The sequence below is a fragment of the Glycine soja genome, chromosome 10, assembly GCF_004193775.1.
Source record: "Glycine soja cultivar W05 chromosome 10, ASM419377v2, whole genome shotgun sequence".
NCBI lineage: Eukaryota > Viridiplantae > Streptophyta > Magnoliopsida > Fabales > Fabaceae > Glycine > Glycine soja.
The window spans coordinates 50,856,560-50,916,963 of record NC_041011.1 but is presented as its reverse complement, the minus strand read 5'-3'; the positions used below and the strand labels follow the sequence as shown (position 1 = coordinate 50,916,963).

General features: G+C 32.3%; 7 protein-coding genes across 14 annotated transcripts; 3 read left to right on the top strand and 4 right to left on the bottom strand.

Moving 5' to 3' along the window:
* The first annotated feature begins 9,332 nt into the window (after positions 1–9,332).
* On the top strand, positions 9,333–14,381 carry LOC114369417 (alpha,alpha-trehalose-phosphate synthase [UDP-forming] 5-like). Of its 7 annotated transcripts, none has more exons than XM_028326650.1 (5): positions 9,333–9,978; positions 10,386–12,447; positions 12,731–13,004; positions 13,395–13,698; positions 14,078–14,381. In XM_028326650.1, exons 2-4 carry the CDS (start codon positions 10,463–10,465, stop codon positions 13,695–13,697), a joined length of 2,562 nt encoding a protein of 853 aa, XP_028182451.1. In that variant the 5' UTR covers positions 9,333–9,978; positions 10,386–10,462; the 3' UTR covers position 13,698; positions 14,078–14,381. The 7 variants fall into 7 exon arrangements, with proteins under 7 accessions (XP_028182451.1, XP_028182452.1, XP_028182450.1 ...); XM_028326651.1 differs by having other exon boundaries at positions 14,001–14,381; XM_028326646.1 differs by lacking the exon at positions 14,078–14,381 and having other exon boundaries at positions 9,335–9,632; positions 9,739–9,978; positions 13,395–13,990.
* A 3,764-nt stretch (positions 14,382–18,145) lies between these two features.
* On the bottom strand, positions 18,146–23,290 carry LOC114371855. The gene is made up of 8 exons (XM_028329170.1): positions 23,034–23,290; positions 22,834–22,887; positions 22,451–22,481; positions 22,265–22,352; positions 21,629–21,738; positions 21,042–21,148; positions 18,901–19,014; positions 18,146–18,817 (listed from the first exon to the last, which is right to left on the bottom strand). Exons 1-8 carry the CDS (start codon positions 23,106–23,108, stop codon positions 18,704–18,706), a joined length of 693 nt encoding a protein of 230 aa, XP_028184971.1. The 5' UTR covers positions 23,109–23,290; the 3' UTR covers positions 18,146–18,703.
* A 7,343-nt stretch (positions 23,291–30,633) lies between these two features.
* Positions 30,634–33,398, top strand: LOC114372558 (receptor protein kinase-like protein ZAR1). The gene is made up of 2 exons (XM_028330183.1): positions 30,634–32,369; positions 32,482–33,398. Exons 1-2 carry the CDS (start codon positions 30,887–30,889, stop codon positions 33,135–33,137), a joined length of 2,139 nt encoding a protein of 712 aa, XP_028185984.1. The 5' UTR covers positions 30,634–30,886; the 3' UTR covers positions 33,138–33,398.
* Positions 33,399–37,635: 4,237 nt separating this feature from the next.
* On the bottom strand, positions 37,636–39,060 carry LOC114369814 (auxin-responsive protein IAA32-like). Its single transcript, XM_028327071.1, has 4 exons — positions 38,874–39,060; positions 38,181–38,420; positions 37,968–38,076; positions 37,636–37,861 (listed from the first exon to the last, which is right to left on the bottom strand). The coding sequence occupies exons 1-4, from the start codon at positions 39,016–39,018 to the stop codon at positions 37,780–37,782; spliced, it is 576 nt and encodes a 191-aa protein (XP_028182872.1). The 5' UTR covers positions 39,019–39,060; the 3' UTR covers positions 37,636–37,779.
* A 2,881-nt stretch (positions 39,061–41,941) lies between these two features.
* Positions 41,942–47,090, bottom strand: LOC114369885. Of its 2 annotated transcripts, XM_028327156.1 has the most exons (10): positions 46,715–47,089; positions 46,543–46,620; positions 44,375–45,088; positions 44,101–44,203; positions 43,855–43,955; positions 43,577–43,751; positions 43,208–43,378; positions 43,018–43,118; positions 42,508–42,631; positions 41,942–42,383 (listed from the first exon to the last, which is right to left on the bottom strand). In XM_028327156.1, exons 1-9 carry the CDS (start codon positions 46,970–46,972, stop codon positions 42,575–42,577), a joined length of 1,758 nt encoding a protein of 585 aa, XP_028182957.1. In that variant the 5' UTR covers positions 46,973–47,089; the 3' UTR covers positions 41,942–42,383; positions 42,508–42,574. The 2 variants fall into 2 exon arrangements, with proteins under 2 accessions (XP_028182957.1, XP_028182958.1); XM_028327157.1 differs by lacking the exons at positions 41,942–42,383; positions 42,508–42,631 and having other exon boundaries at positions 43,020–43,133; positions 46,715–47,090.
* A 2,039-nt stretch (positions 47,091–49,129) lies between these two features.
* On the top strand, positions 49,130–54,317 carry LOC114372033 (elongator complex protein 2-like). The gene is made up of 10 exons (XM_028329414.1): positions 49,130–49,393; positions 49,474–49,561; positions 49,701–49,786; positions 49,917–50,070; positions 50,165–50,325; positions 50,438–51,109; positions 51,415–51,736; positions 52,724–52,941; positions 53,186–53,363; positions 53,697–54,317. The coding sequence occupies exons 1-10, from the start codon at positions 49,241–49,243 to the stop codon at positions 54,182–54,184; spliced, it is 2,520 nt and encodes an 839-aa protein (XP_028185215.1). The 5' UTR covers positions 49,130–49,240; the 3' UTR covers positions 54,185–54,317.
* Positions 54,318–56,887: 2,570 nt separating this feature from the next.
* On the bottom strand, positions 56,888–59,550 carry LOC114369308 (neurogenic protein mastermind-like). The gene is made up of 2 exons (XM_028326517.1): positions 58,239–59,550; positions 56,888–58,045 (listed from the first exon to the last, which is right to left on the bottom strand). Exons 1-2 carry the CDS (start codon positions 59,483–59,485, stop codon positions 57,169–57,171), a joined length of 2,124 nt encoding a protein of 707 aa, XP_028182318.1. The 5' UTR covers positions 59,486–59,550; the 3' UTR covers positions 56,888–57,168.
* Between the last annotated feature and the right edge of the window lie 854 nt (positions 59,551–60,404).

Here is a 60,404-nt window from a genome sequence, read left to right as displayed (position 1 = left end):
AAGAATTTCTCATGTTGCCTCAGTTTTAAAAATTGGGTTAAAAAAATAATGGCCCAATAACGGGTGAAACTATAGGCCCAATAATAGATTGTTATAATAAATTCTAATATCATCTTAAAAATATATAAGTGATGATCACTCGTTTTTTGTTGCACAATACATTTTTATTTCTTTTAATTGTAAAGAAAAAATCCATGTACTAAACTTATCTATATTGATGTAAATTTTATGTAACAAAAACAATAAAATTTTGTTCCACTAGGTGAGGTTCAAACTGATTCCATGAATTATATGATATCATTTCACATGATTGAAAATTAAAATTTTATCCAACAAAATAAAATAATTAGTATTATTATGCTAATAACATAATGTCACACTAACAGAAGTTTTTTATTTTTTGACGTGAACGAAAGTTTTTATTTGGTACATAAAATTAATATACAATGTCACTGGATCATACTATTAATATATTATGTAAACTATAAAATATGTATTTGCAATATTTACATCAATAGTTTAGTTTAAGTTAGAAGATTTTTATACTAATAAAAATAAATTAAATGACTAAAGGGTTTCTTGGATACAAAAACAAAGAATAGAGAGTTCATGTGTGAATGTGTGAATGTCTGAGTGGGTTCATTCAACATTTAGGTCAAATCTTCCAAAGGCCATCCAACTATATTTTTTTCCCTACAAACGTAGGATGCTTATTCGCTTTTATAAACTTAACTCACTCGAGCTAATCTCCAACAGCCTAACTCCAATAAAGAAGATCGGTTCATAAATCACCACTAATCTAATCTAGACACTCCCTTAAAAACCACACTATTTTCATATCATTTATATTTTTACACTAGTTTTTTATGACAATTATAACCACTATTTCATTTTCGGTAGCTGAAGGAGAATCATTTTGTAACAATAATTGGTGGGGTTGGGTTCCCCACTTCAACTCTTTATTATTTGTAGACAGTTAGATGTCTTTTTCTATAGGGGAACAAATTAAGCCACGTAAACCCCAACTTTAAGCATAGTTACGGTCATTCAAATCATAACATTTTCAACTAGGAATTGATACATGTAACTTCTTCCACCGTTGAATACTCGACATGCACAGGTGATAGAATTACAACACTAAATAACTCTTTCAACACTTAGATTGATTCTCATTAAGGTCGTATCAAAGCCACAAACTTTTTTTTTTCTTACAGGCAGCGACTTCTGTAAAAGAATGACAATATTTTTTTAGCATAAAACATGTTTAGAATCTTTATAAAATTAAAAATTGTTAATTTTATTTTCATAAATATTTTTATATTAATTTGATCATGCGAAAATAAAACATATTTTTATTAATTTTTAGTTATAATTTCGTTAGATAATTTACTTACATGATTAATAAATTTATTTACTTTTTTTTTCTATCTTTTTCTGAGCATATTTAGAAGATATCAAAATTTATTATTGTTTCATCTCTTCCCTTAATCTTACCGGAAAGTGTAAGAAAATCGTTTAAGTGAAAAAAAATTACAATTTTTGAAAGTTTTTAAGTATAAAAAATTATTTAATTTATTTTAGAATTTTAACTGTCATAAATTATTTAGTTTAGTTATAATCAAATTATACGTATAAATTTATTAGTTACATTAAATTAAATTATCATTTAACAAAATTATGACTGAGAAATAATAAAAATATGTTTTATTTCTATAAAAACCAAATTAATACTAAAAATTTATGTGAACAAAATTGATATTTTTTAAATTATATAGCAACTCCAAATATATTTTACCTTTTTTATGACAATTATTAAAATTAGAGAAAAAAAGTTATGCATGTTATACTGTTATTTCATTACAAATTACCATATATAATAAATCAATTAACTTTTATAAAATTATCTTAAAAATTAAACCAATAATAATTTATAATTAAATAACAATAATTAGTTTATACCGTGAACGTGAATGCATTCAACTATTAAAATTGTATATAAAAACTTAAGCAACAAATTGATAATATTCTAAATTTTAATGATGGACAAATCATCTTTAGACGAAAAACCATATGTGGAGTATAAAAGATAAATTAAATTGGGGAGTTAGCTCATAATTTTGGTTTTGCAAAGTAAGTGTGATTTGACCATAGATCTAAATTATATCAACCCATCATTTTGGGGAGTTAGCTCGTCTCTTTCATTAGTATTCTTTGGTCACAAGTCAATAATCTTGGTTTTGACTCTCGGAAAAAAAAAATAAGAAGAAGAATATTCCTCAGTCTTTGGAATATGACGAAATATCCATCTCTGATTATATAAATTTGTACCGATAATTAACACCAAAGATATAACATTATGCTCACTTAATTATTCGTTGAAAATTATTTAGTTATATTAGCAATTCTTTTACGGAAATTTCATATTTTGAGTATGTCCTTTTGTATCCTGAGCATTTTACTTTTAGCAAATGTATCAACAAGTCTTTCGTGTATTATATGAGTTTTCCAATTTTAATAAAATTTAAAATAAAATATTTTTATAACAATATTATTTGTTAACAATATTATGAATTAAAATGATACAAGACTTTTGAATTTAAGGGAAAATTATGAATTTAAAGTAATTGAATTAAGATACATTTTTAGCTTAAATAACAATTTGATGCTTATAAAATATTCTATTTTTAGTTTTAGTCTTTCAAAGATTTTTTTCCCTACAAAATTGAATTTTTTGTTAAATAATAATATTAATTGACGATATTGACTCGTTATATTCTTAAAAAGTCTAATTGAATAACTACATATTTTTTTTTATAAACTGTATTTTTAATCATTTATCAATTATTGTAAATATAAGAGAATTTAAAAACAAATTACAAAAAAATTACACATATTTATTCCATCAGACTCTCTTTAATGGCTTAATAAATCAATAAACTCCATATATTTCTATTACGTTATCTGTTAATAACGTTACGTTGTTGCTGCAACATTGACTAACAACAAAAGATTTAAAATTTAAGAAAATCACTGGGACTAACAACAAAAAATATATTTAAAGGACTAAAATAAAAAATTGAATATTTTATTGGGACTAAATGATTATTTAAGCTAACATTTTTTATAGCTACTAATTTTGATATGGTTATGCTAAAATTTAAAATTAAAATTAGTTAAATTTAAATAATAGCATTTAAAAAGAAAAAAAAACATATAAATTATAAGATTTATGAGATGTACATAACTTACCAAGAAATAAGGTATATCCTAAATGTCACCTTGCTCAAGATTACGAACAAATATTTTTTGATGAAGATTATGAAACTAATTCAAAGAATTTTTTTATGAACAAATCTTAACGTATATGATTAGAGATGGATTCCAAACCATTCAAAGAAATAGAAACTCATGGATTTTAGAAACTAATTAATGGGTATTTCATTTTGAAAGCAATTAATAGGTGTCTTGTGCATTATAGTACACAAAAAATACTTAATGGAAAAATATTTCAATTATGAGAAATTTATACACAGTCTTTACATACATAACAAGAACAAAAAAATATAAGAAGATTAAATTTGAGAGGAAAAGAGTAAATTTGGAAATATTAAAATGTTGAGAAAATAAATAGTTGAGATTTAAAAACAAAAGATTCCAACATAAAATTATTGCATTTTTTGTTTTAGAAATATGATGTTTTAAAACAATTAACATGAAAGAAAACTTAAAAATTAATTAACAAAATCAGAATTTTTAAAACTATAAAAACTATAACACTATTTTGATATATTATTTAAAGTTTTCCATACAAACTAAAAAATATAATTAAAATGTGGATGTGCGTGCGCCGCCTATTAACCTTTCATGAGAAAAACACATTCAACCCAACTGATGGTAATAAAATGCTAAATCTAGTTTTTTAGTTTTTTTTTTTTAATTACAGGACACCATTTTGTGTGTTTGGGTTGACATTAGACTAGATAAACCCACGTTAGCAAAAAATCTTATGAGAGAAAGCATTTTTGGAGATATAATTTATTATTTTGCAAATTTCCAATTCACCTGTAACAAAAAAAAAAAAAAATCCAATTCACCTCCCTTTCAAACCATTCAAGGTTTGAGTTGCAGCAACCATTTGTTGCTTCTACGTTGTATCAAAAGGTTGTTAGAAATTTTGATCTTTTTTACCTTGCAAACTGAAAATAGACATTCAACACACTTTAGAGACCATCATCATCGTGGCTAACGACGATTTTTCATACCATGACGCCACGAACTGAAGGCAACCCGAGTGTAAATTAGTCTTGACTCTTGAGTATGGTTTCTATATATATGTACTCATTACTCAAGAAAATTTAACTTGTTCATTGCCCTCTATTAATTTATTCCTTTCCCATTGAACTCGTTGCATGGAAAAAATAACGCATACGTCAACGAGATTATCCACACTTTACCCTAAAATAATATAATAATTAATCAAAGTCTAGGTTTGATTATCCTGGTCTGAGTATGAAAGGTATCACTTTACCTATAAAATAGATCAATCCGGTTGAAAAAAAAAATTGGATGTCAAATTAAAAAATCCCTTATACCTCCAAATTACTAAATAAAAAATAAAAACAAAAATATCCACATGTCTAAACACTTTTACACGCCATCTATTTAATGTTATGTAATAATTAATGTTACAATTTTAACTATTAACAAACAAATATTTACTAAATAGTAGACTAATTTAAAAAAACATGAAAAAGTCTAACATGATTTTTTTTTACAAAATTAGAACCCTTTGTGTATATAAAGAAAAAAATAAAATAAAAATAAAAAATATTAATGAAAAAAAATATAAGAAAAATAAGTTTTTAAGTTGATATTTGTTTAAATTTTTTTTATAGTAATAGACCCTATCTTTAATTTTATAAATAAAATCAATAAAAAATATTTTTTAAAACTTATTATTATTAAATAATTATTTATTAGAAATTAAATATTTAAATAATTATGTAAAAAAAATTGGTCTCCCTTTAACACACTTTTGGTTCCGTCCCCGTTAAAATTGCCGAATTAAAAAAAGAAGACCAAAAACTACAATTGGATATTATATAGAGGCCAAAAGTATAATGTAGTCTATTTTTTAAATAATTATTTAATGTATAAATTTACACAATTTGATACTTAATTAACATATGTTTTATAATAAACAAACGAATAAAATTAATCATTTGATAGTTTTTAAATACCCCATTAATAAATGAATATTTTGAATTATTAGTATTCAACAATTTGTTCTATAATGTTTCGGTAAATCTTCTCATCAGCCCGTTAACTTTTTTATAAAGTTAATTTGCTATAAGTTTGAGACTTTGTCATTCCTCTGACTTTGCCAGCCTAAAAGTTTTGGTTTTTTTTTTTTAGGAAAGTAAAAGATAACTAAGGAAAAAGGAAAAGTAGTTAATAATTATTGTTAAGTTGTAACTGAGAAAAAAGAAGGCTAATTATGACGCATGAGGAATGGACATCGAGTAGCAAGTTTCGCATCAGTAATGATTGTATTAATTTTCTTCAATTTTTTTTTTTGGTTAAGCCGTGATGATTGAAATATTACAAATGGTATCAAGGCTAGGTGGACACAATCACTCAACGTCAAGAAGCAACTTAACACAAATGAGAATAATGATAGCCTTATTATATAAAAGTGGCAAGCAAATCATTGATGTTACCAACACAACTCTACTTATAACTTAGAAGGTTCTCTCCTATTTCACTATTTGTCCCTTGCTTTTATCTTGGACTTCTAATAAACTTCTAGGTCTACCTATTGGAGTATAAAGAAGAAAGAAAGAAAGAAAAATGATAATTGATGTAATAGCAATAATTAAATAAGTAAATTTAATGACTGTTAAATGTTAAGGGAAAGTTACGGTTATCGAAGCTGGTCCAAAAATAAGGTTATTAAAATTTAAAACTTAAACAGCACCAATAAAAAAATATTTATTATTTATTGTTGGTGTAAATGTTATACCGAAAATGCAATTAAACTTACAATACTTACTTTCTTAAAAATTGTTTTTCTTGAAAATATATTGGACGTCTAAATAAAAAAGTATTCTCAGGATTTGTTTTATTTTTTTAAAAATAATTAATATTAAATAATGATTTTTTTGCTTTTACTTTTACTTGTGGTAAAACATTTGATTAATATTATTATTCAGCAAAAAGAAAAACATTTGATTAATATTAATAAAGCTGGCCATTAATTAAATTCTACGTTGCATGATTGGCGACCTCAAGCGTGGTGTTTATTTGAGATGATATGTAGTAACCTGAACTTGGTTTGGAGTAATTGATAATGGTGATATTTTTGAAGTCATTGGATCACGCAATCTATTTTGTTATACGTTACGAATTCTAAACTAACATGTTCGGTCCAGATATTGATTGAAGTTGCCATGGAACCAATTTATAAATCATATGACAAGTAATTTTCTAGTAATAAAAGTTTGGGATGCACCTCAAATATAAAGGATGTCGCGGCAAAAGCCAAGAAAAATATAACAACTTATGTTCTTGGAGATACCCTTGCTGTATGGCTAAAAATAACGTCGGTCGTGTGATCATGAGACACATCCAGATAAATTATACTAGTGTTTTCTTTAATAATTTTATATTCTCCTGCTTACTCTTCCTACGAATTCTCCTAATTAATAGTAGTACTAAATAAAGTAAATATTAAAAACGTTTTATATTTTTAAGAAATTAAATATATTTAATGCCTTGTTTAATTAATGTTAGTAAGATTTGTATGAGAAGTAATGTTTTTGTTTTTTATCCCACTTGGATCTAGAACCCTTAGATAATCATATAATCCAACAATACTCATGAGAGGATTGTTCGATCTTATTACAGTTGACAATGTCAATGTTAGAGGCATAATCCTTGAATTAAGATAATATTACCATATAATAAAGGATTAACATCACATTAACAATATGACCCATGAATCCTAAAGTCTATACATGTGTATATACAAAGAGTGCGACTTTCGAGGTAAAATAATTATTCATTTTCATTTATTATTTTCTTTTTACTGTATTGAAATGATATTTGTCTTGTCTTAAGTATCAAATTGTCTTTTGCATGTATTCACTTCATTTTAACACACGATCAAGAGTGACAAAAAATAATGAAATGTACGGACAGATAAAGTTCAACACATCAAGGAAAAATTACAATCATACCTTTGAATAATTACAATTTGGATTAAAAGCTAAATAGGAAAAAAAAGAAATATATAAATTAAGGATGTTAACGAGTCAGATTCAAAGTCTTAGATTGATTTGGTTCTATAAAATAATTGATCTATTCTAATTCGTTATAAGTATTGAATTCTGAAGTTTTCAATATGATGGGCTCAAACCAAAGAATAGGGTTAGTTTAATATATTTTTAGCTCTAAAGTGGTTTTGAGGTGAGGTCTTTTTAACTAATATTTATATTCTTTTGGAAAAAAAATTAATGACCATATATTATTAAAAATTAGGGGTCTAAAAAAAATACATGTCATTCAAACAAAGGGAATTTGATTGAGATGTTGGAATAAAATTTATTGATTGAACTAAATTTTGATAATTTTTAGCTTAGTTTCTTAAAATTATACATTCATTAAAACTAAACGTCTCTGTCACAATTTCTTATTCTCCACCGCGAACAGCAAATAAGCAACTACGATAAAATAATAATAATAATAATTTTTAGCTTGAGGCTCCATGACTGAAAAGGAAGTCAAATAAAAAAGGCTCGTGCACGGCACAAAGAGTAAAAGAGAAGGGTTACAAAATGATATAATGATAGAAAATCTAAAATGGGTTTCCAATGCTCAATGACGCCATAATTTTTTTTTTTTAAAGAAGCACGTCCTCGTTGTGTAAAAATAAACCTGTGAAATGAAGGAAAGAACCACCCCTTTTTTTCAAAGATGTTAATTTAAAACATATATATATATATATATATATATATAAATGTTTTAAAGTGAGTATTTTACAATTATTTTAAACATTAAATATCATAAGTAAGCAATAATTTTTTTATAACAGATTTCAGATTAGATTTTATATTTTTGGTGAAAATAACTTAAATAGTCTAAACATTAACAAAAATTTAAATTAATATTTACCATAAACTATATTTATTTTACGTAATTTTTATAATAAAATGTTCAAAAACATAAATTGATATATATGTTGCATCACACTTATGTACATGATAATGGTAGTAACATTTATGTCATTTATGTAATTGTTGTATTCTACCTGTCAAAAAAATCTGTTGTATTCTATTATAACGTACGTTTTTACATAATTTATCCCTCTCTTATATTCTCTTCTTCCAAATATTTGCATGATAATGCTTAAGATTTGAATGCATATTTGGATTAGCCTGTTTTGAAAGAGCAATATTTTTCTACAGTCTCTTTTTTTTAAAAAAAAAAAAAATCAGCCAAATATGTCGTGACCCGGAACAACAATTAAGAATCACTTTGTTCATAAAATAATCTCTATCCATTGACACTTTTTTTTTAACAAAGACACATGTTGCAATGTTGTTCACTAACATTGCGCGTGTAATATACTCTGCAGCAAATTCTAAGGTCGTGCTTGTCAATAATTTCTACAAAATAAAACTAACATTTAATTTTAATACAGCATAATTAGTACATTGTTCAAGAGAATCTCCAATATTATTATGGTAGAGTTGTTGGATATATATATATATATATATATAAGCCTTACAATACTATATAAAATTTGAGAATTTCAATTAATTTCTTTCTAAAAATAAATTGTTAAAAAGTTAAAATTAGATTTTCTTTTTAAGAATTACCACGCGAATTTCTCCATTGGTAAAATTATACAAGAGTTAGTTCTTAATTGTAAGATTTCTATAAACAACTCTTATTAGGAATGTTGTTAGAAAATTTACTAAAGTTAAATTTTAAAATGAAATTGTTCAAATATTTTCGAAACAATATGCACAAAAGAATTAATGAGTTATTCCTATGTGACTCTGACCAGAAATCATAATAAAATTAATTCTGTTCAAGCAGGCATTAACCATGTCCAAATCACAATTTAAGAAACTTAAACACTACTTTGCGTTAAATTAATTTCACGAGTCAGTTAGAATAATATTTGAACCTAAAAAAACCAGACAAGCCCACTTTGTACACAAGAGAGTGACAAGGGAATATATGCTGGAACTGGAAAAAAAATGAATGGTGATGTGCTTACACGCGCTCTAGTGTGCATTAAGCATGTCTTAGTGGTGGCAGTGAAGCACCACCGTCACATTTGAGGAGGGTTAGGTGGAGTTAATCTTTCATTAAGAAAAAACTAACCGTGGTTAAGGATGTTGGAGTTCACTGTTTTGGGGTAGTCATGTCATCACACATCACTGAGATAGAGACATAGGCATAGTGAGATTTGAGGGGAGGAGAGAATCAAGTTCTTTGTATAAAGACATCCCAATTTGTCGTTAGTTGGGTGTAATAGGCAAAAAATATCACTATGAATTTTCTGTTTTTGTAACAAAAGTAAGAGAAAAAGGGATTCCCAGTTGACACCATTGCTCACTCAGGTGAAGTGTTTGTGTGTGTGACTGAGAAGAGAAAGAAAAGAAGAATCTTTTGCTGTCTGTCTCTCATATCACAACTCACACCTCTCTTTTGCTTGTTGTTTTCAAGGGTTAGGATTTTTCTTCATTGCTGTTGAGAAAAGTTTCTTCCTTTCTTGCTCTTCTGTTCATTCGTTCATTCATCTTTTGGGCTAGTTTGGCCTCTCTTGAGCTTCTTCGTTCATCAAAGGAAGGTGGGCTAATCTTGCATTTTTTATATATCTTGGTGTTTGGATCCATTTAAGTGTTCACGCAGCCATCCTCAACGTTGCTTCAATTCTCAGTGTTAGTGGATGAATTTTTCTTTTTGGTAGGTGGTATTATTAATAATTCTATTCATAGATTCAAATGTTGTCTATTTAGGATTTTCTCAAATTGTTATTATGGTTACCTTTTTTGTTCAACGTGGTATTCTTCGAAATATAATTTGTCATTAAAGTATACTACTACTGTCAATCCCAGCTGAAGGGGTTCTAGTGTGAGATTTTAGATTTATCTCCCTCTCTGCTCTTTTCTCATGAGTACTATGTGCCAAACCTGATTTTTTTTAAATCCTTAGGTGTAAAGAAAACATACCAAACTTTTGTTATGGACCTTTCTTGTAATGTAACATTAGGTTTTATTGATTCTGCTGGACTTATTAGTTTCGTGCTATAAATGGCATTTAATTTGTTTTTCAGATTTCTGAAATTTCATCCTTATTATGGTTGTTTGAAGGACTGTGAAGTGAACAATTAATAGAAGCCTGCTTCTGCATCTTGTCCACCAAAGCTTATCATTTGGCCATCATCAAAATGGTTTCAAGGTCATATTCTAACTTGTTAGATCTTACTTCTTGTGGCTCCCCGACTTTCAGTCGTGAGAAGAAAAGGCTCCCTCGAGTGGCAACTGTTGCTGGAGTACTGTCTGAATTAGATGATGAAACCAGCAACAGTGTTTGCTCTGATACTCCATCCTCAGTCTCTCAAGAGAGGATGATCATTGTTGGTAACCAGCTTCCATTAAAGGCACACAGAAAAGACAACGGTACTTGGGAGTTCACATGGGATGAGGACTCACTTCTTTTACAGCTGAAAGATGGTCTTGGGGATGATGTGGAAACTATCTATATTGGTTGTCTTAAAGAAGAGATTGAGCCAAGTGAGCAAGATGATGTTGCTCTGTACTTGCTTGACACTTTCAAATGTGTGCCAACGTTCCTCCCTCCTGAGCTTTTTAGTAAATTCTATCATGGATTCTGCAAACAACATCTATGGCCTTTGTTTCACTACATGCTTCCCCTGTCACCTGATCTTGGTGGTCGATTCGATAGGTCCCTTTGGCAAGCTTACCTTTCTGTGAACAAGATATTTGCGGATAAAGTGATGGAAGTCATCAGCCCTGATGATGACTTTGTGTGGGTTCATGACTACCATCTGATGGTACTTCCTACATTTTTGAGAAAGAGATTTAACAGGGTGAGGCTAGGATTCTTCCTCCATAGTCCATTTCCTTCGTCTGAGATATACCGAACCCTTCCTGTTAGGGATGAACTTCTTAGAGCTCTTCTGAATTCTGACCTTATTGGGTTTCATACTTTTGATTATGCCAGGCATTTCCTCTCCTGTTGCAGCAGAATGCTTGGGATTTCTTACCAATCCAAGCGTGGCTACATTGGCCTTGAGTACTATGGAAGAACAGTAAGCATTAAGATTCTTCCTGTTGGTATTCATATAGGTCAGCTCCAATCTGTCATGAGTCATCCTGAGACAGAAAGCAAGGTTGCAGAGTTAAAAAAACAGTTCAGAGATCAAACTGTGCTGCTCGGGGTGGATGACATGGATATCTTCAAAGGAATCAGCTTAAAACTTTTGGCCATGGAACAATTGCTTTTACAACATCCTGATAAGAGGGGCAGAGTTGTTCTGGTCCAAATTGCTAACCCTGCAAGAGGCCGTGGAAAGGATGTGCAGGAGGTACAAAGTGAAACTTATGCCACGATGAAGAGGATAAATAATGCATTTGGAAGGCCTGGATACACACCTGTAGTCTTGATTGATACACCACTTCAGAGTTATGAGCGAATTGCTTATTATGTGATTGCAGAATGTTGCCTTGTTACAGCAGTGAGAGATGGGATGAACCTTATACCCTATGAATATATCATTTGTAGACAAGGAAATGAGAAGATAGATGAGATTTTAGGGACAGACCCGCTTACTCAAAAGAAGAGTATGCTGGTGGTGTCTGAGTTTATTGGCTGCTCCCCTTCGTTAAGTGGGGCAATTCGAGTGAATCCATGGAACATTGATTCTGTCGCTGAAGCTATGGATTCTGCGTTGATGGTCCCAGAGGCTGAAAAGCAGATGCGGCATGAGAAGCATTATAGGTATGTTAGTACACATGATGTTGCGTATTGGGCACGTAGCTTCTTGCAGGATCTGGAAAGGGCATGTAGAGATCATCTGAGGAGGAGATGCTGGGGAATTGGTTTTGGTTTAGGCTTCCGAGTGATTGCTTTGGATCCAAACTTTAGAAAGCTATCTGTGGAACATATTGTTTCAGCTTATAAGAGGACCAAGCACCGAGCAATTCTTTTGGATTATGATGGCACTATGGTGCAGCCTGGGTCGATGAGTTTAACACCTAATGCTGAAGCCGTTAGCATCTTGAACATCTTGTGCAGGGACACCAAGAATTGTGTTTTCATTGTAAGTGGAAGGGAGAGAAAGACTCTTACTGAATGGTTTTCTTCTTGTGAAAGGATGGGAATCGCTGCAGAGCATGGTTATTTTGTGAGGTATATCCTCTTTCCTTGTGTGTGTTAGGAGCAGGAAGAGTTTGTGGTTACTGCAAATCATATTAATGGTTCTTTTTACTTGTTTATTTTGTTAATTTTAAGAATGATGCAATTTGATTCTTTTTGTCCAAAATTTGATTGGATTGAGGGATCATATTGGATTTTTTTCATCATTAACAGCAAAATAAACTCACTGTTTCAATTTATGTATGAGAGAATGTTGAGGAAAAGTGCTTTTCCTTGGCAGAGCTAGCTTAACTGAACTTTATCTTTTTTTATCCAGGACAAATCGAAATGCAGAATGGGATACTTGTATTCCAGTACCTGATTTTGAGTGGAAACAGATTGCTGAGCCGGTTATGCAGTTATATATGGAAACAACTGATGGTTCAAACATAGAGGCCAAAGAAAGTGCTCTAGTTTGGAATTACGAGTATGCAGACCGAGACTTTGGTTCATGCCAAGCTAAGGAGCTTTTTGATCATCTGGAAAGTGTTCTTGCCAATGAGCCTGTTTCTGTTAAAAGTAGTCCAAACATTGTTGAAGTGAAACCTCAGGTCAGTAAAAAAAAAAATTCCACTTTTAGTCATTTTTAGGTTACTCATATTTATAATTGAAGAAGTTTATATTTTATATACATCTTATAGTTGTGACTTGTGTGGCCTCTTTAATCAGAAAGGATCTTTGGATTTGGACCTTCAAGGTGATTTAATTGTAGTGGTGCTCATAACTGGCCCAGAACCATGTTTTGACAACCCTGTTATGTTCTATGTTTGCATAGTTGACTGCTGTTTGTTCCATAATATTCTGTTCAAAACAATTGGAGTGCATTTGGGATTGGATTCCTTCTAAAGAACTTGTGTAGATCACAGGAATTAATTCTAATATTTGGTCATGAAATGTGGTTGGGTTGATTATCTCCTCTTGTTGTTCAACTTTTGGTGCAGGGTGTGAGTAAGGGTATTGTAGCAGAACGTCTTCTCTTAACAATGCAACAAAAGGGAGTGTTTCCAGATTTTGTTCTATGCATTGGAGATGACAGATCAGACGAGGACATGTTTGGGGTAATCATGAATGCAAAGGCAACCCTATCTCCAGTTGCTGAAGTGTTTCCATGCACTGTTGGCCAGAAACCTAGCAAGGCAAAGTATTATTTGGAAGACACAAGTGAGATTTTGAGAATGTTGCAAGGCCTTGCCAATGCTTCTGAGCACTCTACTAGAACTTCTTTGCAACCAGCTTCTCATTAAGGTTCTTTTTAATGTGTAGAGTGCAAACACACACACACACACAATTTGGCTACAATGTAGTACTATTTTTCTATACTATACTGGGATATCTATCTTGTGTTAGATTTCGTGATCTATTTTATTTTCTGGCTGACTTGCCTTCATTTATTGATATCCCAACTATGTTGCAACTATCAATAGGTTGTTTTGAAAGTAGATGAATTACATGGGGTACTGTATTTATTGTTTCTTTTCTTGACTATTGGTTTGGGCCATTTTGATGTATGATAAAGTGATTTTTGATTGGGAATGAATGAATGCTAGGATTGTGAATCAGTGAATGTACTGTATCAAGTAACATCTCTTGTTGGCATTGACGAGGCTCATGAATTCTGCTGCAGCTTTTTTTGGTCAGTTTTCTTCATATGTGCACAAATTTCAGTGAGTGGTTCTTTTCTTTCTTTAGCAACAATTGCTCGTACAATTAATTGGGGGCCGAAAGCTGTGGACTTGTGGTCATATAAATGTTTTACCGAGGTGGTCATTTCTGAATTTATAGTCCTAATGTTGCAGAGAAGTTTTGTCTCAGTTTTGTGTCAATAGATTGCTCACAGATTGTGCAATTCACTTTTAATGTAAATAATTATTATTGGGTCTCAGATGGTAGTTCACTTTCAATGCAATTAATTATTGTTGGGTTAGTTAGTTACGAAGATGTCGGTTACGAAACTATACAGATTTTAATGCAGGAGTCTTATAGTAAAAAAACATTAATTTTTATTCTAATTATGTATGGTTATTAAATTTCGGGTTGGCTAAACTACTAATTCATCGTTTGTGTCATTTTTTTTGTAACAGAGATATAGGCCCTAGGCCTACCATAGCTAAGTAGCTGCCATGATGACTCAATTAGTTACAACAGTAGTTCTGCTTTACTTAAGAATGATTGCCTCTCATACGAGATATCGGTGGTCTCAAACCAAAATAATAGTGTTGAGTTTGCGGATTTACCCAATTTGCACTAAATTATAGTTAAATGGACCAATTTATGTAGGCCTAAATTTAAATTGCCCAATGTTTCATTTCATTTAAGCTTTCAGTTAAATAGGCCAACTCATGGATTGGTTTGCAAACTTTTTTATCCTCGTTTATAAAATCTTTTACTATAGTTTGGCCAAAATAATTCACCAGCTAGCTCAGAATATCTTTATTTTTTAATTTACATTTTTTTAAAATGTATATTTTTTATTTTTTTTTTATATAAATAATTGAATATGCATGTAGATTAAACTCGTTTAACTTCAGAAAAAAAAATCCTTTAAGCGTTATTGGGCCGCAAATTACCGTAACTACAGCTAATATACTCACCTGAAGTTGTAAACGATCCATGTATTGATTGGTAGGTAGGATAGGGTAGGGATCACTATCTATGAAAAGATGGATCCCGAGGCAAAGACTATCGGAATAGGTTGGTTAGGAAACACCAAACACCATCACCTTTTGCATTGGTTCAAGTAGAACCATAAGCTTGTTATGAGATTTTTATTTTATTTTTTTATTCTTAAGAATTGAATTCATTATTAAAAAGTTTATAATAATTTTTACATTTTTTTAAAATAATTAAGCTAAATTACTTTAGTAACTTTTTATGAGATTAATATTTGATGCTAGTATTTTCGCTTTCACATTTTATAAAATAAATATTTATGTTATATAATTAAAATTAATAATAAATAAATAATTTTAAATATATGAATCACATTACATGTATAATTTATGAATCTTTGATATATAAATTATATTTTAGATTTATAATAAATAATTTAAATAGTGATGTAATTATTTTTAACTTTGATATTTTTGTAGAAAAGCTATTGAAATTTAATCCACTTCAAAATTATAACTTTTTCAAACTTCAATATTTAGATTATTTTTAGAAATTATTCTTGAAAAAAATTATTTTTAGGACTTATTCTCAAATGAACATTTTAAGAATTACTATCATTCCCGTTGAATTATATGTCTTATCAGAATCCTATATATTAAGCATTTATATTTTATTTATTCATTTCATATATATCTCAATTTTAATTTAATTTAATAACTAACCTAATATATTTCTTTATCGACCCACTCTCATTGTCTTTGTTCATATATTTAGTTTTCTTAATCACTTGTCTGTTTTAGTTTTTATTAATCAACTTTTTTATCATAATATAAATTATTTATCGTAAATTCAAAATATAATTTAGATATTAAAAAATATTTATTTATCATAAATTTTAACTGTAAAAAATTATATGTGAATTAGTTGGAATGACATTATACATGGTAATGAAAGTAGTATATAGGAAGAAAAACAGTATACTATACAGAAATTTTATTAAGAAAGAATTGAAAAGTAATAACACTTGTTTAAGAAATTAAAAATATAGCAAATTTCTTAATACTAAAATTATTTAATATAGAAAAAGTAAAGAAAATGAACGAGCGAGAAAATTTTAGTTAAGTCGTGTCAAATTTTAGCTGCAACGCAAGGATTAAATTCTCTCGGATTCACATCCTAATTTGCCACTTTAAGGATAAGATTAGGACTAAGTTCATTAACAATTCAGACTTGTGTGGCTGCCAACTAAATGTGCACATAATTGGCACACGAATATTTTTTTAATTCGCCGTCCTAAAAAAGCGAAGGAATCAATATTAAGTTAATCGGTCAACTGCGTAAAGTTTTGAAGAATTATAGTCATCTACTTATATATTTTTTTCCCATCTTATTTTGACTTCAATTTTTTGTTTTATTTTTTCTCGATATTACTTATTTTCTATTTTCTTTTTATTTTTATCTCTCATTTTTCTACTTCAATCCACCTTAATTATTTTAGAGAAAATGTTAATTAGTACTCTAGAATTGTAGATTAATTATATTTATTATATATGGATGTATAGAGGTAAAGGAAGAGAAAAATCTAAAGAGAAAATAAAAAAAAGTAGAACTAAAAAGGAAGAAAAAGTGAGGATAATTATAATTATTGAAAGTCTTAGAACCATTCAAATTCACATGTTCTTTTTATTTTCCTTGTAGCATGACATTGTTCCACGTCACCTTTTCGTGGCGCAAAGGACAGTAACCATTTGTAGCTAACACCTTCTCTTTATCTTTGGCAGAGATCAGAAGCTTAGAAACCACAAGATGGCGAGGCAATTGAAAGAGATGGGAGTAGTGAAGAGTGGTGAAGAAGAGCTTGGAATTGGAACTCTTGTTTTTGTGTTATGTGTGACCCTCTCTCTTATTGCAACTATCATCTTCTTCTGTGCAGATGAAGTGCCCAAGAACTCCAAGAAAGCCTCCCAAGACAACAACTACGGTGGTTCTGCCTGCGCCACCGGGTGTGGGGCAGCATGTGGTGGAGGCTGCGGTGGTTGAGGGTTCAGGCACGTACGGTACACCTCTGAATTGTGACGTGAAGGAACTAACTAACGAGACGAGAGTATCTATTAATCTATTTGGCACATGTTTCTGTTTTTTTCGTTCTAGTCAAAATGGTATAGGATGCTAAGAAATGAAATGATTGATTGTACGTTGTACGACCCAAACTAAATGCGTGAAATCTAATCAAATCACCCTGCCTTTTTTATTCCTTCTTTATTCCTTGCTGAATGAATATATATATATATATATATATATATATATATATATATATATATATATATATATATATATATAAAACAAACGAAAGAGAAAAAAAAAAGGTGGAGTTGAGTTTTCAATTACAATTTAAGTGGCATGGATTCATTTCTTACAAGGAGAACAGTTGCAATTTAAATTTTTCACTAAAAGAAATACTTACATTGTGTCCCCATTACATCTTATAAAACACATTTATGAATAATAATAATAGCTGTTGTGTTGTATTGTCTTGGTTAATTCAAAAGTTTAAATTCTAACTTGTTCTAATTAAATTAACTTCTATAGTTAAAATTAGATCGTTAAGAAAAGCATCAAATCCATAAACATAGTAGCACTCTCCCTCCCAAACAATATATTTCAAAGTTTCTGTCCTAAACACAATTGTGAATTCTGTGGTACCTTCAATGCATTGTCACACTCACTTTCACATTGACAACTCTGTGTTTGGTTTCACATTAAATTTTTTAAAACTACATTAAAATACCAATTAATGCAATTTAAAGTAAATTTTCGCATGTTTAATTTTATGCTAAAAAATTATGAATCCAAAATTAGTTGAGTTAAAACAATTTTAAATAATTTATATTAAATTTTATTATTAACTTATTTTTATAATAAAAACAACTAATACAAATAACATCATTTTAAAATAATTAAATTAATTTCATTAAAAAACAATTTTATCATTACTCGTACAAACTCACACTTCACCTACATAAGTAGGTTTTTCAATTGACACTCACTAAGTGTATCTTTGAGTAACTTGCAACTGGATACCAAACATGCTCTAATTACATATATATTTTTTTCTCACAAAGGAAAAAGACCCATACTAAAAAAAGGTAAGTTTTTCAGTTCGCACTCGCACTTGAATTTTAGGGGTCTAACCTTAACGCAACAATAAAATTAGAGCCCCGCGATTACTACAAAATCTCTCCCCTTGCGGTGTAAGATACAAACAACCAAACTTCTCAAACCCCACTAACTAAAAGCATCGTATCGACATCACCCTTCCCTCTTTTTCAATCAACGTTGCAGAGACATTATTGTCTTTTACACTAAAAACAAAACTACGAAGGATGGACAGTGAACACTATACAATTACAGACACATCGATCTCCCCTTCGGATTTCAAGTGTCGTGTCTTATGCATTAGCATGGCTATTCAATACGTCTCGTTAATAAATCACAAGATGCTCTACAGTTCCTTTCAAAACTGCAATGATCATGACCCTGAAAAGTGCAAAATGTTTTCTTTTTTATCACTATATAATAAAATACTATTGAGTCAATTGACAAAGATAGTTCAAAAAATATAAAACCCTTTTGTTTAGTGTTAGTGATTTCTATTTCTTATTTCAGTGGAGGAAATATCCATGCGGAACTGTTCAGCTTGAATGGAGACGAACATGCCCTTTAGTTCTTCTGGAACATCAATATCGTCAAGAACCTGTAACACCACAAAGCCTCACTAACACTGAACTTAAAAAGGAACATCACAATTAGAAACGCTCTTTTCTTATGCAGTAATACCTTGAAAGCACCATCAACATTCCGACCACCCACAAGGAAAGTGCATCCCGTTTCTTTACAACCAACAAGTATCTTCTGCATCATGTTGTAGTCACCATCATAATATTTAGGATGCTGCAAGAGTAACATGTAGGAATTTGAAAATACTAAAACTAATAAAATCTATTGAAGCAACAAAAAATAAAAGTATACTTATTCTTAACTGCAAAGAAAATACAAAGTGAGAATTTTAAGTACTGAAACTGGCCATTTTGGCTTGGCATCCACAATAGAGCAGCAGAAACGAGAAACAGAGAATGAGACACTTCTTGTTTCTTCCTATTGGCCAGTTTGATTTAAGAGAATATTTTGTTTTCATTTTTTATTTTCACTTTTAATTACAAAAACAGTATCTTGTTTTTATTTTGTTTCTCGATTTTAAAAGTCTGCAAAGGAAAACAATAGCAAACTGCTTTTACTATTTTCTATACTTATATTTGGAAACAGAAAATAAAATGAAAGCAAAACATTTCATATAAACATAATTATGTTTACTGCTGAAGTTATACTGTTTCAAAAAGGATATTCACACGCTTCTAAGTTTCTGTTCTCTAGTAGAGAGTATTTTCCCTGCCAAGTTACAACCTAATAAGCTAGTTAAAGCAGGCAATCTGGTACTTAGGTCCTTATTCAAAATTAGTCAATCTGTCGGAAATATTCCCTATCTCAATTAGCTCAATCTAACTCAAATTATCTTTAAGGAGAGATAACAATTTCAGTGTGCCAGACAAAAATTATACATATTGGGAAACTATCTTAAAATAAAGGTTTATATACTTTTTCATTCCTCAAATTAAATATTTTTTTATTGTTGTTCTTGTATTTTTTTTCATTTTAGTCTATATAAAATATGTTTGTTTTATTTTTTACCTTTAAATGTTTTAGATATATTTTTTACTTTCAAAACATTATCAAAAACTCTTTAAAGATGAAAAATAAAATAGACATATTTTATAAAAACTAAAATAAAAAAAAATAAGTTTACAAGAGATAAAAAAACATTAAATTATAAGAAAAAATATATTTAAACTTAAAATAAATACACAATTTTATTTCACAAAAACCAGTCCACTTAACGAATGTCATGTCATGACATAAACCAGAGGGCTGCAGGTTGATAACCAACGGAATAGGGAAACATATTACAGTCAGATTGCTCTACTCCATTCAGCTATAAAAAATGGCATAAGCAATATGTTTTCTGAAAAGACTGAAATAACATTCTGTTAGGATATTAGGATATAAGAATAATGAAAAGTTAGTTAAGATAGTTCGAGTATTAATGAGTTAGTTATTATAGTTAAGATATTGATTAGTTAGTTAAAGGGATTTATTAGATATAAATATGAAAAGAAGAATAGGAGTGAGAGGAATCTTATCATTTATAGATACATTAGCTATTTGTGAAAGGAAAATCCTTTGTAAAGAGAAAATCTTTGGAGGACAATTTTCTCTCCTATTTTTGTTCTTTTTTTGCTAGTCAATAAAATCTTTTTTTTTTTTTCATTTCAATTGTTGGTTCGTAACCCATTCTAATGAATAAAATGTGCTTTTCCACAAAAGCAAAAGCACTGTCCACGGATAAAATACAAAAACATGAGGGGCAGTGACATGATCCAGCAGAAACCAGGGATTGAGCTGCTTTACATTTTGCAGAACTGAAGTTGCAACCTCAGAAGCATGCCAAACACAACTAATGAAGCAAGAAGTATAAAAAAAGTGCAGGACATGTGATAGCAATAGCAGCACCACAGGAGACATGGCAACTATCAGACCAATAAGGAACCACAATAAGCCCACTTACCTGAATGACTATGCATAAGAGTGGACAGCATTCGTGCTCTCCATTCTGTTAGGGGACAGCCATAGTGCTCCCTCAACAGAATTGTTATAGTCTGTTAAGTACCAATAGCAATGTAAGCCTATCAATATCAAGCAATGAATGAGAAGAAGACAGAAATTGAATCAAATTAGCTTTTCTTTATTTCTTTAGATTATCTTCCTTTTAATTCTTCTGTTAGCCAGCCCCGATGGCCTTTTGCTATCAACATGACAAGGTGAAAATCATGTAAATTTAATCCAAGAAGTAAGTAATTCCATACGTTAATAAGCCTCACTGCTGTGTCCGCCCCAATTACAAAAGCACTGCCTGGAAAAAGTTCAGCCTTCTTATAAAAATAAGGCTGATTGGATACAATTACCGTTTTTCCTGCCATTGAAGAAACCATTTGCTACTTTAGGTGGCACATTAAACAATGACAAGCTAAGTACTCAGAAACAGAATTAGTACATGTTTCAATTAAATTTGGGAGAGCTCAAAAGTACTTTTACTCTAGAAGAAACAATTTTTTTTTTCTTTTTTCATTTAATGCATGAGAACTCCTTATCATGCATTAAAATTCACAAAATTACTTTCCAAACTTTAATCCAAACATAGCCTTAAACTCCAAGTATGATATTGTCATATGAACTTATCCTAAATTTTTGAACTCAAAACAAAACATGTGAATTCCGTCCAGTATTCACTGTGCAAATAGAAAGGTAAGAACCCATTCTTGGATATAAAAATGGAAGCAGAGTCCGTTTCATAAATTGGTAGATGCAATGATACTTAAGAAACTCATGCATTTAGAAGTTATGACCTATGAATGGTTAATATAGAATCTGGGATAGCAAAAAAGAACCTCACCAACTTTTTCAAATTGCTTGATGCGATCTTTGATCTGAGACACTGATAATGGAGGTTTGTCTGCATTGACTGCAGATATTTCAAAGCAAGGATACCCATCACCACAAATACTGCTTAGATGTATTCTTAATAAGAGAAATATTGAAATAAAATTATGAACAAAAGAATCTAAGTTTAAATAAATCATCATGCGTTGCGTATAGATATCTGATCCTAATTAGATTCTCAAAAGAAAATTATAAACTTCTACAATATAATGTAAATTTTACACTCACTACCCAATCAGATATGATATTTGATTATTATGGTGTTGACACGATGCCAACTTCTAAAGAGAATATTTCATTGTCAATGTCAAAGTTAAAATATTTCTTTACTCCAGTCCAGTAGTAGCTACTTTAATAAATAACATTAATGTTATCAACAAATATAAATACCATCGAATATTTTAGACTAAATTCTAAAAGCAAATTAATAGAGTAGCCCATTGAAAGGCATATATTTATAACAAGCATATTAAAATAAAACCAGAAAAAAAAACAAGCAAATCACATTTTATGACTAGTCCATTAGATTGACCTATAAAAAATATTTGAGCATTTTTTTAAAAAAAAAAAATAACACAAGTTTATGTACCGAGTAGCAACTTCCATAAGCTTGAGATGCCCATCATGTAATGGATGGAAAGAACCAGGCATTATTATTTTCCTTTCGACTGGTATCTCTGCAACCAAAAGATAAAAAATTATAAATAAGAAAGTAGAATGTAAACGTCACTGTATTAATAATTGATATTGCTTCTGCTCAAAGGTTTAACCATACCATTTTCAAATTTTAAAGCATATTTGACCATTTATAAGTTCTAACTGTTGATCTTTATTGAACTGTATTTCACATTCATCAAACAGATGTTGCTGGAACTTTGCATGCATTTCCAATTACCTAGAACCAGAACAGAAAATGGAGCAAAAAGAAAGCCAAAGCAAAGTAAGATTTTAAAACAAATCTGTCGGAAGGAATACGATAGTTTTTTTATGTGGTAAGGAATACGCGAAAGTTTTGCTTCCAAATATTCCTGTTCTCATTTTACAAGATCTCCAATGTTCTTATACATAATCTTAAAAAGGAAAAAAACAGAAGAAAAACTTGAGAGCAAATAAATAGCAGAACAACAATATTCACAATTTTTTTCACCCGTCACACACCTTGATCAAAAGATGACTAGAAACTCTACCCTCTTCTTCTCGAGTACGAAGCCCCTAAAATTTAGCAGTTTGCAGAATGAATAAATAAATATATATTTTTTTACATAAACAAAATGATAAATAAATAAATATATACTATTATGAAATGATTAGCATCAAGTTCAGAGTAACACATGGAAAAAAGAATAGGATAACAGTACCTTAGTCAAGGTCACGCTTGATATCCAAAGTTGGTCGGCTGTCCTTATTGACATATAAAATCTGCAAATAAACATAAAAGTAAAAGAAGTTCACATGGGATTAGTCTTCCCCAAAAATGACACTTAAGAGAAGAGGGGGAGTACAATTGTGCAATATGGAAAGATCCTCTTTAAAGAAAATGTGACAAATTAACAAGGTCCAGAGAGTCATGCACATGCACTCAGATTGACAAAAATAAATCCAGAGGTAACTTGAAAAGCAGAAGTAATGCACATATCTGTCGTTGAGCTTAGCTTGTTTCTTGTACCTTTATATAAACAAATCACTGCCCATTGCACTAGGCTCCCACCTGGTGGGGTCTGGGGAGGGTAAATGATATCCAAGTCGCAAGGCAACAACCCTACCGTTGCACCAAGGCTTCCCCTCTACTACTAATACAACTTTAGGAAAAATATATCTTCATAGGAAGTCATGGACAAGTAATAGCAAGAAAACATCAGAAAAAACATTATATGAGCTCCAATAATAAGCTCATGTTGATGATAAGCTAGTTATCAATTTTAATCGCTGTCCAAAAAGGTTCCATCAGCTTGTTTTCTAATTCCTTAAATTCCCATCCAACTTCTCGGTGTTTTTCAACAAAATTGAATTACAAACTTAAAGCACATTATAATTTAACTGAAAATTGTTAAATAGTTGTATTTTGATAATAGAAAATAAAGTAAAATTGTCATTAAAAATAATTATTTAGTAGTTATTTGTGTTTAAGTGTTAAAGAATTGATGTTTTATTAAATCTTGGTTTAGATATAAAAATTGGAGGGGCTAAAAACAAAAAAATTGGAAAAATAACGAAAACAAATCAACAAGGTCCAGCCTAGTGTCTCGCTCAGCGTGCAACTTGCACTGAGCGCAACAGGAGACATAAGCGCTAAGTGAGATGTTAAGCACGAGAGTCAGTACTTGCGCTCAGCGCGTAACAGAAATAGAACACGCTAAGCGAGAGGAGCTCGCTAAGCGCGCGATCCAACAAAATAGAATGTGCTAAGCGGGAGGAGTCTGCTAAGCGCACGATCTACACGCACTGAGCAAGAGAGGTCGCGCTAAGCGAGCCTATGGAGGCCCAAAACTCACTTCAGCAGCTATAAATAAAGAACTAGGTCAAGGGAAAATGACACACCGAGTCTCAGAGCATTTTCACTACTACCTAGAACCTGAGAACTCTTCCTTAGGGAATTCTCTTCTCTCTTTTATCATTTTTTTCTTTCTTTCTTTTACCCTTTTTCAGTTCCTATACCCCATTAATTGTAAAGCCCTCAATGGTCATGAGTGGCTAAACCTCTAGTTAGGGTCTGACAGACCTAAAAGCCAAGTGATGCATGATGTACTCACTATTTATCAATGCAATACAAGGTTTTTCTTATCCTATTATCTTTTTTGTTTATCTATTCATGCATTATTCATTCTTTTAGGAGTTATGTGCTCGGAAGAGGGTAACTTCTAATTATGATTTAAAGAAAATATGCATGCATTAGTTTTGGGGGTTAGATACTCAGAAGAGGGTAACTTTTCATAGAACAAAAAGAAAAGATTTCATAAGAAAGTCATTGCTAGACATAGAAAGATAATTTTATGCCCATGCATTTTTACAAACATCTAGAATTCAGATTTCATACATTTTATTTGTTGAATATTTTCAAAGACATTTGGGAGATAAATAAATAAAATAGGCTTATCATCCTGAGGAACCAGGGGCATGTAAATGAATAGATGTCGGTAGGATAAAATCACATGAATTGGTAAAGAAAAATCATAATATCATAATCCTAGGCAAATAGAACATGCTAGGTCCTAACACTTGCATTCTATTAAATTTCATCTTTAATTATTTTGCCTTTAATTCTTTTGCTTTCACTATTACCGCTTCCTATTCTTTCTTCTATCCCCCTCTTTTATTATTTCTTCCTCTTATAAATTGAAAAGTATCCAAGATAAGTACAACACAAAATTCATGTGGAATTCGACACTCGGACTTCCGAGACTTTATTACTTGGACATTTGGTACATTTATCAAACCCCTAACATTAACCCACCCATGTTCTCATCAAAGTAGGATTCGGTTATAGCAATTTCTGGGGTAGTTTCACAAGGTGGTGTCAGGTTAATCACACAAGATTGCCTGGCAAATGTGAATTTCTTGGCATAAATAGGAAAATAAGTAAATAATTCTGGATCAGAGGTATAACAAGTTCTATTAAATGAATAAAAATAAAAGTAAGAATTTTGATCTTTTTGATAGAAAACAGAATTATTTTTGTCTCAAAGGTCATTTTACACTAAAAATATTTCTACACTTAGCTACTTTTATACTATGAATCACATGATCAATAGAGTCACCCTTGTTAAGCAACTTCATTGGTTTGCCTCTTAACAAATCATATTCTATAGGATGGATCAATAGAGTCCTTGCATGCAATATTTATTTTGGCAACTACCATATAGTCTAATTAAAACACTACATTATTCAAATTTATTGGAGCTACAAAATGAAGAGTTGTTAATAGACTTCATGCTTCACTTTCTTGAAGGTTTATGTATGGTTGTTTCCATGATATCATTGCTGAAATCATTTTCCATTGATCATCACAAATATATAAACTAGTTCTAGTAGCATTATGAATCATATGGAAGTTAAAATTCATGTTGCATTTGAGTTATGTACCTTATAGTGAAACTTCTTCCTTCTTCCAACTGCTTAACATTAACATGTTTATTTATAAATATTTTTCTGATAAAATTAATAAAAGCCTGTGTATCAAATATTAAGAATTACTGCATTTTTTTTGTACAGAAAGGGCATTTTGTTAGGCATTAGGTGGTTTCAATCTCTTAGGTTGAGATCTATCAACGCTCAAGCAAAATTGAAATGTTGATTCACTGTCCACTTCTGTACAAAGAGGGCCCAATTGAAATCCGAAAAATTCATCTTTCATTTCTTATAATTAATTAACGGCATCTTGTTAAGTAAACACATTTTTATTATGTTGTGTCTTGTGAGTGTCTAGTGTCTACCATCATTGTAATTTGCATATAAGAGAATCTATGGCTATTGCGAAGAAGCAAGTGAGCACAATCAAGACTCAAGAGTGGAGGTTGGATAGGTGAAATCTCTTTCACACAAATGACATCAATGTTCTACTCAAACCCGTGCGGGATAATAATTATGTGATTATTACATACTCCTAACACTCACTCTATTAATTACATTTTCTTTAACACTCACCTTATTATCAGTTAAAATCTACTAAAAATTAAAACATGAAAAATGTCAATTAAATAAAATGTAAGATCTATTAAATTGTGATTTTCAATAAAGTTTAATAAATAAAAATATTTTAAAAAATGTTAGAAAATGTGTTCAACATTTTTTATATTAATAGATGATACATGTGAGGACTAATATTGTACTTCAGTTCCTCTAAAAAAATGTATTTCGGTTAATAATATAAAAAAATTAAGCTATTGAAGATGAAAAGTACAAAAAAGGTTTTATAGCCATTAGCCAGGTAAGCATGGACTATGGAGCATTATGATGTGATGGTGAGCGGGCTGGGCTCAATGGAGCGAAACGGTCACGCTCCTGTTGCCGTTACTACTTTTCTCAATATCCTATATCCACGTAGACCACATCTATTTTGCCTAAAAAAGAAAAAATTATAACTCATTTTGCCTCAACTTTGGAACCTACTTTTTCTTGTTGGGTTTTTCTTTTTCTTTTTTTTGTTACAGAATGAGGTTTTAGTACCTCCTTATAAAGGACAACAATAAACAATAGACATCTCCTGATAATCTGGTATTATAAAAGTTTTATATTATTAATTAATTAAACAGATAGTACTATCTTTGTTTCTAGTTATAAAATTTAATTACCTAATTTATTAATATTAAAAAATAATTAATTTAGTCGACAATAAATATATTTTAAATTTATATACTTTTAAAGATATTATTATCAAACGAGTTTAAGTCTTACTTTTTTAATGAGACTAATATTTCATTAGTATAAAAAATGGATGAAAATTTTTTTTTTTGTCTCAGATATAAATAAAACTTAATTAATTTTATCTTATTTGATAAAAATATTTTTTTGAATCTTTTTATGTTTGATATCTAATTTTAATGAAAAATGGTTTAAGAAAATATTTTTTTAAATGGATATTGACACACTTTAATATACATTATAATCACTATAATTTTCGTTTTTGGTGTCCTCCTCCAGTTGATTTTATTAAACTGAAGTGTGATGGAGCTATGGTCCAAAGTCAGAGTATGACTTCTTGTGGAGGAGTCATCCGTGACTATAAAGGCCACTTTATTCGTGCCTTCTTAAGAAAACTTAGAAGTTGTTTAATACTTGAAGCTGAGCTATGGTCCTTGCTATTTGGAATGATGATGTTGAAGGATGCAGAAATGCCCAATGTCATTATCGAATCTGATTGCCTTGAAGTTGTGCACCTTGTCAATGGTGGTTCTTCTCCGGGGCATACTTTTGTTGATCTTGTTGATGAGATTTGTAAGCTTAAAGAGAAGTTTTCATAATTGTTATGTGAACTATATCTTTAGGGAGTCGAATATGCTTGGTGATAGCTTTGCTAAGCATGGTCTTTCTATTAGTATAGATAATTGTGTCTTCCTTTCTCTGCCAGACTTTGCTCGTAACTCCTTCATGGAGGATGTCTCTCTTATTGATTATTCAATAATATCTTAATCTGAGTTTGGGGGTGTTTGTCCAACCCATTAGAAAAAGAAAAAAAAAACACTTTAATGAAGTTAATAAGTGTGAATTTTTTTTTCCTTGTGTTCCCTCCGTTTTTTAATTATAATAACTTTTTTAGAAATTTATTCATCTTTTTTTATAAGATTAATTTTTAATTTCTTATGTTTTAATTATTTTTTCTACATATTTTTATTTAATTATTTTTTCTCTAAACAATGAGAAATAATTAAGTGAATATAAAATATATTTTTTAAAATAATAATATAAATAATTGACATATTTATATGTAATTAAATAAATTAATTATTATTTTCTTAAAATATATAAATTTAATTGAAAGTATCTTACGAAAAAGACGGAGTAACCGATAGTATTAACTTACATGCGTGTAGCGCGAGGCCTACTGCAATTGAATCTACCAATTCTGTATTTCTGTTGGATAATTTAGTATCCATTTAATTTAGAATTTAAAAAAATTAAATTGGAATCATTAAATCTATATCAACAAATAAAGACAATCGAGATTGTTATAATAGCTCATTGATTTCTACTTTCATTTGTTTATTTTATCTTAAAATGTTTTGCATGATTGAAACAAAAATAATAATATATTATATTATTTTTGTGAACACAATGTGTATTTTCGCTAGGAAATATAAAACATTAGTGAATGTAGAATAGTGTAAACTCCAACGTTAACACGGGCCACTCACCCCGTAGCGTCTTGCGACAGGAACGGTTACTTGCGCCCTTCACGATCACATCCCAATTTATCGCCCTTCTCCTAATCGTATCGTCTTGAGCGGTGCACTGACACGTGGTCTGCAATAATTATTTTTTTAGTTAAGTTACCGCATTAGGAAGTTGTGCAATCGATCAATGTATGGAAGTGTAAATCAACTAGCTCGTGGACCACTTGATCAACCTTATTATACTTCTAGAACAAAAAAAATTAAGATATACTTTTATAGTGTGTACTTCAAAATAAATAATATATCAATATAAAAATAATATTATATTATGTAAAAATATTATTTATTAAGTTATTTTTCATTTCTATGTTATATTAAGAAAATGTTTTCAAAAATACATATATAAAACCTTATCAAATTGAAATTATTCAAAATATAATTCATTTATGTTTTCATTATCATTTCTCATTTTTTATCTTCCTTTTTTCTTATTACATCTATCACTTTTCTTTTTATTTTATACTTGTAGAATGAAATTTGGGTATATAAAAATATTTTTATTTTTGAAACTAAGTGAGATCCAATTTGTAAGATTTCAACTCATTAAAATGATCTCAAATTGAATTAAACTAAAGAGGCGCTTTACGGATGAAGAATATTCCCCACAGAGAACAATCATCGCTGTCCATTGTTGTGTCCTCTTAAGTATTCATTCCTCTGTTCAAATTTCACGGTTGTGTTTTATATTTTTATTTTTATTAGTGTGTATTAACAATCATGATCGTTGGCAACTAAATATCTGGATCCATCCTTACTTGTCCAACACCAGGTAAGCAGGTACAAGTACAAAATGTGCAGTTTGATATATTTTGTTCATTTTATTAATATAGATCTTGTAATACTTTTAAAAAGGTATATAGATAAAATTGATGATTTCAATTCAGAATTTGATATTAATAATAATAATAAATATTAAAATTGAATAACTAAAAAATATGATAAAGACTCTCCTTTTTATATATTTTAAAAATACATATCAATACAATATTTTATAAATATGGTTTATATATATGATAAAACTTTTAATCCAACAATAATTTTGAAAATAAAATTATCTATACAAAATATTGAATAATATAAAAATCCATATAAGTTATAAAAATGCAATTTAAATTTCTTTATTTTTAAATGAGAAAAACAAATTTTAATAATATAATTAAACTAAATAATGAAAATTAAAACTTATTAGAATGCATTATTAAAAAAAATATACATTCTTGTTAAATAAACAAAAGGAGAATAAAAACATCATTCTCTTTAAATTATGTTTGACAAGACAAACATTTTCAACTAATTTCTTTAAAAAGTTAACAACTAAAAAGCTTGATCGATAACAATGTTTAGTAAATAAGCTCATTTTGCTAACTTATAGAGTTTTTTTATGTTAGTTTAAATAATATTTTAATTTTTAACTTCTAAATTTTTATGTTATTTTTATTCTAAAATATTTATTAAATTTAATTTTACCTTTTTTACATAACAGAGAATTTTATTTTATGTTTTTCTTTCACCCTGTTTTAGCATACATAAGTATCTTTTATTTTTTTATTTTATTTTAAATTTAGTTGAAAATATTTTAAGATATAACAAAAATTAATAATAGGATGTATAATTAAAATACGATGCCAAAAAAATTTACAACACTTACATACCAACTGAGATATAATTCTAGAATATGTAATATGAAAAAATATAATAATTAAAACTAAAAATATATAATTAAAATAATTTATTTTTAAGTAAAAGTGTAAGAGTTTAAAATTGACTAAAAATTTAAACTCATAATTACCAAAATTATTTTTTATAAAAATATTATATATTGTAAGCATATATATATTTATCATTTCATATTTATTAATTTCTTGAATAAATATTTTATTAAATACTTTTAATTCAATAAATTTAACTATCTTGAATTACAGATAGTTTTTGGGTCAGTTTTTAACCATTTTTGGGTCAGTCTTTTCTTTGATAAAAGAAATGTCGCGATAATTTGAGAATAGTACTCGTGTAGTGAGTTGTTGTTTCTCTCTCTTTAGTGTCTGTCACCAACAAAGTTGTAACTCTCCCCGAGGCTTTGGTCTTGCTTTCCCATTCTTCAACACTTCCTTTTCACACTATTCTGTTTCAAGCTTTTTCTCTCACAGCCTAGCCTGCATTCTCTTTCTCTCTGTCTTTCCACCTCTTTTTCTCTTCTCTTTCCTTTTCCGTAACTCAAACCAGCTTTAAGCTTAAGCTAACCTCAGTGACCCTTCTTCTTCTTCTTCTTCTTCCCCTTGCATTTTGGATTTGCTCCAACGGTCACTCTGTTGGAGGAAGAAGAAATGCTCCCTTTTTTTGCTTTGTTCTTTTTTCTTCTTTGCTGCAACTCTCTTGCACCCGTGGTGTATTCTCTGAATGCCGAAGGTTCTGTGCTTTTGACACTGAAGCAGACCCTCACAGACCCACAAGGGTCCATGAGTAACTGGAATTCCTTCGATGAAAACCCTTGTTCATGGAATGGGATCACTTGCAAGGACCAAACTGTTGTGTCCATTAGCTTCCCTAAGAGGAAACTCTATGGCTCTCTTCCTTCTTCTCTGGGATCTCTCTCCCAGCTTCGCCATATCAACTTCAGGAACAACAAGCTCTTTGGAAACTTGCCTCCACGGCTCTTTCAGGCTCAGGGACTTCAAAGCTTGGTGCTTTATGGCAATTCGCTTTCTGGGTCTGTCCCAACTGAGATTCAGAACCTCAGGTACCTTCAAGCTCTAGACTTATCACAAAATTTCTTCAATGGGTCATTGCCTGCTGGAATTGTCCAATGCAAGAGACTCAAAACCCTTATTCTCAGTCAGAACAATTTCACTGGCCCTTTGCCAGATGGGTTTGGTACTGGTTTGTCTTCTCTGGAAAGACTAGACCTTTCTTACAATCACTTCAATGGGTCAATTCCCAGTGACTTGGGAAATCTGTCAAGCCTGCAAGGAACTGTTGATTTGTCTAATAATTATTTTAGTGGTTCAATTCCAGCTAGCCTTGGTAATCTTCCTGAGAAGGTTTACATTGATCTTACGTACAACAATTTAAATGGTCCAATACCCCAAAATGGTGCTTTGATGAATAGAGGGCCAACTGCTTTCATTGGCAATCCTGGTCTATGTGGTCCTCCTTTGAAGAATTCATGTGCTTCTGATACTTCATCTGCTAATTCACCTTCCTCATTTCCATTTATTCCTGATAACTACTCACCTCAGGGTACTGGTAATGGTTCCATGGGAAGTGAGAAAAACAAAGGGCTAAGTAAGGGAGCTGTGGTTGGCATTGTTGTGGGTGATATAATTGGAATTTGCCTTTTAGGTTTGCTGTTCTCTTTTTGCTACTCAAGGGTTTGTGGTTTTAACCAGGATCTGGATGAGAATGATGTTAGCAAGGGAAAGAAAGGGAGGAAAGAATGCTTCTGCTTCAGAAAAGATGACTCTGAGGTCCTATCTGATAATAATGTTGAGCAATATGATCTTGTCCCATTAGATTCCCATGTGAACTTTGATTTGGATGAGCTTCTCAAGGCTTCAGCTTTTGTGCTGGGTAAGAGTGGAATAGGGATTATGTACAAAGTGGTGCTTGAAGATGGACTTGCTTTGGCTGTGAGAAGATTGGGAGAGGGAGGTTCTCAAAGGTTTAAAGAGTTCCAAACAGAGGTAGAAGCAATAGGGAAGTTAAGACATCCAAATATTGCAACTCTGAGAGCCTATTACTGGTCTGTTGATGAGAAGCTTCTCATATATGATTATGTACCCAATGGAAGCCTTGCTACAGCAATTCATGGTAAGTTTTGTTAAACACGAGTTTTCTTATTGGCAATTACTGATCTTTTGGCCTAACCTAACTCTTAGTTCTTGTTTATTTGATTGTTTGGTGTTCCATTTTATAACTTCAGGGAAGGCTGGACTTGACACATTTGTGCCACTATCTTGGTCCTATAGATTGAAAATCATGAAAGGAACTGCGAAGGGATTGCTCTATCTTCATGAATTTAGTCCCAAAAAATATGTCCATGGAGACCTCAAGCCAAGTAACATACTTCTTGGACAAAACATGGAACCCCACATTTCTGACTTCGGAGTTGGGCGCCTTGCAAACATCGCTGGAGGGTCTCCAACCTTGCAATCGAACCGAGTGGCCGCTGAGAAACTACAGGGAAGACAAAAGAGCTTGTCCAATGAAGTCACAAGCAATGTGTTGGGAAACGGTTACATGGCACCAGAAGCAATGAAAGTGGTGAAGCCATCACAGAAGTGGGATGTGTATTCATATGGTGTGATATTGTTGGAAATTATCACAGGAAGATCATCCATTGTGCTAGTGGGGAACTCAGAAATGGACCTTGTTCAGTGGATTCAGTTGTGCATTGAGGAAAAGAAGCCACTCTTGGAGGTGTTAGACCCTTACTTGGGTGAAGATGCAGATAGAGAAGAGGAGATTATTGGAGTTTTGAAGATTGCAATGGCTTGTGTTCATAGCAGCCCTGAAAAGAGGCCTACTATGAGGCACGTGCTTGATGCTTTGGATAAATTGACTATTTCCTCTGATTGAGAAATTTCAGGGAGCTGTGCACTGTGAATCCAGCTCATTTGTGTAGCTTTTGCCTTTACCTCTTGTCTTGGTCACGTTTAACAATGTCTTCTTCAGGCTCATGAATCCTTGTAATTGGAACACTAGAAGAGAAATTGAATTTGCTTGAGAAAAATCGTTAATTTTTCTGCTACAACCTACGACTACGAGACATGGCATGCTTTGGGGACTCATTATTTTTTATCTTCTTTTTAACCCGGATATATAATTTAATTTACCATCCATATGATCCAAATTAGTTTTTATTTAATCCAAGTCATCGGTTTACTGTTAAAATGTGTCATGTTCATTGTACATGAATAAGCTTTTTTTTTTTTTTTACAGGACAATGGAGTTATAACCTAAGGTTCCAAGTAAATTATCTAAACCACAATAGGTGGACTTAATGGGTTATAATGCCTTCATGTCAAATTAAAAGAACAGTGTTGTGGTTTTATTCTTGTTATGATGAGAGCGGTGGAAAGATTTGGTTGGGTTCCTAACTGGTGATCTTAATATCGCATCACCGTTCACCAAAACAATACTAAACTGACTAGACGTTTTATTCTTAACCCCTCTAATCAGTATCATAATGGGGTTGACGCATCATTCGCCTTTTTCCACGATTAAGGATGTGTTTGAAGTCCTATTATTGTACGGTTTTCAGAATTTTAGCTAATTTTCACAAGATAGTATATAATTCAGTTTTTCTTTTTCTTTTTTTATTTTGACTTAATATAGTTAAGTTATAGGTGTTCATAATCTTGTTTTTTTCGATTGAGTTTGATCATTTATTTTGATTTTTATTATTTTAAATTGATTCAAAATTATTTTTTTCCATTTAAAATTAATTTGAAAAAAAATAAAAATCAACACAAAATGAGTTTGTTTTTTCAATTTTTTTTTTCTTCCTTTCTTTCTAAACTCAAAACCCTAAGAATATTTGTTGTTTCTCTTAAATCTTAAAGTTTTATGACTCACCACATGTCATATTGCAAACTCAAGTCCAACTTCATAACAGCCACAACAACTAAAGTCTCAAATTGGAAATTACCCAGAAAGCATAAGAACATGTGCACCTATATACCCTGTAACAAATCTACAAAGGTTGATACTTCAAAATCAAAAGTGAAAAAAAAAAACAAAATCTGATCCTCACATTCAAAGCCTCCATAACCCAACATCAAATTGTAAAACCTTACAAATAAACCTCAAACAATGAAACAATAACTGATCGGAAAAATTGAGGAGAACGTCGTGCTTCCGGCCTTTGTTGAAGGCAGATATGGAAATAAGCAGAACCCACAAGTGGAAGAAAAGGGTCATGCCGCTAAGTTGTCATAGGAGCTGGAACGTCGTTGAGAGAGGCAAAATTGGAAGAGGTGGGGGCTTCCGGGAACAAGATGCAGGGACCAAGAAATAACAAAGACCCAAAAGGAGAATTTGAATTGGGAAATTGGGTAGTGTTCAAGTTGAGATTTTGGTACTGGAATTGTGGGATTTGCACCACAGTCTCAAACTCTTGTTGTTATGCTTCATGTTGGTTGACTCACCTCAAGTGTGTTTGTAACACTTCGCACTTCGGAGTGTTGGTCGTGGGTGGCGAAGCAGTGGTTGACGGAGTCGACAATGGCAGTGACGTTTGCGGCGACGGAGGGGGAGAGGCAACTAGAGAGGATGTATAGGGCGTAGCAGAATTCGAGGGAGTTAGGGTTTTGGGGATGAGGAATTTGAGGGAAGATATTGAGTTCTTGGGTCTGCGGAGGTAGAAGAGAACATTAACACATTTTTAGCAATCAATATTTTTAATTATAAACAATATTATTTTTTTTATTAATTTTTTATGGATGAAGAGACTATTTTAAATTTATTTAAAAAGATTAAAGACTAAAATAATTTTTTTAAAAGATAAAAAACTAAAATAAATTAAATAAATAAAATAAAAGATTAAATAAATTATTTGGTCTAAGTTATATAAAGATTGATCATAATAATACATAAGCATACAAAATAATTTCTTTGGTCACATACTTTTAATCTAATTTAAGGATTGACTTGAATATATATATTTTTTAAATATGATTGACTTGAATTTAAACAAACTATAAGATCGTGTTTGTTTTGCTGCTGAAAATACTGTCATAGGTGTTTCATATAGAAAAGTAAGGAAGAAGAACCTTTTGTAAATTTATGCTTGAACTCTCCTAAGGTTTACCCAAATATGCACTAAGTTCATTTTTGGGCACGTCCAATATGCAATACACATGTTATATGTGAGGAATAAACCACATCAAAAGTGATTTTAGACATAAGCAAAATTGTATAGCTTTTGGTGAATGAGCGTCAAGTCGGTTTCAATGCCAAAACATACACGTAAATTATAGACTATACTTATAAATAGTAGTTATCGGGGTTTAAATTACCAGCCTAGGTTTTTTTTTTATTAAATTAACTTTATTACTATTAATCTTTTTTTTTTGTTAAAAACGATGCAATACAGTAGTGGTTATTAGAAGTATAAATGAAAAAAAAGTAATTAATATTATTAACAAATTAAAATAATAATTAATTTGTAATTTTTTTTATATGATAATTATTTTGAGATGGATGGAGTATTAAATACAGTATTATTTATTTATTTATTTATAAAAAATATACTTTTATTTAACATTTTCCTTATAAAATAATATGAAGAGATAGTATATAAGAAAATTTTGTACGAGATATAGTATTAGTAATATAATGGTAGCTTGCTTAGACAATAATAGATTAACATATTAAATAGAAAGAAAGATAGAAATGATTAAAAGATATATGATTATTAATAATATTTTTTTAAAAATCATATCTTTATCAAAAGAAAAAAAATTATATTATATTCTTATTAAAAGAATTTTAATTTAATTTAATAAAAGATGATTTTTTTACAAAATAATAATATTTATGATAAAATAAGATTTGTATTATATAACTTATAAGATATTAAAAAGCAAGATAAAGTTAAATTACAGTCAAGTTTACAAGTATCACGTTAGATAATGAGTTTAATATTTTGAGCTTTTTATGCATGCATATGATAAATATTGAAATTATAATAATTATAATAGCGCTAGTGTTATATGGGAGTGCTGAGAGTTGCTTTTGATATGCAAAGTTTCTTAGTTTATAGTTGACTTATTACATGCAAATTGTTTAAAGTTCCAAATTGAAAATGTTTACCAGTCAAAATGATAGTTCTTCATTGTGAGTATCGCAAGAATCTGCAACTGATCGGTAGTTTATCATAAATCATAATACAGCACTGCTATTTGGTACGAAGGAAAACTCCAATTAAAAGAGACTTATCTTTTGACCAATAAATTAAAAAATAAAAAGTCCAATTTTCTTAAATTTGATTATTCTAAGATGAGAAATGAGAAATTAAAAGAGTTGATTTTTACAAATATTATGTTAAGTTGCTTGCACTTCACAAATTTTAGTAATTAAATGATTTTTATATTATCATAAGTATTCCTCATGTTCCGCTCAAAGTAAGATTTTGAAAATTATGAGATACCCTACATTCTTTACATTGATAAAGACAACATTAGGCTTGGGATGGCCTAACCATGTGGCGCGAATTGAGGTGAATTAGACTCCAACCGTACGGGGGAAAATTGTTGGCTGTCATTTGTTTTTAACTGCTAATGCTAATTAGTCTCTTCATTATTATTTTGACTTTGACACCCAGTTCGAGTTTCACATGGTATGCTGTGAATTTAGTGCCAAAGCTGGAATAATAAAAATAAAAACTTTTGTCATTTAATAATTGACAAAAATTAAATTTAATTGATAGATTAAAAACAATGATAGATAATCATGAGGAAATAAAAAAAATCAATGTGACCCTTAATAGCTTATAACTAATTACTCTATCCTATAAATAGTGTCATAGCTTCTAAAATAATCTATTATTACCTAAAACAACTTATCATTTACGCCCAATAAATTGGATAAGTATAAATGAAGATCTGTGATATAAGTCAATGGCGGGAAAAATGTCATTGTCACATTGAAAGCAACCTGAGACAACTGTATTTTCATGAAGTTTGAGAGAAATAACGGAAAACAGATGTTTCGGTAGTGATTGCTATTTACAAGGCATTAATTTAATGCAACAGTGTGGTACCGAGGAAACTGAGCTACATTATAGCGATGGACCCATAGTCATCCAAATGAAGCCTTAAAAGTCCTTGATTGAATTTTGGAAGTGATTGAATTTTGGAAGTGATTATTGTATTCCATTTTAATCATTACATATTGCGTACGGTACATTTCCATCAAAGACTTGCTTTCTAAGATACCATGTGAACTAGTTTAAATAAGGACATGTTTGATTTATAATTAAAAATACCACGACAATATTTCAATGTAAATTTAACAATTAAAAATAAAATGAAAACAAAAATAAATGTCTTAATTCGTTAACAAAATTATTTTTACTTCAAATGTAATTTTACAACTGAAAATCATACATGCTCTAAAGTCTAAATCCATCAAGTATTACATGGCCAAACACCTTGACAGAAGGACATCAGAACAACTTTGATTAATTTAATTTCTACTAAAGTAAGAGACAGAGAATTTAGGTGTATCTTGATGAACAGGAAACAATGCCCGAATTCTTTCTTGCAATCCTCAACCGCTTCACACATTCTATAAACTCTCTGCGACAAAAATAAAAGAAGTGAAAGAGAAAAAAACAAGTTAGAATTATTGATAAAATGACCTATAATAGAATGTAGAAAATTTGGCAAGAAAAATGGGACCTACTTCCATGGTACATCACCGACAGGCCTCCAATTATCTTGTCTGTCCTTGTAGAACAATGAGTACTCTGATCCCGATTGGAACAATCGTAATCCAGAAACAGAATGGCTTCCTGAATGGTACAATAAGTTAAAAACATTTTACTTGTTTGAATAAAAATTATACTAAAAATTTAAAAAATATCTTGGAAGTGCGTGCATAATTGATTCTGCCTACCAAACATGTCTTCTAATTGGAGTGCCAGACTTGAGTATCCACCATGATCAAGTACACAAATTTTCCTACCAATGGTAACCCCATCCATGTTAACCTTCACATAAGCCCACCTCTCATTGCTCTGGACCCCCTCTATCTCTTCATCAAAATTTTGGTGGTGGGCAGATCTAGAATGCATTGTGCTCGAATTCTTTAGATTGAGATTGGAGTGAGGCCAATCCATAAGGTCTTCATCATACACTGATTCCAAATATAACTTCATTAGACTATGTTAGTCAAATTCATATTGTTAATGTCGCAACTTGAACGTTAATTATTAATTGATTTCCTGCTAACAATGTTAGTAATGCAACTCAGTCTCAGATGAATCGTCAACATACAGACAGAAGACATTAATTACACATGACTAAACTGAATTGAATTATGATTTTTCTTCCGAGTTTAATTTCCATGTAATGTCAATGTAACAATTTTTACACTATCAACTTATAAAAAATCAGACTGGTATAAGTTTTAAGAACAAAATTACCAGACATGACAATTTCTGATAGATTGATGGTGTGTAAAAATCCTTTATATTTTTTGTGTATATACTATTTACTCTTTTTTATCAAAAAATATCTGACTAAAGGGTGTATGATAAATTAGAAGAGATGAAGAATTAAAAGAATGAAGGAGGGGGTGAACCCATACAGTTGGCAGAAGAATGGTAAGCTTCATGTTGAACAGTTCCGAGACTAAGACCCAGATCAATTATGCCATCATCTTGTTTGTCTTGGTAGAAAACTGAGTGCAAAGTTGAAGAGTTCAAAAGAAAGCTTGATGTGTTTGATTCCATTTGGGAACTGCTGGACAAATTAACTTCTCAACGTAGCTATTGTTAGTCAAGGTCTAGTGAGTTTGCATTTGTAGACTCGCCTATTTATAGTGAAAATAGAGTATCTAAATGAGACATGAAAGAGCACATGGAAGACAAGGAAGCGTCCTCCATTATCAATCATTAAATGCACAAAGCTTATCTTCTGTTACTGTCAACATGGAACTCAAGGTAAAAACAAGACACCCCAAGAACAAAGGATGGCCAAATTGATCCTAACAGAAGTTATTCTGGATTGTGCTTCCTCACATTGCTACAAATGCTCAGACTCTTTTTATGACAATATTCCATGGTGATAGTAACCCGAGGCAAGCAAATGGAAAATACTAATGAACATTAAACTGGCTCATACCAACATATAAATTCATTTATTAGAGTAAAAATGGTAGACTAATTATACAGGAAAAGCTAATACTTTATTGTGAGTTCAGTCTTGATAATATACTAGCAGCATTTAGTGTAATAGTCTTTTTTCTTGTGTACAATGATCGTCTTAAAGTTAGAACCTATGATCTCATGTATACTATCTAAATTCTTCACCACTTGGCTGACTCTAGTTGGTTTAGTGTAATAGTATCTGATCGATACAGAGATGGCGCGTCTAATTTTAGAAGTATTATCATTACAATTCATAACCTTGAATCCTACAGTGAATCCTTTTTGTTGTTCATAGGCTAAATGAACAATGGATACTGACATTTGCCCAACATTTCTGTGCATCATTTTATACATCGCTCCAATTCTTGCATAGGGGGGATCCAGTGATCCACTGTGTTTAGGAGATTTAAAGAAATCAATTATTATATATACAATACTTTGATGTCAAAAAGTGATGCAATTAATTTGCTTAAAAAAGTGATGTAATTATGTAAATGAAGAAGCATGTGCAGAAATAGTTTCAATATGTTATACATGTCCCAAATAAGTAATACTTTTAAAAAATATTAGCATTTTATGTCAGAAGAAAATCCATGCCCATTTGCAGAGACTAATGAAATATACTCGAATCCAATATGACATGCTTATAGGAATTCATTAGACTTGCATATAAGTTTTAAGTTTTTATTTTAAAAAATTAGCATATAAGTGGACTTGATTACTAGGGTTTAGGGCTTGAATTTTTTAAATTCTACAAAGTCCTTGAGCTCATCCAAGCAACGTGGCGATATAGGCATAAAGCTCACATTTGAATATTTGTTGAGTTATCCACATATGACAGGAGTACCACTTTTCAAGGGAACAAAGATCTGGTCAGATCACAGCATCCCATGCCACTATGATTTAGCAGGAAATGTCGTTTCTTGTTTTTTTTTTTAATGGGTTACAAGTAGAGATAACAAATACTAGCGGTACTAAATTGAAATAGATTAACTTTAATATTGATTTCAACATGCTGCATAGATTGGAAATATATAGAAAACAAGTTTCTGTACCTATGTCTCCATATAAGATATTACCAGTCCTGGATCAAATATAATAATGGAGGCATATGGTATCTGATATTTTAATGCTGATAAGAAAGATATCAGTATTTTAAATACACACTAGATTCAAAATTTGCACTTTGCAGGCTTAATTATTAGCGAAAGAACATTTGACACATCAACTTCTTGAGTACTAACCTCCCGCTATAACGATTGTTTTTAGTAAAATCTAGGGTTGATTTAGATATAATTCTTGGGGTGTCGAGATCAAAACTGATGCCTGAAATTATTGTAAGTGTCTAGTGTAAACAAAAGTCTCGAATCAGATCAAAATAAAAAAAAATTAAACAACATGAGTAGCAACTACTCATAAATTTGATGTATTAAGATTTTGAGTTGAATGTGATGTTTACTTTATTTATTTATATTAATGGCTTTGCATTTTGGTGTCTCATTGAAATGAAATAAACTTGGTGCATTGAAGAGTCATCAACTTCTCCCTCTCAATCCATTGATCTGGCCATTGTCTCTCTCAAGACTTGAGTCCCATGATAAAAGTATGAAACTTAAGACCTTGGAGTACTTTTCAATTACATCAGTAACTTATTTGATGAGTAACTTATTTGACGAGATTCTCTCAAAATTCTCAATAAGAAGCTCTCCGAAGGTTCTCCCAAACTCTTACAGTTTAAGAGCTTCTCACCATGTCTCTCATGTTATAATTTAAGCTATGATAATAATTTCATCTCTATCCAAAGAGAAAAACATATATAAAAGGTTGAATTATAAGACAGCCACGTTTTGAGAAGACAGCCATATAATGTGAACCAATATTCAATAGGAATGTCCAAAACTGAACCAAATCAATAACTGAAAAAAAAATTGTATTTTCATTTGAGTTCAGTTTAATTTTTTATTCCTATTATCAAAATCAAACCACACCTTTAATGTAATAAAATTACTTCTTTTCTTTGTTATACCGTACATAAAATTTATTTATTTTCCCAAACAATTGAACCAAGCCACCGACTTTGGCTATGTACGTGAGCGAATAATTCAACCATAAAAATTGTACATAATAAAAATCATTTATGTATGATTATTGATTCAGATCTAATCATCTCACTCTTATAGTCTTATATAAAATATTTTATCTCATTATATCAATGGATTTTGTTATTATTTATGATTTTATATATATATATATATATATATATATATATATATATCACATGTAACTTTTTGTTATTTTATTACTTATGATTAAATAAATGTCATTTTTAAGGACTAACTAGAACTTACCTGGTTGTTGGATTTTGTATTATATCAATTTGTTTTATAATTTACTGGTTATCAAATTAAAAACAAATTCCAAAGTCCTAAAAAAATTAAAATCAAAATAATCAATCCAAAGTTCAATCTATTTTAGTTCAAATTTAATACAATATTACATTTAACTCAAATGAAATTGAACCACATATTACTTTTATTAGTAATATGTTTAACTTTGGACGATTTTTTTAAAGAACCGAACCAAACCAAAACCAAAACCAGGTGCGAACACCTCTAATATCCTAAATCGATATGATACAAATATGTCTCCAATTTTTTGAAGTATCCGTGTACACAAACCCCACTTGGTGAAAACACATTTAAGAAACTCAGGCAGGTTATAGTCATGATGAAAAGTATCGAGTAGGAAATTCTGTACATATATTTTACAGAAATTCAGAGGCACTGCTGCAAAAAACAATTAGACTCCTCATAATTCCTATTTCTATATCCTCGATCGTATTTCAGAGTCCTGCCTTTTGCTGCTATGGTTAGGAAACAAAAATGCGGAACCCCAATGCACAAAATGTCTGATTAATTCTTTCAACTTTTCTTCATAATTTAATGTACCTAGTAAAATAACCAAACAATTAATCTTGTCTCAGTTGCCTGTACCGTCAACAACAACATAGGCAAGTGTTGCATAAGCTCCAACGAAATGTACAAAAGGCAATAAGAGAAAGGCATCTCACACCTGTTTGGAATGCAGTTATCAAGCATGATCCAAGAAGTATGTATTTGATGAAAATTGACGATGTACATCACTTGTCGTGACAGCTAAGAAATTCAATTATACATGGATACACCTGCTCCACCGCCTGTGCTCAAAATAATCATAGAAAAGAGATTACAAAGAAAGCAGCAGTAGCAGTAGGCATAAAAAAATATAGACCAATTATTTATGTCAAAACAAATTCTTGATACGAAAGAACAAACAATGCTCAAATAAGACAATTAAAAATGAAAAAAAAAATTAAGAATGAAGCAAAAGGGAGAAAAAAACAAGGTAAGGGTATATTTATTGGAGAATAAACTAGAAAGGTGAGAATAGAACAGAAAGCTCTGAGAAAATTGGTGTGGGACAACCAATAAGGTCATAACCAATTAATTACAATATAAAATTGAGCATGTTATTCTTTCCTTCTTGACAATTTCCTAATCTAAAATAACATAAACATCAACAACCAAAGGAATATGTTCATACCAGCCTTCCTCCAACCAAATCATAATGAGCATAATGTGAGCCTTCAGGTTCTCCAAAAACTTTATAGGTAACCAGGTGCTCAGGAATTAGCTTAACGGTTTCTGTTCACAAAATACCTTTTAAGAAAATTCACTTCTTGAAATAGCAAAACAGGGATATAAAACATCTACACCTTATGATAAAAAAATACCTTCCACAGCTTCTGGTGGGCAAATCAGATCCTGGTCTCCAGCAATAGCTAAGATAGGGATATTGTTTTTGTGTAGATGGTCCTTGTAAAAAAAGGTCCCATTCCTGTTACATAAACCACGCTCTCGAAATGCTGTAGTGAGCTGCAAGACAAGTTTTGCGGGTATGGTGCCTACCAGTTGTAATTGTATCATAAGAAGGTCAGATATTAATATTGATTAGTCAATATATAATTTGCTTACCTAAAGAATAAAAATTTATGATTTGTCAACCATGTCTATTGGTTAGTCAATATATAATTTGCTTAACAAAACAATAAAAATTTATGGTGCCTACAAGTTTTTGATTTGTAATGGATAAAAATACTTACAGAAGTTATTCAAAACAAGTCTTTTTAATAAATCTGGATCCATCATGTCCTCAGCTGAAATCAAAGTATTTAACCATGAGAATACATATGGTGGACGAGATGAAAGAGGATAAGCTGCTGCTAACATTGCCCCTAAAGGAACAACAGGGACATTCAGAGCCTGTGCAGGATCTGCCTGTTCAACAAGTGACTAAATTTAGTACCTTAACAGATATTAGGCAAGTTAAAAATTAAATCTATGTAGGAAGTAACCAGAAACAACTAAACCATTCACTTACTAGTGGTAAGAGTAACTTCAGAGTTGATTTGGATGATGTGTAGTCCAGAGACGATGCCAGTGTAACTACTGCAGCCAAGTTGGAATCTTTTCCTTCAAAACCTTACATGAAATTAAAACAAATATTACGTAAATAACTTACATATTTATTTTATACATGCCTGTGCAGATGAAAATACAGATGTGTCAGTATATGTAAAGAGGTGATGCTCTGCTTGTCCTAGATTTACATTTCTATAAAACTTACCAAACCGTGATAGCATGGAGTAAAGCAGGATACCACCCATGGAGTGTCCAATTGCAAGTAATTTTCCATCTTTAGGCATGCTTTGTTTCATTATGTATTCTATCTGTACAGGTAAAACCAAAAAGTCGTATAAGGGATATGCAGCCAGAGAGTCTCCTCTAAATAACAGAAGTAAAAAAAAAGGTATTGCTAATTATATAATTGTTAATTACTTTCAGTAAAGCTAATGAGTGATTGATTTATAGCTTTCCAACATAATAAGATGTCACCTCACCGCTGCTGGAACATCTTCTTCCATGTAATGATCGAAGTCCCAATCATACTTCACCATCAAGTCAAGTTGCTTCTGAAAATCTTCGATTGTAGAAGTAAAGCGGGCTTGTAGATCAAATAATTGAGGAGAAACAGATAGCTGACCTTCCTCAATAATATTTACTAGTTTTTGACTCAGATCAGTTATTTGACTAGTAATACCAGCATTTTGCTTTGTTTCAAACAAAGTCGAAAGCTTTTCCCTTACCTCGTTGTATTGTTCATATAATGGAGAATCCACCAAAAGTTTTGAAATCTGATCTAGAAATTTGGCAAACATCACCCTTGATTGACTTTCGCTCAGAAACCCAGAGACTCTTTCTGACAAAAACATTAAAGTCTCGGTCAATCTTGCCACCAACTTTGATTCATCCCAAACAGTACCTAACCTAGTTAGATCACCTTTGATTGCCACATTCTCAGTTTCTACTCCATTTGGGGTAGAAATCTCAGGTTCAGATACCGCACAATAGATGTTATTCAATTCTTTGTTTGAAGCCACAGCTCCATTGGTAGCAGTAGCACTTTCTGAAGCAGCTTCCATCTTCTCAGACATTGCATTGGCAGACTGTTCAATATCTTTGGAATTTGAACCCTGAACACTCAACCCAGCTCCTCGTACTTCAAGAATCCAAGTTTCAAACCCCTGACTAGACATGTAACGTGCAAATGATGACTGCAGTACATACCATGTGTTAGTGGGAAGCCTGATACATAAAATCAGAAAAGAAAATACTACTGACCAGCTATAATTAGGCAAACAGAATTATTAGTTACTCAAACACAGGTTGATAGCAAAGAATAGCACAGAGGAAAAATGAAACTTAAACCAGAACAATATGGAGGAAATAATAATAATATAGAATCAAACGAAGTAGCTTTGGTGCATCTTTAAGGGAAGAGGCATTCAGAATTTTGCAATCAAAATGCAATTTAAAATAGTACATTAGTGTCAAAACTCAAAAGCTTCTGGTTCCAAAGATCATAAACATTGCTATCGAGCTTTAATACCTTATACTAAAATCAGGGTACAAAAAATGAGAATAATAAAAGATGGATGTTCGCCTATACAAGAATAAAAGAATAGAGATGAAGCGCCAATACTTGCATTTGTTTCACACATCCGTATTAAATACATATATAATATTGATACTTATGGATACATCACTAATATGTATTTGTGAAGCATTGAAGCATTTTTAGGAAAAAATGTTATGCAAATCTTATACACCCAGATACAAGACATACATGCATGTATAAGAAAGAAGCTTAGAAGAAGTTTTGCTTGGTGAACTAGACATGAAGGCTATCATTTTTATTGATGATTCTCAGGGAGGGAATTGAATAGGTACTATTCTTGTTTGTAGACAATGGACCATGACTTATGATGTCAATGATTTATAATTTCTATTTTGATTTTAGAATTGTCCAAGAAGTATCCTCTTAATTTAGATTTGTGGAATTGCAATTATATAGTGATTATTATGTTTTATGAGTATTTTATGCATATCTACATATGTATCCTGCACATATTGTATCCTATATATGTTAAGAATAGTTGTATCATGTGATATATATTATGGATCTCAGTACCTTGAATGATTAGTCATTAGCTCCCGACTGTGGGTTCACCCAAAAAACAAAGTCGTATCCCCATGATATAATATGCATCAATCATATCACCTAAAAGTAAGTCATAACAACAATTCAAGCATGATATTAACTTGAATGTCGTAACCATGAAACTTGCTTAGGAGTAATAGAAGGGAGGGAGAGGTTGTTGGTTCGATTCTCTGCTAACAAAAACTAACAATTAACAACTAATATTTGCTGATAAAAAAACATGAAACTTGCTTGTGTTGAGTCATCCAATTGCCCCACTAAATTCCATAACAAGATTACCAGCACAAGCAAATCATATTCCAATGATGATAATAATACAAGCATCAACAACAAATTCCAAGATACAAAAAATGAAAAGAAAGAAACAGAGAGAACATAGGACAAGTAGGCTTAAAAGGCAAACTAAACACAGAACAGAAACGCACACAATTTCACAATTACGATGGTGTGATCTAAAAACACTCAGGATACAAATAAAATTACAAGAAAAATAAAAAAGTTGAATACCTCAGGGGAAAGGTCATATCCAATGGCGTTAGTTCCCACTCCAGATAATAGCAACAGAGGATGATTCCTCGGAGGTGCCTACGAAACAAACATTGTATCCTAAGAAAACGTAACGAAATTATAAAGAGAAAATATAAATAGGTGAGATTCGAATGAAAAAATCAAAACTAACGAGAGGCGAAGGGTTGTAGCGCCAGAGAGCGAGTTTCCAATCGGAATTGGAGAGGGACACATAGTGGAGTTCGTCGGCGGTGCAAACGGAGGGCTTGTCGGCGACGGCAGTGGAGAAAGCCCTGAGGCGGAACGGTGCGGTGGCGCGTGGGAGGGAGCAGAAGGTTGAAGAGCCTTTGCAGATAGCAGAGAGCATGTCGGATTGGAAGGAAATGGACATGGACATGGACATAGACATGGTTGACATTTTGGGTAACATAACGCTTCAATTCTATGATCTATCTATCTCATTAGTACTTTTCCTTTATGCGGTAATCCGTATCTAGTTTTCTTACTCGTGTTTCTCGTTCCTCGTTTCTGTCACTGACTTTTTAAATCGGTTGGTTGTCTCTATGGCGGTTGACGATTTATCCAAAATTATGGCTTTGCACTGGAAATTTGGAATTGGATACACCACAAAAAGAATACCATTTCAAAAAGTAAACTAGTACAATTTTGAATTTTCACATCAAAGAGGTGAATTTTTTTACCGGAAAATGTGTATCAATATGTGTCAATTGAATTTAATAATTTTCATGCTTATTTTTTTTAAATGATTTGTTTTATTAACAATACAAATTGATTCAATTGATAAATACATGAGTTTATGGAAAAAAATGTGAGTTTAATTCCTGCATAATATATTCTTGGAAACAGAAGATTGATCTTGTGGTCTATCTAAATGACTTGTAAGGATACCTTAGACAATCATGATTAATTATGGTAGTACCAACTAGAAAAATTAACATATAGTACTCTTACAATGTAATTTGTATTTTTTTAATTGACCCCTTTGTTTGTTAGGACAAATTGCCTATTTGGTTATTTATTTTATTTTTTAGTTTAATTTAATCATTTATCTTTTAGAAAGTTTATATTTAGTCCTTTATGTTTTAAAATAGGACCAAAATGGTTCTTCCATTAGTGAAAATTTAACATCGTTAATAAAACTAAAATACTAACGATTTTTAGTTGTCACTATTATACTATTTACAAATTTAAAAAATGCAATCATATTCCCACATTCAAAATCGTTCTCCTTTCTCACATCAAAAAATCAACCCAGATCCTAGAAGTCCAGGTCAAAGTAATAATCCTTCTTAGTGTTGGCCTCCAAGTCTACCTAAACTCAAGCATGGGACTTCATCAAATTGAAACTATCAAATACACCTCTCTCAGCAAATGAATCATGTTTTCCCTTCTTCCTCTCTCTCTTTCTTCCCTCTCCATTCGATTTGGAAGATTCCATAATCTTGTACCAAGAAGGGAGGAGATTCGTCTAAGCATAATCCCCCCCCCCCCCAAATTGTTGTTTGATGGCGATAATTGTGTCATTTTATGGTTGAGTTGGAAGGTGACAATGTTGTTTATGTCAGAGATGCCATTAAGAATTCAAGGAAGTGGTGGTGGTTTGGAGAGAAAAGGAGGCTTATGTAGTGACGAACTTGGATGCGAGATCACGTGCTTGACATACTCTTTGTAGACATTGGGGAGCACAAGGATGTCAGGTGCATTGGGAGTTGGACCTTGCCAATGATGGAGGTAGTGGCAGAAAATAAGGTAAAAAATTAGATTGAATCCTAATTGAGAAATTGAGGGGTTTGTTTTGAGTTAGTTTCTCAACATTTCGAGACCATTCATTTTTATTTTTTGGATTGTGCATTCTCGTTTTTGATTGTGGGTGTGATTGATATTCTAGATTTGAAGATTTTTGTTGTATGTTGTTGAGTTCGAGACGAATAAGACGAGAAAGGAGGAAGGAGGAGGAAGAAGGGAAGAAAAAAAAATTTATATTTTATGGTGATTTTTAGTTATTATTGTCATAATTTTATTAATGGTGTTAAGTTTGCATTCACAAAATAATCATTTTGATATTTTTTTTAAAACATAAATGACAAAAATAAACTTGCTAAAAGATAAATTATCAAATAAAATAAAATAAAATAAAATAAAGGATCAAATAGGTCATTTAACCTATTTGTTTTAGGGCAAATAGTAACAAAGAAAATGAAAATGAGAGAAATGTGAATATTTCACTTTTGTTTAGATATTAAGTGTTTTTTCCCCCACATATGAAAAAAAAACTCTAAAAGTGAGGTGAAATAAGAAGATAATATGTGTTGTATTATTTTTCTTTACATTTTAAAATTAATTAATATTTATAATTAAAATTAATTTTACATTAAAAAATATTATTGTAAAAAAATTATTTATTTGAGTTAAATTTAATATTTTAAATTAGTATAAAAACTTCTGTATAATTTATTTACCTGGGCCTTCATTTTTTCTCAAAAAAAGTTATCAAAAATCAAAGTTTCTTTCCTGCATAGTTGGGCCTTTATTTAACACGCTCGAAGCCCACTAGGTGCCCCAATGCTCTTTCTTCATTCCAACAATCGCGGCGACGTCGCCCTTCACGCCTGAGAATAAAAAATCAAAAAGCTTTCGCCGCCATCAAAGTTTCTCCCTCTGTGCACGGTGCGTGAGAATGCGTGGTGGTGGCGGCGGCGGCGGCGAAGTCGAAGTGAAAAGGGTGTTTATTGGAGCGGGATGCAACAGAATAGTCAACAACGTTTCATGGGGTGCTTCTGGTTTGCTCTCTTTTGGAGCTCACAACGCCGTTGCTATTTTCTGCCCCAAGGTCCACTTTGCACTCTCTTCTACTTTTTCACTTGCCATTTTATCTTAGATTTTTTTTTTATATATATTTTATGTTCGCAGAGTGCTCAAATTTTGACTACTCTCCCGGGTCACAAGGCAGTTGTGAATTGCACCCACTGGCTTCCATCTAGCAAGTTTCTATTTAAAGGTACTTTCTTTCTCCATCTCTTATAAACTTGAACTCTACTAGTTCATTTTTTTTACTGCCATAAAGTTTTACTGGGATATGGATCAAAGTTCATTTTTTTTAATCAATGGTAATATCCCCTCTTCCCTTTGATTTGCAGCAAAACTATTGGAGCAGCACTATTTGCTATCTGGAGATGCAGATGGTGCTATTATTTTGTGGGAACTGTCCCTTGCTGATGGGAAGGTACAATTTTGTTCCTTTTTTTCCCTCTATTTTTGTACAAATAAATTATGAAAGACATTTGTCAGTTGGGAACTTAGATGGAATTATAAATTATTGTTTCTTGCATATTTGTCTTTTGAATTGTTTGTAGTGGAGGCAAATGTTACAGCTGCCACAATCACACAAGAAAGGTGTTACATGCATTAGTGGAATTATGGCTTCTCAAACCGAGGCAATCTTTGCATCTACTTCTTCAGATGGCACTGCTTGTGTATGGGAACTTGTATTTCCAACGACTGGTAGCGGTAAGCCATAATTCCCAATGGCAATGACCCCGCTTAGTACCATGTTAGTAATTTTATAGTCTACATTGATTGAGACTTGCTTCATCATTTTTAGGTGACTGTAAATTATCGTGCCTGGATTCTTTCTCTGTTGGTTCCAAATCTATGGTAGCCCTATCGTTAGCTGAACTGCCTGGAGATAGTGGGCAAATTGTTCTTGCAATGGGAGGATTGGATAACAAGATTCACCTTTATTGCGGTGGAAGGACCGGAAAGGTATCTTCATCCCCTAAGTTGTAGATTATTAACTTGAACTTTTGGTTTCTTGTAGTTTTATCTGTCGGCTGGTGTTTAAGTTATTTTACTTTTCTTTTACATATGAACCCAGCTTGTACATGCATGTGAGCTAAAAGGGCATACAGATTGGATCCGGAGTTTGGACTTCTCATTACCTATAAGCATCAATGGGGAAGTAAACAATATTTTTCTGGTTAGTTCATCTCAGGATAAAGGCATTCGAATTTGGAAGATGGCATTACGCAGCTCTATGTCCAATGGACACGGCATAGACAAGAAAGGAGAAATAAGCCTATCATCCTATATAGAAGGTCCTGTGCTTGTGGCTGGTTCATCTTCTTTTCAGATATCCTTAGAATCTCTTTTAATTGGACATGAGGATTGGGTATATTCAGTAATGTGGCAACCCCCTTTGGTTGCATCCATGGAAGGGGATGCCTATTATCAACCACAAAGTATCTTATCTGCATCTATGGACAAGACTATGATGATCTGGCAACCTGAAAAGACTTCTGATGTCTGGATGAATGTGGTCACTGTTGGGGAACTAAGCCACTGTGCTCTGGGGTTCTATGGTGGCCATTGGAGCCCGAATGGAGATTCAATTTTAGCTCATGGATATGGTGGATCTTTCCATCTTTGGAAAAATGTTGGTAATGATAATTGGCTGCCACAAAAGGTTCCCTCTGGTCATTTTGCATCAGTGACTGATATTGCATGGGCTAGATCTGGTGATTATATTATGTCCGTCAGTCATGACCAGGTATTTTTTTAAAACACATTCTGTCCACAAAAGCTATACTGTTGATCCATCATGTCTATTATTTTATCTATTATGATTTCATATGAACTTGAATTTCAAACATGGCTTGCACTCTGTTGTGTTCAATTAGTGTATGAACACCGGCTATGTGAATTTTGTGCTTTTGAAGAGAAAAATAATGAAATTCTAGCTGCTTGAGTAATTGCTTCAGTTTCTGCTAGTGGTATTTCAAATAATAACTCTGAATATTTTTCTTGAATTTTCATTGGCTCTGAAAATTATTGTTTGCTATGCAAAATTTGCAGACAACTAGAATTTATGCTCCATGGAAAGTTGAGGCTCCTCTCCAAGATGGAGAATTTTGGCATGAAATATCTCGCCCTCAAGTTCATGGACATGATATAAATTGTATGGCAGTTATTCATAGTAAGGGGAATCATCGTTTTGTCTGTGGAGCTGAAGAAAAAGTTGCCAGAGTATTTGAAGCCCCATTATCATTTTTGAAGACATTAAGTAATGCCACTTTGCAGAAGTCCTGTTCTTCCGATGATATCATGGGAGATGTTCAGATTTTGGGTGCAAATATGTCAGCTCTTGGACTATCACAGAAACCTATTTATGTTCAAGGTCAGTCATTTCATTGAAAGTTGAAATTGATGGTGTGATGCGTAAAAAACAGATTTTGAGATCATATTTTCAAATTTTTGTGCTCTTTCAGCCTTTCTCATGTTTATCTACTGGTGTTAACTCTTATAGCAACAACATCTGGTTGTAATTACCTAAACAGATAGAGCCACTGATTGAAGCTAAAAAAGGATGCAATTAGTTAAGAAAAAAAATTATAATCAGGTGGTTTATTAGTCTTGATAGTCAGGTAAAATTTTGCACCCAAACTAAGCTAATTCATACTTCAATGTAATTTACAGGTTAACTTTTTTAATCTTTCAATATTAACCTAGATGTAACTACTAAAATCCAAATATTTTGTGTTTTATGGCTCTTAATACTATATTGACATATTTTTATGTATCCAACCCTTGTATTTAGTGCTTGTAATGGCATGTATAGAAATCTGATAATAGCTTAATTAACTCATCTGTTTCTGCATGATCAGTATAATATAAGCTCTTGAAAACTGCACTTTTAAATTTTCCCTTTTGTAGCATTGATGTGAACTTTTATCCTGTACTATAGTCATTCCTTCTGCCTGGCCTTTTGGAAGAGGACTTTCAACTTAGAAATGTGAATGTTAAATCTTTTTTCTGACTCTGTTCGTCATTAATCTCTTGCATTAATTAGTTAACACACTGGTTACTTGTCTATAGTAAACTCCCTGATTTCTCACTGGTTAGAAATAAAGGTATATTTCTCACTGGTTACTTAGGAATTTCAACTAGCATATCTGGTCTAAATTTATTTTGTGATCATCCCTTGAATATAGTTTTAGGAATTGGGACATATTATCTACCCAAGAGTTGACTGATATCATAGAATGGGAAACTAGATTTGTTTCATTTTCCTATGTGAAATTTAACTTTTGAAATAATTATAAATGTTTTCTGGCGTGTTTGTCTTTCAAAAATTAATAACTTTGATGGCAATTCTACATTACAGCTGTGCACGAGGCCCCTGAAAGAAGTGGGGTCAATGGCCTCGACACCCTTGAAACTATTCCTGACGCAGTTCCAACTGTGTTCACTGAACCACCAATTGAAGATCAACTAGCTTGGCATACACTTTGGCCTGAATCACACAAACTCTATGGTCATGGAAATGAACTATTTTCTTTATGTTGCGATCATAAGGGTGAGCTTGTTGCTTCTTCATGTAAGGTATGTAGTGTTAGTCTTAACTGTGCACGGTGCACCTGTATATTATTGTTATTAGACAGAAGATGTAGTGCCTACTTGTACGGAAATCCTTGTTGCTTGCATATCTTATAACTTGACACTGCTTATTGTGTCAATCTTCATTCAACGAAAGCTGGTTTAGATTGTTGTTAGTCAGTCTCTACCTTGCTCACTTTTCTGCTTTATCTCTGATATTGCTATTGCACATATGTTGTGTGCATTGCAGGCCCAATCTGCAGCAGTTGCTGAGGTATGGCTTTGGCAGGTGGGTTCATGGAAAGCAGTTGGCCACCTGCAATCCCACAGCTTAACAGTGACACAGATGGAGTTCTCACATGACGACAACTTTCTTTTGACTGTCTCAAGGGATCGCCAGTTCTCTGTCTTTTCTATCACAAGAACAGGTATATATGTCATCATTGTTTAGGCATTTGAATTTGCACCTTTCCATTATTATTATTATTTGACAATTTTCCTTGGTTGACACCTGACATTGTTTGAGATGGAATGTCCAAGTCTCAAGCCTGCGGAAAACTAATGAAACTGAGCTAACCGTTATCTAACTGGTTGGCATCCCTTTTTAGCAATATAATTGCTGAATGAGCAAAAGTAATTTTGAAGTTAAATATTTCACAATTATTTACTGGACTCTTTTAGTACTGTAATAGTTGCTAGAGTTTCTTATTGGCTATACTGCAACTCAACATATACCCTAATCATGCAGTTGTGGTTTACAGGCACCGGTGAAATTAGTTGTAGTCTTCTTGCGAGACAGGAGGGGCACAAGCGGATTATCTGGTCATGTTCTTGGAATCCGCATGGTCAGGAATTTGCAACAGGTTCAAGGGATAAGACAGTGAAAATCTGGGCCATAGAGAGGGATTCCATCAGGCAGCTTATGTCTTTACCGCAATTTACGAGTAGTGTGACAGCTTTATCTTGGGTTGGTCTCCATCATAGGAGGAATAATGGACTTCTAGCTGTTGGAATGGAAAATGGCCAAATAGAATTGTGGAATCTGTCTTATAACAGAGCAGATGATGGGAGCATAGCAGCACCAGGTTTGGCTACTTCTCTTGCAGTACGTATAGATCCTTTTATATGCCATGCATCTACCATAAACCGTCTAGCATGGAAGAAAAATGAGGATGATCACATGAGTATGCAACTTGCTTCATGTGGAGCTGATAATTGTGTGAGAGTGTTTGATGTAACTGTTGAGTAATTAGATTATTGTACTGTACCCCTTCTTTTTTGATATATCTGTAGAATGATTTTTTGATCCTCATAGCTATGGCTAAGAAAATTTGTCCCTGCTTGCATTGCTCTTCTCCAGAAATACGAATTATTATTGTTAGGAATGTCTTTTTATTTTGGCTAAATTAGCAGTTTCTTGTGTTTTTAAAAAGAGGGTAGTTTAATATTAAAAAATTAAAGTTGTAAGGTCGAATTTTGTAACAATTATTCGGTGTCACATTATTATTGAAATAATTTTTATCATATTTTTTATGTAAAGCGAAATATTTTCATTATCCAATATTTTTTAGTCCGTAGTCACGAGACATATAACATCACTACCATGTGAATTGTGATTGTAATCATGCCCTCCAAAAGTTTCTCTTATAACGGTCATCAGTTGATCACTTGTCATTGTATCGTGAAATTAACGTTGCCATCATGGTGAGAGGGTGAAAAGTTTGTAATCAAAAGCTTGAAAGTGATTTAAGTGAACATTGGGCAGAAGATGTTTTTTATGTATAAATAGGCAAAACCGAGCATATGCTTGCCAACCTACATCGACTAAAAGTTGTTCATTGAATCGGTAGTGGATTCAAGCCTAAATGATATGTTATTCGATTGATTGTAATAAAGTTTGGGGAAATATAGGAAGAGTGTATCATATCTCGTTCTTTATGAATGGAAGAAAAAGATACACATACAGATATACTAAAAAGAGGAAAAGATTTGTAGAGTTGCAATCTTTATTCTCTCTTCTAGTATTACACGGTTGTTATGAATTAATAAATGTTATGTTCATCCTTTCCCACTACTAAACAAATGCAAAAGCTTTCGAATATTCCAGTAAGAATATGTAAACGTGATATGTTCATTATGACAGAAATATTGTTCACTCGGATGACTCTTATCTATTATAGGCATAGCTTCTCTTTTGTTTAAAAATTGTGGAGCCCTGATAAGCTCAATGTTTTTGGTGATTAGAGTTTAAGAGAAATAGACACCGTTGTTAGGGACTTTATGATCATCTTAAGTGGGGCCCTTGATAGACAGCTTTTTACTTGGTGCCTTTGACACTCCACCACCAATCCATTAAAATCTTCGGAGATAGAGAATCAAATTTTGAGCAAATGGCTCATTGATTCCCTTTCCATCATTATGGAATTCAGTTCTCGGAAGTAAAGGGTAAGGTAATACGCATTGAAATATTGCATTAATTTCGGTGGGGTGCACATACACACTGTTCTTCCATGCTTTTCTCATATAGTTATATGGGTTTCCATGACCAGCCCAACTTTCCACTTTGGACTATGGCTCCATCAGACCTCGGTCGGCAATAATGCACCAATTATGTGCATTGAATCGGTAGCATTCTTCTAAGCAAAAACCAGTTTATGGGATAGTGAGGGACCCTGACCTACGTTGACGTTGAACAAGTAGGGACCATAAGTCATTTGACAATTGCTAGCTCCATCATTAATGTGGATGATAATGTTAATAATACATCACAAGTATGCAATATAGTTGTTTGAAGCAGAGTCAGCATCAACCACTAGTCCCCAGGCTTTAATATAAAGAAGAGGATGACAACATTTGAGTGTAGGCAGCGGCTTAATCGTGCAAACGTATAGTTGAATAATTGAGACATAAGCATAGTTTTGTTTGTTCTGAATCGTATATTATTTCTATTTGGTTCGAGACTAGCAAAATTGTACTCCTAAGCATGTAACCAGCTCAATCTTACGCCTAATCTTAACTTTTAAACCTCGTACAGTTAATCTATTCTTATATTGATCGCTAACTAGTACTTAGTGCATACTTTAATACTATAAAGCATCGAATCTTATGTGTACCTTGCCACTAAAGTCACATGAAATTCAGCGAAATCAACATATGTAACGTGCACTCTGTTGTGAGGGTTTATATTAATCTTGAAATTCACTATACGTTAAAATTTCACATCAATCGAACACTTTTGCTTAACATTGTTGTCATCATACATTTGTGTCTTGCTCAAGAAATTGGTTTGGTACCCGTAAATGCCCAGCCTTTCACATAGTAACTCTCGTAAGCATGCTGTATAGCATTTGAATTCAGATCCTCGAGTTATCTTAACAATGAAATAGATTTGCTTGAGATAGTATTCTTGCATAATATGAAAAGAAAGCCATTAGGCCAAAGCAGAGAATAAGTACAGTGTTTGTCAAGGGTGGTCAATTCTTATAGGACTACCTAATCTCTGTATAAAGTCGTACTATGCAACTTGAAACGATCTTTATTTGTTATGCATTTTAAAAGCTGGCATGTAGATGATAATTCAAGGTTTAGGTTTCACCAAGGAGAATCAAATTCAAACTAAAACTCGCAAGGACATTATTGTTGGGTCATGCGCAGCAAAACCTGAGGTCAATCAGCAGAAACGTGATTTTCTTGTATATAAAACGAACAAGGGGATTGAAAATGCGACCAGACCGATGTAGGATTTATGACTACACGCACAAGTGCAAACTAGTGGTCCTTCATGCATGGCTTTGGTCATATAAGGGACCGAGGACAAACTGCAAGTAGTCCAAAACTTCAAATGGCAACATCCATTGCACTTATCAACAGAATTGAATAGTTTTATCATGAACCACGGATCACAAGACCAGAGCTAGAAAGAATACCCGCTAATTTTTTTATATGACAATCATTTCAGGAATTGATATTTGAATTTTCACAATACAATGTTTCAGACTTGACCTTTTACAGTATAATCTTTGGACCAATTTCATTTCCTATATAAATTATAAATTATGACATACAAGAAAAAGTACAAGATGATCACAGTTTCTTATTATTCTTTTTTTCCCCTATCCAAATACATACCACAAACAGTTTTATCAAACATGACGACAAGAACTGCATATAAAAACTTAAAGGGAAACAAACCCATTTTTTTCAAAATTGTTTCTTTTTTTTTTAAGGACTGGCTTATAATGGTTGTGAGGTTCTTATCTGCTGCTGCTTCACGCTGTCTGAGGGATGCTGAGCTGAACCTTCCTGCATCATCATAGTCTGGTACTGTGAAGGCATTGTGGGTGCCATAGGTTGAGAGTAGTATATTTGAGCATGAGCAGGATCCGCATAATCAAAAGCATAATTGGCAGGGGCAGCAGAATTGGGAGCCATGGACTGAGAAGGATGGTGAATCTGTGAGTATGTGACATACTGCTGCTGATGTTGGCTCGTAGGAACTTGAACAAGTTGAGGGGTGCCTGCAGTTGCAGCTCTGTAAGCATTCATTTCAGTTTTAGGCATGGGAGCATTTCTGATGGGGTTGTAAGTAGCAGGTTGTTGAACCAATGTAGAAGGATTTGGTGGAGTTTGTGGTCGGCTAGAAGCGATGTTCCCTGCAGACTCACCCATATTAGCCTGCTGCACAGGCAGGTTGTAAGCCTGCGCCTGTCTCGCAGTCACATAGTAAACCTGTGGATGCTGGGGATGTTGCTGGGAAGGATATACAGGATAATATGCAGGAATAGCAGGGTTATGGTGAATAAAGTGTGTGCCATGAATAAACTGTTGCTGCTGTTGCGGTAGTGTCTGCTGGTGCTGGTGATGTTGCTGTTCAAATTGCTGTTGCGGTTGTTGTGACTGCAACTGCTGGTGCTGTTCAAATTGTTGTTGCAACAAATATCCAGGGTCCTGTACATGTTGCTGCATCTGGATCCGACCGTGCGGATCAGACACATTAAGCTTTGGATCCACAGGGTTACTGGGAACCCTTGTAGTCCCGGATTGAATCTGAACTTGTTCTTGATAAACAGCAGGTTTCGAACGCGAGATTGCATTCGCAAGACTACTATCACTGCAGGATCAAAACAAACACCAAAAACCTAATTCAAACAGTGCCAATTGAATCCATCACCAAGAACCAAATCCCTTACTAACCCTATACACTAATAACCAAACCCAACAATAACATGATACAAATGAAATAAACAATCCAATTCTAAAAATTCAAAGCCAAAACCAGAAAGATAAATTGAAATTGAGAATACCTTGAAACTGAATCAGGAGAAGGCAAATCAACAACGGCGCCACCACCAGTTGACTTCTGTTGAAATTGAGGAGCAAGTGTTTGCGTTTGTGCCTGTGACTGTGCTTGTGTCTGTGACTGAACCTGTGGTGGAGGAGTGGGTGGTTTTCTATACCCAACAGAAACCCCATGATCTGATCTCTCATCATCGGAGACAACGCGGTTATGATACTCCCCAGCAACCACCGTGGCGGGCCCAATTGGCACACCCACGGCGGCGAGGGTCGCGGGAACCGGCGGGGGAGGCGGCGAAGATAGCAAAACAAAACCCTCATCCTGCTGCTGCTGCTTCTGCCCCACACCAACCCCCATCTGCGCGAACTGCTCCTCAATCCCCAACACCTTCTGATCCTCCACAACATGAACCCTAATCGGCGGCAAGTTCGCAAGCGAAGGCGACGAAGAAGTGGACCCAAACGACGACGTCGTTTCGAGCATGGGCGAATCGGGAATGGAGTGAACATCCTGCTTCAAATTCTTCCCGTTCCCGAAAGATCCACCCTGCGAAGCACCACCGCCACCAACCCCACCACCACCACCACCATCCCCACCGTCCTTCGAACCGGGTTCGAGATTATTCCCGGCAACCTCGTCGTCAAGTCCAAGAAGGCAATTCACAGAAGCAGAGTCAGAAAACCCGCGGTTAAGCAATCCGGCGCCGTTTAACGCATTCAAAAACCAATCGTCCGATTTGGCTGACGTGTCAAGAATTTGGGGAGGGATAGAGTGAGTGGATTCGGGTTTGGTGGGAAAGAGGAAGAGGCGGATTCGGGAGGGTTTGACGGCGGAGGTGGCGGAGGCGGCGGTGCGGTCGTACTCGTCGATCATGTTCTCGAGGTCCTCGTCGGTGGTGACGGAGATGAGGGAATCGAGGTCCTCGTTGGGGAGCTGGTACTTGAGCGTGAAGGGTCTTCCGTTCAGGAAAGTTTTCGAGAGGCGCATGGAGAGGTCTGCGAGTGAGGTGGCGCGTTCGGACACGATGATGCGCGTGTCGCCACCCACGTAGCAGAGGGACTTGTCGTGGGGGCGGGGGACGATGTGCCCGCCGTAGCTGCACATGAGACGGAGCTTGGTGGACGCCGGCGCGAAGGGCTCGTCCCAGGAGTCGGTGTTGCGGGAGCGAGGCGAGGATTCCACGGAGTCGGGGTAGCTGAGGTGTGGCGGCAGAGGCGGCGGCGCAGTCGAGGGGGTTGGCGGTTGCGCCTCCATGGTGAGAGTGAGGGAGAGAGAGAGAGAGAAGGGAGGGAGTAACGTGCTTGAGGTGATGGTCTTATAGTAACTTAACTTGCTTCCGTTTTTTAATTAATTAAAATATTTTTGTGCCTTGGAAAAAGCCAAGTTGGGGGTGGAATAGGAATACTGTGGGAAAGAGTTTGACAGCTAGATTACTCATTGGACCCAGTTGGGTTTAATGACTAAACCATGCAAATCAAGTAACTTTGCCTATCTATATTTAAATTTTAAATTATCATCATTTTGTCCACTCTGGATTAAATAATCATCCATATTTTTTTAGTAAGATTTATCCTTTTTTTTTTTCATCTTCTATCTATTTATTTATTGTTATTTAAAAAGATAATTTATATATTTTTTCACTAATAAAAAAATTAATAATTAATATTTGATAAAAAAAATATGTATCATTTTAAAATTTATAAGTGGTATTTTTTAAATTTTTTTATAAGACTCAATTAATTAACTTATAAGAATTAATTTAATTGGTAGTATTGAATTTATTCTAAATTTGTAAATTTTGTATAATGTAAATTTCTATTTTTAAGTTACTTTTAACATTAATAAAATATATTATTATTCTTTTTTCCAAATATTCTATTGTTTTATTTATTGGTTTCATTAATTATTCTTCTTTTTAGCTCTCTTTAGTTTTATGTCAAAAGAGGAAGAAAAAAAGTAGAGATAAAGTTACAAATAAAATAATAATTAATATTCTAGAATTTTAAAACTGGTCAATAAAAGAAATATGTTTTTCAATGGACATTTAAAGAAAAACATAGATTACTAAACAGTTTAACAAGTTATAAGTAAATATAAAATAAATTATAATATATTAGAAATTGTTTTTATATAAGCTTTGATCTGATTGATGGGGAAATAGAATGAATAGGGT

Bases quoted from the DNA above. Each gene is read 5' to 3' on its own strand.
- LOC114369417 (XM_028326650.1), top strand. From the start codon at position 10,463: ATGGTTTCAAGGTCATATTCTAACTTGTTAGATCTTACTTCTTGTGGC. The intron at 12,448-12,730 runs GTATATCCTCTT...TTTTTTATCCAG, and splicing joins GAGCATGGTTATTTTGTGAG to GACAAATCGAAATGCAGAAT. The intron at 13,005-13,394 runs GTCAGTAAAAAA...CTTTTGGTGCAG, and splicing joins TTGTTGAAGTGAAACCTCAG to GGTGTGAGTAAGGGTATTGT.
- LOC114371855 (XM_028329170.1), bottom strand. From the start codon at position 23,108: ATGTTTATTTGCAGATTTTATATGTCAATAAGGACAGCCGACCAACTT. The intron at 22,888-23,033 runs GTACTGTTATCC...GCTAAATTTTAG, and splicing joins CAAGCGTGACCTTGACTAAG to GGGCTTCGTACTCGAGAAGA. The intron at 22,353-22,450 runs GTATGGTTAAAC...TTTTGGTTGCAG, and splicing joins TGCTTTAAAATTTGAAAATG to AGATACCAGTCGAAAGGAAA.
- LOC114372558 (XM_028330183.1), top strand. From the start codon at position 30,887: ATGCTCCCTTTTTTTGCTTTGTTCTTTTTTCTTCTTTGCTGCAACTCT. The intron at 32,370-32,481 runs GTAAGTTTTGTT...TTATAACTTCAG, and splicing joins CCTTGCTACAGCAATTCATG to GGAAGGCTGGACTTGACACA.
- LOC114369814 (XM_028327071.1), bottom strand. From the start codon at position 39,018: ATGGAATCAAACACATCAAGCTTTCTTTTGAACTCTTCAACTTTGCAC. The intron at 38,077-38,180 runs GTAGGCAGAATC...TGTACCATTCAG, and splicing joins CCAATTAGAAGACATGTTTG to GAAGCCATTCTGTTTCTGGA. The intron at 37,862-37,967 runs GTAGGTCCCATT...TTTTTGTCGCAG, and splicing joins GTCGGTGATGTACCATGGAA to AGAGTTTATAGAATGTGTGA.
- LOC114369885 (XM_028327156.1), bottom strand. From the start codon at position 46,972: ATGTTACCCAAAATGTCAACCATGTCTATGTCCATGTCCATGTCCATT. The intron at 46,621-46,714 runs GTTAGTTTTGAT...TTTGTTTCGTAG, and splicing joins GCTACAACCCTTCGCCTCTC to GCACCTCCGAGGAATCATCC. The intron at 45,089-46,542 runs GTATTCAACTTT...TATGTACTGCAG, and splicing joins GATATGACCTTTCCCCTGAG to TCATCATTTGCACGTTACAT.
- LOC114372033 (XM_028329414.1), top strand. From the start codon at position 49,241: ATGCGTGGTGGTGGCGGCGGCGGCGGCGAAGTCGAAGTGAAAAGGGTG. The intron at 49,787-49,916 runs GTACAATTTTGT...AATTGTTTGTAG, and splicing joins TGTCCCTTGCTGATGGGAAG to TGGAGGCAAATGTTACAGCT. The intron at 51,110-51,414 runs GTATTTTTTTAA...CAAAATTTGCAG, and splicing joins TGTCCGTCAGTCATGACCAG to ACAACTAGAATTTATGCTCC.
- LOC114369308 (XM_028326517.1), bottom strand. From the start codon at position 59,485: ATGGAGGCGCAACCGCCAACCCCCTCGACTGCGCCGCCGCCTCTGCCG. The intron at 58,046-58,238 runs GTATTCTCAATT...TTGATCCTGCAG, and splicing joins TCTCCTGATTCAGTTTCAAG to TGATAGTAGTCTTGCGAATG.